Source organism: Amphibalanus amphitrite, unplaced genomic scaffold (assembly GCF_019059575.1).
Source record: "Amphibalanus amphitrite isolate SeventyFive unplaced genomic scaffold, NRLGWU_Aamphi_draft 001028F_arrow, whole genome shotgun sequence".
NCBI classification, from domain to species: domain Eukaryota; kingdom Metazoa; phylum Arthropoda; class Thecostraca; order Balanomorpha; family Balanidae; genus Amphibalanus; species Amphibalanus amphitrite.
Genome location: NW_024882522.1, coordinates 192,409 through 261,609, shown reverse-complemented (window position 1 = coordinate 261,609; position 69,201 = coordinate 192,409). Strand labels below are relative to the sequence as shown.

Genomic DNA, 69,201 nt, shown 5'->3' with positions numbered 1-69,201 from the left:
ACTGGAGGACAAATGTCAAAGCTTTGCCCCTCGTAGTTTTATTCAAATTAATAAAACGTTAATTTCATTAGAAAATGGTAACTTTTACTTATGTTATAAAGTTGTATAACATGTAGTATTTGGGCTAAAAACGAATTCAGACATTATAGCGCCATTCTTGGGGTGTCAGCGGTTCCAAGAGCAATTTATCTAATTCTGTAAAGCCGCGATGACTTTATAGACAAAAAATTTCAGAATGGCAATATGGGGTAATTTGGCCGGGACTAGCGGGGCAACTTGGCCGGTGCGCTCATGGTCACTATGCTGGGACGGCCGAGTTTCAGGTCAATTGTACCAGAGATGACATGATTCATGACCAACTTTGACTACTTTGATGCCTTACTGCGATTGGTCAACTGTAAGAGCATGTGACGTCATCAAAGGTACCAAACGTTTTTTGCTAATAAATCCTACATAAAAATGGTACAGCCGCACAAATGGTCTCATTCTGTTCAGCTCGCCAAGGCGCATCGAATGATATGCATGATGACCTTGAAATCACGTGACCTTGAGGTCAAGCGACCTGATGCAACGTGACCTGAGGTCAACCTTTGACCTTGACTTCTCAAGGTCAACACATATATCTTTCGATGCGGACTGACGAGAGAATTACGATGGTACTCGAAGTTTTGGCCTAGCTTGATTACTTCAAAAGTTATTCGTAAAAAACTGTGATCGCATCTAGACCCGCTAATTTGGCTATTTTGACCCCTGTGACCCCTGAGCCAACCTCCAAAATGCGGCAAATGCGTCATAGGACACGCGTCATTGCTGAATCTGAAGCTGACTCGCAATATAACAGAAAATCCCGACCGCAAACTAACACCGGCCAAATTGCCCCACACCCCCGGCCAAATAACCCTGCTAGTGGGGCAATTTGGCCGCCTTGCAGACCTTTGTAATACGTCACAATTTCAATATAAGTAATTAGTCTATCATTTCAAGTTCACTGTCCAGTAAAGTAAAATGAATGCGACACCTGCCAGCGTTGAGAAAATGCAGAAATGTGTCGTCAATTTTAAGTTATATCGTTTTCTAAAAAAGCGGCCAAATTACCCCACTCTCCCCTATTGGCATCATTTGCTGCTGTCTCATGTCACGACTCAGGTCTCTGCTGTTTTGTGCAATTGTTTGCATGTGCTATATGAGTGGATACTCGAAGCCATGTGATTTAATAAACCCTCTCTCTCTCTCTCTCTCTCTCTCTCTCCTCTCTCTCTCTCTCTCTCTCTCTCTCTCTCTCTCTCTCTCTCTCTCTCTCTCTCTCTCTCTCTCTCTCTCTCTCTCTCTCTCTCTCTCTCTCTCTCTCTCTCTCTCTCTCTCTCTATCTATCTCGCTCTCTCGCTCTCTCGCTCTCTCGCTCTCTCGCTCTCACTCTCACTCTCACTCTCACTCTCTCTCTTTCTCTGACTCTCTCTCTCTCTCTCTCTCTCTCTCTCTCTCTCTCTCTCTCTCTCTCTCTCTCTCTCTCTCTCTCTCTCTCTCTCTCTCTCTCTTGGCATGTCTCTCAAGTTATTGTAAAAAAAAGAACTGCCGGGGACATTTCATACCTGATATGACCTCAGTAACATAAGCAGAGATCACGGACGCCCATTTTTAGGTTCAGCTTGTCAAGTTCACCTGTAACCCGCTGTTTTACAGTGTTTGAAATGATTTTTGTCCAAAAGAGGCGCCCATCAAAATTTTTTCTCATTGACTTATAATGGACTTTATTGACCTAAACTCGTCCAAAATTGACCTTAAGTCACCTACTGACCTAAAGTCACGTCCAAAATTGACGTGACTTAAGGTCACTGATATAAAAATTCCCAGATGCACATTTTGTATATACCGTTACTCTTGTCAATCGCTGAAAGTTTCAAGGCGATCGTTCAGTCGGTGTAGCTATGACGACTGACGAGGATTCAAACTTTTTTCTGAGGTGAAATCACTTGACATGACCTGGTGACCTGACCTTGAGAGACCAGGGTCTGAAATTTTCACATGTGCGGGAAAAAATGCATGAACAGATGTGTCAAAAAACGGCGACGCTCCACGGTCCGCCCGCCGTTTTTTGAGATATCTGCGAAGAACCGTGGGGCGGGGGGGGGGGCAGGGGGGGGGGTTCAAACACCCGGCGGCCCGGCGCGGGTTAAACTGTTACCATTCAACTCATGTTTAAAACGCTGGCCTGACGCTGGCGGGAGATTGATTTTGCCACTTGCAATCCCGCTACTTCGTAATTCAACACAGACATCAGAGAGACTGTGAGAGCGGCCAACACAGACTTCAGAGAGACTGTGAGAGCGGCCAACACAGACTTCAGAGAGACTGTGAGAGCGGCCAACACAGACTTCAGAGAGACTGTGAGAGCGGCCAACACAGACTTCAGAGAGACTGTGAGAGCGGCAATTGAAAGTCCCGCTGATAATGTATTTTATTCTAAGAACAGCCTTCTTGCGCCATCACATGATCCGGTCATAATAGATCGAGAAGAGGAAAAGTGTTTGACGATATCCCACAGCACGGCTCCAGTGTCATGGAGCTTTCAAACGTTAGCGGTTTATGGACAAGCAATGTCATTTTTTGGTCGTTTTTAGGCCATATCTAGGTTCAAGTCATTTTGCACCCATCGACAAATTGGATACTCTAATGAATATTACTGAAATATGTGTTTAATATAATTTTTATATCAACCATTGTTCGCATCCGAGGCATATTTCTCGCATCTGAAAGGGTCGTGCTGCTCATCAGTTGACCTGTGATGCTGAGATAAGCACATCTGATATGTTTTCGTATAGGTATGTTTTCATATACACTGGAGCTAGAGTCCAGAATATGTTGAGAATATATGAATATGGACCGAGAGTTCAAGCATGTGTATTTTGCATTATAATTTACGCAAATTGCCAGATTTCAGGGTATCGTTCCGTGACGCAGCGTTGCAGCCGTGCGCGCAGGTGGGGAACCTGGGCGTCACTTTTGACAGTACTCTATCCTGGGACGCTCACGTCTCCGAACTCAGCCGCCGGTGTACGGGACTGTTGATCGGTCTCTCCCATGCGCGCCACAGTCTCCCGGATGGCATCATTAGAACGCTCGTGACAGCACTCGTTATGTCACGCATCCAGTACTGCCTCTCATTTTATGGCAATGAGTCAAAAAAAAAAAAAAATCAGCGGCATTCTGCTGATTCTTTCTCCCTCCTCTCTTTCATGCTCCAACTGTGCCACACGGAGCTTCAGCTGCTCTAACTCGCCACTGACCTCGTCCACCTTTTTCTCAACGACGCTTGTCTTATTTGAAGTTGCAGTTATGGATTCATATGCAAAGTTTAAAGATTCTTCGATGCTTGCCACTCGCTGATCTAACGTTCTTTTGATTTCGACCACGGCCTCACTTGTTTTTGTTTCAATAAAAGTTTTTAAATCTGTCACAGCATCAGACAGTGCGGCCTCACCTTCATCCTTCTGTGGTGTCCCGGACTCATGCCGTCTTTTACTGCGCTTCGTCATTACTGTCGCTCTCACGTTTTCACTGATCACTGCCCGCTATCCTCACTCGTGCCGACCGTTTTACGGCTCCGGAACACACAGGGCTCCGCCCGGTCACGCCAACGGCGAAGCGGAGCGGGCCACCGCACGTCCGCTCAGCTCGGCTGCCACCACGCGACTCCTTACTGATCGGCATTGGTGATGGATTGTGCATTGTGATGCCCCCGCCCCTAACCCATCCGGGCTAACCCGTGACCGGCCCTGCACAGCGGCCCTAGCACGCTGTGCAGGGTCGGTCCGCCGGCCGCTCGGCCGGGGCGCCGGACTGCGCGATGGCGTCCCGCTCGGGCGGTCGGCGTGATAGGGGCGCTGCCCCTGCGAGTGTTTGCCTATGCGTTTTTATATCCATACGCCATTATTAAGCAGGGCAGCGCGGGCGGGGGCGGGCGGCCCGTCTGGAGCGCCGGGGGGGGGCGGTATCCTACACCTCTCCGCGGCCAGGGAGGTGTCTCTTACTTATTAGCTCTCCCTGGGGCTGGGGCGGCAATGGCCTGATTGATAGTGTCGTCCCGGCCCGCCCAGACGGGCCGGGACGATTATACGTCAGTATTCTCATTATACGTCATTTTTTTTTAATAGTGCCGCTGAGCCAGGACGCCCTGTGTCTGAACCTGCTGCAGGCCGACTGGACCCCCGTTTACCAGGCGGAGACGGTGGCAGCCAAGTGGGACGCCTGGAGGTCAGCCTGGACGCCGCTGATTGATCGACACATGCCCGTCCGGCAGATCAGGACTCGCCACCAACCGCAGCCGTGGCTTCACGATGAGGACGTTACAGCTGCGATGGAGGCGAGAGACGCGGCACGCCTGGACAAGGAGAGGACGCCGTGTGAGGAGACAGAGCGCGAGTTTCGGATCAAACGCAACGCAGTGAAGGCTTCTCAGCGCCGCGCCTGCTCTCAGTATTTTCTCTCCTCATACAGACAATCCAGGTCCACCACCTGGAAGGATATTCGACGATTCCTCGTCTCCTCCAGCAAGCCCCAGCCGAATTCTCACAGCCCAGTAGACCATCAGCCCGGCTGGCTGGACCGGCTGAACCGGTACTTTGCGGACGTGGGCTCGACAGTCGCAGAGGAGCTGGCAGCTGCGGACACCGGAGAGATGCTCAGGCCACGCCCGCCACGAGTCATCAGCGGCGCCTTCAGCCCCCGGCCGGCGACTCTCCCGGAGCTGTCCGCGGCACTCCAGCGCATGAGCCCATCCAAAGCTTGCGGAGATGACGGCATCACCATCGCCATGCTTCGGATGACCTTCCCCGTGATCGGCCCGCACATCCTTCACGTCATCAACAGCAGCATCACCCGGGCCGAGTTGCCACCGTCATGGAGAGCTGCTTCCGTTGTCCCCATACACAAGAGTGGCGATAAGGACAATCCCAGCAACTACAGACCTATATCAGTGTTGTCTGTGGTCGCTTAACTCTGTGAACGCGTCGTGTGCACCCAGCTGATGGACTATCTAACCGGTCATCATATCCTCTGTGCGCAGCAGTACGGGTTCCGCCCCGGCCAATCCACGGAGGCGGCCCTGCTCGATGCTGTCGGTCACATCACCGATAACATCGACGGAGGGCGCATGACTTCACTCGTCACCGCTGACACCTCCAAGGCGTTTGACAGCGTCGAGCATGGTCGCCTCTTGGAGAAGCTGGGGTGGTACGGTATTGATGACCGGTGGTTCCGTAGAGGTGGCAAAAGGTGAAATTTTTGGGAACCAGACTCGAACCAGACCCGACTGGACATTTCTGGAACCAGTCGGACCCGGTCTAAGCTGGAATAGGAACCAGTTGGAACCTTTCCCCAAAAGTCAATTCATGCCAATTGCCAGCTATTTGTAGGTGCCATTAGTTGCATCATGTAAAACAGCCTTTCCCCACGGGGAATACTCATGAGCTACAGTGTGCAAAGAAACATACATGAGCAAATGTTTTATTTTCTATTCATGTCATATTTTGCAATCATGTGTAGTGTGCAGGACCCGGTTGGAACCGTCATAAAATTTCCAGGAACCGGTCTGGACCCATATGGGTCCAGACTGGTTCTTTGGACCGGGTCCTCGGGTCCACATTTTGCCACCTCTAGTTCCGTGCATGGCTTTCCGACCGCACGCAGTCAGTTAGAGGTGGATCGGGTGCTGAGCTGCCGGTGACGCATGGGGTGGTGCAGGGCAGCATAATGGGCCCAGTGTTGTTCCTGGTGTTCTCCAATGACTTGTCACAACACGTGCCGCATGGGAGGCTTGTTATGTACGCCGACGATGCCCATTGCCCAGTTTATAGATTCAGACTCGCCAAGAAACCTGTCAGAGCTTAAATGCCGCGTAGAACAAACCCTGTCTGTAGCTCTCTGCTGGTTCACGCAAAATAGGCTAAAGATAAACCCTTCGAAGACAGAACTGCTTATCTTCAGATCCTCACGCCAAAATGATAATGTCAACTTCACCGTCAAATTTGGCGAGTCGGAAGTCGTGCCTGTGCAGTTGGCGAGGGTCCTAGGCGTCAACATCGACTCGTGCCTGACGTGGGAGCAGCATGTGGCTGCGATCACTCGCCGATGTTACTGCATTCTGATAGGGCTGGCCAGAATGCAGCGTCGTGTGCCGCGTGAGACAAAGCAGCTGTTGGTCGAGGCACTGGTATTCCCTCGTCTGCAGTACTGCATGTGCGTGTGGGGAAGCTGCACAAAGACCCAAAAGCACAGACTTCAGAGATGCATGAATTTTGGCGCCCGCATTGTCACTGGTCTTGGCTATCGTGAACACATTTCCGGGACACTGCGAGAGCTTGGATGGCGGGTGATCGAGGACATGATAACTGAGCGTGACCTGTGCGTCATGTACAACCTGAACCATGTCGAGAGCGCCCCTGAGCTTCTCCGCTCACGCATCACCCACCGCTCTGATGTGTCTGTGCGTGAAACGAGAGCGACACGTGACGGCGAGCTGGAGGTGCCGCGGGCCCGCACAGAGTTTGCCCGTCGGTCGTTCTTCAATCGGGCGGTGAGAGCGTGGAATAGGCTACCGCTGAGTGCGAGAAACGCGTCTTCTCTTCCTGTCTTTAAAAAGTGTATCGCAGATGCCTTTTAACCTTTTAAAGGGTGATGCAAATGTGGATTGATAGGAAAATGCTTTTACTTGTGCTACATGACGTGGAACACTGAAAACCCATTTTATGGATGTATTCCTAAATATATGATATGATATATGATGCTTTCGCAGTGTGTGAACGTTTTGTGAATAAAACTCGAAAAAAATTCGATCGTCTCCAAAAAAAAATTTGAACTTCGCTGCTAGAGTCATTTTCGGTCGCCGTAAATTTGCCCACGTCTCTGACCTGCGAAAAAAGCTCGGGTGGTTGTCTCCGCGTCATATGGCTGATTACCAAACCCTTGTTATCGCCCACAAAGCCATACAGCGCGGCGAACCCGAGGAATTGGCAACCATGTTCGTCACAAACAGCGCTGTCCGGGAGAGACACTCCAGGCAAGACCACCTCTTTCACCTTCCGCGACCACGGCTGGAAACGGGTAGGCGGCGGTTCGGCTATCGAGCCGCAGTTCTACTCAACAGTCTCCCAACTCAGCTGTCGCAGCTGTCTCCCGCCCCCTTTGCCCGATCTGTTAAAGCCGCGATAGTGGACGAGGCATCAACTGATCGTCGCTGACCAATGGGTTGGTGGGTGGGTGAGTTGTACCTGTACCTGGGGTAGGGGAGACCCGGGAGGTATGGGCCGGTTTTGTGAAAAGGCAATTTTCTTCCAGTGGGCAGTGGCTAGACCCGGTTTTTCACTCTGTGTACGTTAAATTGCCTTTTGCCTGCAACGTGCGCCTGATATTAGGCATCTGGGATTAACTATTTTGTCTCGAGATAACTTTCAATAAATCATGTGCTTTTTCGATCCATCAAAATACACCGGGAGGTATGGGCCATGGCCCGGGAGGTATGGGCCGGTGCCATGTTTCATATTCTTTTCTCGACAATGAGAATAATACTCGAAGCTGGTATCTACCTTGATCTATCTTAGAGCCCAGGAACCGCATAAGCGGCCAACAGCTTGCTTCATGGATGTCACTTGGGCCCATATGTATTTTGGTAAACTCAATCATGCACCATGAAATAAGATCAATAATATTTTTCTGTTCGAATGAAATTTGAAGCTAAATTTCCGACCTTGCGTGACAAAAAATAAAACTTATTGACGGGGACATTCAATGAAAGTATCTTTTTATTTATTTAGGATCACCGAGGGTGGGTGGCCCATACCTCCCGGTTAGGACGACATAATGTGCGTAGCATCTCAGCTCATAATCTTGCAAGAAAGCTTCAAATTGTCTATCCAGTCTTAACTTGCATGCTTTAAACTTTATGTTAGCGATGGTCTGACATCATAAAACGAGCCTAGCTCAAATTTATTACGAATTTTCTGTATGTACCGTATTTTACTCGAAGAGGGCAAAAACGCTTTATCACCGCTCATTGCCAAACAAGACAGAGGAAGGTTTTGAAAATCACGTGGGATGTATAACGGAATGGCTGCTACCAGTTAACGCGGTCAAATGTGTAAAAATACGCAACACTTCTTCAAAACTGCGATGGCCCATACCTCCAGGGGGCCCATACCTCCCGGGTCTCCCCTACTACGAAAGTGTCTCTGCCTCCGTGCTTTGACGTGAGTGAATGTGTGAATGCTGTGAATGTTTAGATTAGTAGCCGCGGATACGGATTCTGAGCAGTAATCGCCACGCACCTTCAGAATGTGAATCGCTCATGATTGTTCAATACAATACAATACAATACAATACAATATCGAAAACTCAAAACAGCTTACCATTTTTCTAGACATAAAATAACTTCTGTGATATGAGATAGGTTACTGGTGTAAGTTCTTAATCACGGAGCGAGCGAAGCGAGCGTAGTCTTTCCTTAGATTAACGGAAATTTCTGAGTATGAGCGGCCGGCCGTGCGGACGCTTTTGCGAGGCTTATACCTCAGCAACCACTTGACCGATTTACACGCGGTAATTTTTGTAGGGTAGTTTCATTCCTTCTACCAAGTATTGGACTATTCCCGATGCATGTGAGTGACCCCTTATGCACGTGCCACGTGCAAAACGAAGAGGTGCCAGTTTTGTAATTGTTGCAAATTGCAATATCTCGGTAACTACTTGGCCGATTGCGCTGAAAGTTGCATGTAGGTAGGCACCCACTAGGCACTGCATATCCATGTGCCAGGTTGGGGTGCTGCTGCACGTGCGCACGTGGAGGGGTCGTTTCCAAATCTCGAGAACGGCTGGACCGATGGCGCTAAAAATGTGGTACATGGTTAGGGACCAGTTAGTAGGGTGCCGTGCACAAGTCAGTTGGGACCCATTCTGCACGTGCGCACGTGCAGGGTGCCGCTTCCAGATCTCGAGAACGGCTGGGCCGATTGTGCTCAAATTTGGCACATCGCTAGAGACCGGTTAGTAAGGTGCCGTGCACAAGTCAGTTGGAGGTACCCCCTCGAAATTTCGCAGGTGCAAGGCCCACCCTATCGCATTTCTCTCCCTCTCTCTCTCCCTCTCTCTCTCTCTCTTGTTTTCTTTTCCTCTCTTCCCGTCCTTAACCCTTTACCACAGTCTTTCTTTTTGAGCCCCCTCTTTCTCCTCTCCCTCCATCTCTCTTTCTCTCTATCTCTCTCTCCCTCACTCAATCCCCTCCCAATATTCTCAACTGCCGCAGCGTTGTAGGACTCGCTACCAGACAGGTCCAGGCGCTCCCCACTCCGCAACCCTCAGCCCACACGGCCCAACCGCCCAAACACCCTCCGGCGGATGACCTCTGACCTCGGCGACCTGACCCCAGCCGACTGATCGCGTCCCTCGCCACGCCTCCGCCCCGCTTCCCCCAATACGGCGGCGTAGTCTTCGTAACGTGTGTAACAGTCATGTGACATTATTTACCTCGGTGGTTTGTTCGGCTGACAAGAGGTGGCACTAGTGGTCTATGGATCAGAGGCAACGCTACTATGGACGTCAAGGCCCTTGAGACCCCAGTTTTTTGCGATAATTTTCAAATGCGTGAACTCTGGTTGACGATATTCTGGCAATGTGTGTTTCAGAACCTACCGAAACTTTATTACTGAGGTATTTTGACGCCAAACGATTATGAAAGGTACGTACTTCTCATTCACTCGTAATGCTAAGGTCAATTCAGGCCCGGGCAGAGGATTGCGTTCGGCCACACTCGAGCCCCGCCACCAGCGCCATCTGCTCTTAATGTCATCTACTAGCGCCCGCTACCGCTACCAGCTACCGCCCACCATCAAGCCTGGATGGAGCGCGAGACGCGAGTGACCGGTCGCCGGGCAAGGAGCGCCGGAAGGGTAGGGCGGAAATTAGCGCTGACGTCATTACGTGGCTCCGCCCCATGAGCGTGTAGCCTCTACCCAAACAGCAGGTTCGTTCCGTGAAATTTAACATTACGAGTGAATGAGAAGTACCTTTCATAATCGTTTAGCGTCAAAATACCTAAGTAATTAAAGTTTCGGCAGGTTCTGAAACACACATTGCCAGAATATCGTCAACGAGAGCTAACGCATTTAAAAATTATCGCAAAAAAGTGGGGTCTCAAGGGGTTTGACGTCCATAGTAGGTAGGTTCTGCGACTTCTCGGGGCAAAGTTATGAGTGAAAAAGAGTTTTTTTTACCCCCACCCAAAAATGCTTTGAACATACTGAAACGAGGTAGGTATTCGAGAATCAGACGCCCCAACGGACCATTTGATGTATCTCGTGTCACGGAGATTGGATCGGTCTTCAAACAGGTGACCGAAAACGAGGTGATTAGTAGCAAGTGCTGGTGTGACCGTACACGGTGCTGTCTGATGGACAGCACCGTGTCGGATGGACAGTAGTCCGAGCACACAGTGCCCTCAGGTTTCCAGCGGCCGCGGTTGTCTCCCGTGTCCTGCTGTCTCCGCACCGTCGCGGCCGACGACCTTGCCGGTCGATATGGCTCGGCCGGCCGGCGGCCCGCTCCCCCCCCCCCCCTCCGCCCTCGGCTCGCGGCCTGGTCGATGGGCAGTGGCGCGGCGCGCCGCGCGGCCGCACCCGGACCTGCACCGGTCGCCGTCGCCGAGCTGACGCTATCGACCCAACCGACCGCCAGAGGATGGCAATGGCGGAGGAGGTTTCCTAGATGATGATGACGATGACTGTGATGATGGGATGTAGGTGTCGGTGGCGGCTCACCTGTCGAGCACCAGCTCCTCCAAGTGGGCCAGGTCGCAGGCGATGTACTCGAGAGCGGCATCGGTGACCCGTGTGCACCAGCTCAGGTCCAGGCTGCGCAGACCTGCCGGCCGTACGGGCAGACCCCAGCCGCGTCAAATAACTAGACCCCAGCTGCGTCAAATAACTAGACCCCAGCCGCGTCAAATAACTAGACCCCAGCCGCGTCAAATAACTACTATGCATTTCAGACCCTCTGGAACAGTCCTTTTTGGCTCTTTCTCGTTACCTATACGCTTGATTTCAACCAAACTTTGACACAATGAGTTTCAAGGCCCTACCTAATTTTTACTATTATAGTCTTTTAACAAAATATCAAAATGAAAGGCACTTGTCATTGACTTGTAACGGTAAAAATTGATCGGAAAACTCTGCGCCGTGGTAGAGGCTAGCATGGCGTAGCAGCGTCAGCTGTTGCGCCGCAGCTAAGCTCCGCCCACTGCGCCGCGACACCGAGACCGGTCATTCGCCGCTCGGGCTCAGAGGGATGCGGAGGTCTGAGCTGGAACAAGGCACGCGCTAACGCAGGTATCCTTGCGTGTATATCGTATCTCGCGCGGAGAGAATAAGGATGAAAAATGCAATGCATGTATAAAACGATAAGCACTCCTTCTAGCTACAGAATACAGATTAAGCTCCAGAATGTTATTCCTGCAAAATTAAAAGAAACATTTTCAATAATCTATGGCGAGCTTCTCCGCTGCCCTGTTTTCCTACAGACTATGGCGCATTTAAAGAATAACGATACAGAATTTACGTGCGTAGAAAGGCCTTATTTAATTGAGGATATCTACATATGTACTCGCAGTTCGTTTGTTTTTATAAGTTTTGAGAATACAATTTTATTATTTTTTGGGTAAAAATATTCAATATTTCCATAATACTTACACAATGCTTTAAAGGTAGTGTGCCAGCTTTCCTGGGCCGTATGGAGTTAATGGCCCATATAAGGAGAACCGGATTTTTAGAACTTATCCATACCTTCAAAACTCATGGAAACGTCTTAAATTCTTCAAATTTTGAGTACCCCAGTGCGAAATTCGCCCCGACGGGTTGCCGGTCGTACTCCAACCACATTTCACACCACTATGAACAATAAATGCACACACTGAAATCGCTATTACCGATATGCTCATCCAATCAAGTTTCGATAAACCCGTTCATCATCAGCTCCTGCGATTTCGAACACGCCTGTTAGGTGGTGCGGTAGACTGCGCCCAAAGCCAGGGCCCCGGTAACGTGAGGTAGCCGAGTCAGGGCAGCGTGCGCTGACCCAAGCCGGAGCCGCGCGTCCTCCCGGTGTCATGTGATAGCCCGGGGCTGCCCGCGGGGATGCGGTAGACCGCGCCCAAAGCTGCGGCCCCGGCTTGGGTCAGCGCACGCTGCCCCGACTCGGCTACCTCACGTTACCGGGGCCCTGGCTTTGGGCGCGGCTCCTGCTCATACTTTGTGGTGCGGTGGTGGTGCGTCGGGCTGCGCGCTGTGACTTCGGCCAAGAAAAATGCGTCAGCTGATCATTGTCATTTCTGCCACTTGCGTGTGGTGAAATGGGGTCATAACTTATGAGACGGCTTTTTCATATCAACTATTTTACATAAAATCATATTTCAAACCGTAAATAATGTTCGACAGCCAAATAAAAGAAACAATACCAATACAGGCTTACAGTTTAAGGCTCGACATTGTGTTGTCTACGATTAGACAGCTGATAACTCATTCCCGTACGTCGTATGGTCGTAACACTATAATGACCTTTGCTTATTGTCACATGTGCGCCTCATTCGCGATTGTTGCCGACGCCTGTTTGCAGGTGAGCCCACTACAGTTGTTATACATATCTAAAAACCGATTAACTTTTAGGCGAAAAAGGCACTATTCCAGGCCCATTTTTGATTTTTTGCGATATTAGGTAAAAACAGAAGCTTCTTATCCTAGGAAAAATAAAATGGGAAATCTTTCAAAGGTGGCACACTACCTTTAAGGATATTGTTGATAGATCTTACGCCGAAAAACAATAAAACGGGGAAAGATAGGATGACTCAATCTAAAAATGTAGATATGCAATATCGAGAGTTAATGATCTCCCATCCTTCATGCCCCCTTGTCAGTCTCTCGTCTATAATCTCTATCTCCGTCACTTATCTCTGGTCTACCATCTTTGTCTCTGTCTTTCGCGTCTGCCGTCTTTGTCTCCTGTCTCTGCTATAGAGTTTATGCATAATGTTTGCTGTCCACTATCCACCGTCTACCTTTCGTCTCATTGTTACTTTGTCTCCTCTTCCTTTTTCTTCCTTCCTCCGTCCTTATTAGTGGTTGAACAACTTATTTTAAAGTTCATGACATGCAAACAAGTGTGCCACTCCGCTGCGCCGCGCGCACCACCCGCACGCCGGCCGGTCAGACTGCGACTGCCGCCGACATGACCCGAGGCTGGACCGCAGGTGGGCGGAGCCTAGCCGCAGCGTGCCAGTGCGTCACGACCAATCAGAGGGGAGACTGCGCCCAGTCTGTATCAGCCTCTAAGCAGGCCTCTGACGACCTTAACCCTCGCCGGCACAGGCCATTTTGAGTCCTTCGACGGCACAAGGGGGGGTTGGTACGACCCCCCCCTCGCGTTTGGCCCCTGATCGAGCTAGAGCTTCGCGGAAAAAACGAGCGTGTTGCCCGTCACGAGAGGAAGCCGATGATACCCAATTTTAAGGTCCTAGGTCATCGGGTGACCTTCCAGGTCAGGTCAATGGCCCGAAAACCGGGAAAATCGGGACCTGTTAGAAAGTCGTAAAGTGTGGCTGCTATGTGGTTTTCCGGGGTGCTGATCACGAATATCGTGTTAGTTTTGATCATAGATGATGTCTTTAAGCATTTAGACCAGGTCGGGTCAGGTCAGGTCAGATCAACCGGTAGGGGAAGTTGGGGGAACGCCGAAGACTTTTTTTCTGACGCCCGTAGCACGCAAGGTAGACAACATACGCTATTCTTGTTGGCGTCATTCGAGAGGCCAGTCTTTTGCCTTTCAAACATACCAGGCGCATTTGATGAATTCGCATACCGTTAAGCGCACAAACTAAAAATATCAAAGAAGTGACTTTTTCGGCGTTGCCCCGGACTGCGGGGAAAGCCGAAAATGGGAGAAATGATCTACGGGGAATGCCGACATTTATGTTTTGCCATTTTATCTCAAACTTTATCCAGAATTCATCAAAGCTGACACACGTTTCAAGAGCTTGAGGACGCGGTGCACACTGGAAGTTATAATTGTGTGATATAATAAGAAAATGCCAGGTAAATCATTCCTTATAGGTAACAGGCCGTTGTGTCGGTTGAAAGTGTAATTTGTGTGACTAAAAATACGCGTTGCTATTCTACAGCAGTAAAGTCCACGTAGCGTGCTTTTAACACGTGCGTAATCGCACGTTTTCGGCATTACCCCAGCCAGCCATACTTTCATTTGCAGGCCCATAACTTTTCAACGTGCTGTATAAATTTCAAATAGGCAGCACACTTATGCAAAGACATGCTAAAGATTACTTGACCGAATTGGCCAGACAAACGGTAGCATAATGAGTAAAAAATGCAGCTTCAAAGGCGCATGTAGTACAAGGGAAACGTACCTTGAAAACGCTCTTGGCGCCCTCACAGTCGAAGTATTCCGAATGACGACTCGTAACAAACATGCGATAATTGTAGTCACTTAAGCTTCAGAGCATCACTGACAGGTGGCATCCATGTTTTACGGTTTTCGAAATATCTCGAATTTCGGCTTTGCCCCAACTCCGGCATTGCCCCAACTTCCCCTACGGGTTGTGACGGGTATTCGTAATACGTGTCAGCCGCCTCTGACAGCTTCGTAACATGTTACGAAGGCACCAAAACTACTTCGTAAATGTTCAAATGCTTGCTAAATTCGAATTCAGCTCCAAAAACTAGCCTAGAAGCATGCAAAACTCGAAAAAGTGAACCGAGGTCACCCAAGGTCACCAAAGGTCAATGACCTGACCTGACCTTCAGGTGACCTTGACACCCACCCTAATGCATGGGAGCAACATCAAATCACATGTTTGAACGTTTGAAACCACGAAAAGCTTGCAAACGCGCGGCTAATGCGAGCCGACATGCGCCGAACCGCGATTTCGGCCAAACATGGTCACAGAAAAGAGGTCACAGGTCAAAGGTCATTGGGGTCAGGGTCATGAAATTTTCAGGGTAGGTGTAAAATTGATCAATGCGAGGGTACTGAAAGTATCGTCGCGATCGTCCGCTTTTTACGCGAGTTATTCGCGAAAAACCTTAGGGGGGGGGTTGCATCAACCCCCCCTGTGCCGGCGAGGGTTAACATTATCATTCAATGACAAGTGCCTTTATTTTTCATGTTTTGTTAATAGACCATATTGATAAAAATTAGGTAGGGACCTCAAACTACCAATGCCAAAATTTCGTTAAAATCAAACGCATATACAACGAGAAATAGCCGAAAAGGACTGTTCCACAGGGTCTGAAATGCATAATATATGACCCCAGCCGCGTCTCACAGCCGCGTCCCACTATATTATATCACACGGGGCCGGTAAAATGTTTCATTCAGGACCGAGGGATTTGTTGAGTTTTCCGCACGAGGCCGAAGTTCGAGGGCGGAAAATTCAACAAAGCCCGAGGTCCTGAATGAAACATTCCGGCCCAAAAACTTATATCACGGAATATATAGTCTACGACATGGAATGGACCATAGACCTCTGTACGGACAAAACGAATTTTTCCTGTAACTGCTGAGTTTTTGGCTATCTGGCAATTTTAGGTGTGCTGCTGTGGTTTTGGCACTTCCGTGCTGATGAACGAGATGAGTTTTATCAAATCAACCCACGAGCCGCTGGGGGGGGGGCATAAAGTTGCCCCCCTTTACGTTTTGTGAAATATCTCTGAAACCTGATAAGCTACGAACGTGAAACTTGGCATAGCTTCAAAAAATGAATACCTAGGCAATGTTTGAGGAAAGTTTGGTGGTTGTAACACCTAAGATGACGTCACAGTGACGTCATACAGTTTTGTCGTTTTCCGATATGGACCGTTTCTGATTACGCTGAGCATGAAACTCAACTGTAAATGAAATAGACAGCACCTGCTGTCATCCTAAAACATCTATCTACACTTTCATCTAGTTTCTGACCAATAATCGACCCTTTATATTCGGTTCCATATATCTGATGTATCGTGAGGAATATGAGAGTCGTAAATTTATAATTTCACTTATGACGTCACTGTGACGTCATTTCAAATGGGATCAACACCAAATTTGGACACAACCTTGGCTGGGTATTCAAGAAGATGTGTGCAAAGTTTCGCTTCTCTATCTCTTCGCGTTGCGACGATATCGTCGCAGAAGTAAAGGGGGGGGGGCAACTATATGCCCCCCCCCCAGCGGCCGGCGGGTGGCGCGGAGGCCCAGCGGCCGCCGGGTTAAATAACTTTTGTTTAATTAAGTTAAGCGTTCTTTTGAGCATAGTTAACGTTGTATAAGTGAAAAGAAATAACCTCATGCTCATTAATATCGAAATTAAAATTGTTAATCAAAAACATATTTTTGTGAATGTCACTTCGGTCGGTGACATTCACGACACGGAGGATACGAAACACTGCTTAGCTTTCCCATCAATTCTGCATATTAATCCACCGACGAAGTGACATTCACAAAAATATATTCTGGATTAACATTTTTAATTTCGATATCAATGAGCATGAGGTTATTTCTTTTCACTCTTATAAATAAAATTACTATTATAAAGCTCTAAAACTATGTATGGATGTATGTGAGTCTGTCTCTGTTGGCGAGTTATTGCTCCGAAACTTTGCGAACTGCGCCGGTGAAATTTTCAAAGTCAAAAGCCTGCAAAAATTGGTTGTATTAAAATTTAGAGCGCGCAAGACGCTCGGTTTCCACACTTGGAGGAGCATCTTTTGCTACATTCAACTTGCATTCGGGTAGGTGCTTTCATCGCCAGTGCTTTCATCGCCGGGCTACCAGGCGCCGTTAGCAGCACAATTCGGGCCGACACGCGCACAGAAGGCCTGGATCTGGCCAGCATCCTGGCGCGGGCAGTGTTGAGTGACGAACGTGTTCTCGGCAGCAGCGGGTGTGAGACGCCAAGACACCGGCGGGTCGGTCAGACCAGCGGGTCGCCACGGTCCACGGCGGACCGGGCACGGCGTTATTAGACCTGCAGCAAGACCGGTCACCTCGCCAGGAGCTGCATAAACGTCGAGGAAACAGCGTCAGCGCGAGCGCCGTCTCCCAGTCAGTAGCTCGCGCACTTCCGGTCGTGATATTTACACGGAGAGCACTGTTCTTGTGGTGTGGTCGGCCTATCACTTATCTCCTCCGTGGCCGGATGACTGCGGCCGGCGGCGGCGTGGCTGAAGCGGCGAGTGAATGATCTGAAGAAAGGCTGGGATGACTGACACCACAGATGATGTCGAGCTTTCGTTTTCGCTCTTTCTGAACCGAGCGACATCACTTTTATGCCAATTCATTTACTTTTTGACGGTGGGAGGGTCCCTTTAACGGAAATTTCTAAGCATGAGCGGCGGCCGGCCGGCTGGCCGTGCGGACGCTTTTGCTTATATCTCAGTAACCACTTGACCGATTTACTTGCGGCAATTTTTGTAGGGTAGCTTCATTCCTTCTACCACGTATTGGACTATTCCCGATGCATGTGGGTGACGCCTTATGCACGTGCCACGTGCAAAACGAAGAGGTGTCAGTTTTGTAGCAATTGCAATATCTCGGTAACTACTGGGCCGATTGCGCTGAAACTTGGCAAGTATGTACAAGTTTGGCATGTACTGTAGGTAGGCACCCACTAGGCAATGCATTTGCATGTGCCACAATTGGGGTGCTGCTGCACGTGCAGGGGTCGATTTCAGATCTCGAGAACGGGTGGACCGATTGCGCTCAAATTTGGTGCGCGGTTAGAGGCCGGTTAGTTGGGACTTGCGTGCCATGCAAAAGTCAGTTGGGACCCATTTTGCAGGTGCGCACGTGCAGGGTGCCGCTTCCAGATCTCGAGAGCGGCTTGGCCGATTGTGCTCAAATTTGGCACATCGCTAGAGACCGGTTAGTAGGGTGCCGTGCACAAGTCAGTTGGAGGTACCCCCTCGCAATTTCGCACGTGCAAGGCCCACCCTCTCGCTTGCTCCGTTAGTCGCCCCAAAAGGCGTTATACTGGTAATAATATTTATAATTACATGGCTCGTATGGTAACTGGGTGTGTATTAGAGATGTCAATCGGATACCAACTTTTTGGTATACCGATACCAAACCGATACCAACTTGGTATTTGGTATTTTGATCCTAATGTTGTTGGTATTTTGTTGGTATTACGAATCCGGCTAATGTATAAGAGGATACGAATTCGGTAAAAAGTTGGTATTTCCCTCATGTTCCCAAGTTGGTTTGGTTTCGGTATTTTTCATGGTTTTGATTGGCATTTGATTTGGTATCGGTATCCTGATTTTCCGTTATTGACATCACTAGTGTGTATTGTGTAATAATGTTGACTGTTACCGCAATTTTCACAATTAATTTCCCTCTGCAGGATGACTTATTTTTGTTAATGATACCATGACAACGGGCAACAGTATTCTGCGGGCGCTTTAAAAAAGGCTTAGGTAGAATTTAAAAAAAAAAAACACGTTATGGGTTTCACTCGGTTGGTGGACTTCATTGCTGAAGGTTCATACGTATATCTGCAGCTAGGACAGAGTTGCTCCGTATTCATTTATTTGAACCACGTGAATTAGATGAGCTCCTCTTTTCACGCAGAACTGATGGTACGAAACAGGTGATAAAATCGTCTGGAGACATATCCCAGGAATTTTTAACAATTAAAGACCGAAAAATGGAATATCTGCAGTACAGTAATTCTGTTCTCGACGACACTGTAAAGGAGTTTTTCCTTACTGTCAAGCGCAAAAATAGGGTTGGCTACAAAACGAAAAGTCTCCACTCACTGAAGTGCGGAATCAGTTTATCACCAATGAACTAGGAAGAGACATCAGTGAAGGAGGTGCTTTCCTTCGAGTACTGAGGCTTTCAAGGTTACTATGCACCTCCCCATCCCGTCCGTCAAAGAAGGCTGGGCGAGGATCAGTTGAGCACAAGAAGCCGACGAGCCGAGGTGACAGAGAAAAGCCGGCTATCAGACCTTCTACGCCTACAACTTCAGCTTCAACGTCACCCACGAGTAGCTCTAGCTGTGGAACATGGAATGTGTTATGTCATGCTATACCTTCATCCAATGAGATTCAAACAAATTGTGTATTATTATGCTGACACGTTTTGTTACGGAGCGAGCGAAGCGAGCGGAGTCTTACGTAGAATAACGGAAATTTCTGAGTATGAGCGGCCGGCCGGCCGGCCGGCCGGCCGTGGTCACGCTTTTGCGAGGCTTATATCTCAGCAATCACTTGACCGATTTACATGCGGTAATTTTTATGGGGTAGCTTCATTCCTTCCACCAAGTATTGGACTATTCCCGATGCATGTGGGTGACCCCTTATGCACGTGCCACGTGCAAAACGAAGAGGTGTCACTTTTGTAATTGTTGCAATATCTCGGTAACTACTTGGCCGATTGCGCTGAAAGTTGGCATGTAGGTAGGCACCCACTAGGCACTGCATATCCATGTGCCAGAGTTGGGGTGCTGCTGCACGTGCGCATGTGCAGGGGTCGTTTCCAGATCTCGAGAACGGCTGGACCGATGGCGCTCAAATTTGGTAGATGGTTAGGGACCGGTTAGTAGGGTGCCGTGCAAAAGTCAGTTGGGACCCATTTTGCACGTGCGCACGTGCAGGGTGCCGCTTCCAGATCTCGAGAACGGCTGGGCCGATTGTGCTCAAATTTGGCACATCGCTAGGACCGGTTAGTAGGGTGCCGTGCACAAGTCAGCTGGAGGTACCCCCTCGAAATTTCGCACGTGCAAGGCTCACCCTCTCGCTCGCTCCGTTAGTCGCCCCAAAAGGCGCTATACTGGTCATATAGTTAAAAGATGATAAATAAAGTTAGCGCGAATAGGTAACCACGAGCCGGGGTGGGCCGTGCAATAAAATGAATACTGTATGGGGTAGCGGGCAATAAGCAAACACCATTGCCCTCTGTGACGTCTCTGTAGCCCTCAGGTGAAGAGCAAGCATTATTGCCATCAGCGACGCCTCGGGCAATAAAGCATTGATCGGTCTTCATTCACCCCAGGGCTACAGTGACGTCACACGGGGAAGTATTTTTTCGATTGCCCGTTACTCCATACAGTATTCAGTATACGCATTTACGCTATTTCAAACTTACCTTTCAGGTTTTCCGCTATGACTTCGATGCCCTCATCGGTGATTTTAGAGCAGCCTGACAGGCTGAGTACACTGAGGTTCGGTAGACTATGAACTGAAACACAGACCCGAGCACATGGTCAGACCATTCTGAACTGAAACACAGACCCGAGCACATGGTCAGACCATTCTGAACTGAAACACAGACCCGAGCACATGGTCAGACCATTCTGAACTGAAACACAGACCCGAGCACATGGTCAGACCATTCGGAACTGAAACACAGACCCGAGCAAATAGTCAGACCATTCTGAACTGAAACACAGACCCGAGCAAATGGTCAGACCATTCTGAACTGAAACACAGACCCGAGCACATGGTCAGACCATTCTGAACTGAAACACAGACCCGAGCACATGGTCAGACCATTCGGAACTGAAACACAGACCCGAGCAAATGGTCAGACCATTCTGAACTGAAACACAGACCCGAGCACATGGTCAGACCATTCTGAACTGAAACACAGACTCGAGCACATGGTGAGACCATTCTTAACTGAACATAGACCCGAGCACATGATCAGACCATTCTGAACTAAAACACAGACCCGAGCACATGGTCAGACCATTCTGAACTGAAACACAGACCCGAGCCGACGGTTAGACTCGGTTTCTTCTCGACCCTGGACGATGGATCGGTGAATCCGGAGGCAGTGCGCAGTGCCTATGTACCTAATTACTGAGCTGCTAAATGAACCCGCGCCCTGCGCGGGGGTGTTTGAACCCCCCCCCCGCGTGGTTTTTCGCGAACATCCACCGCCGTCTCTGGCACAGCTCTGCATACATCTTGTATGCACATGCTATGAAAATTTCAGACCAAGGTCACTCAAGGTCAGGTCGCTAGGTCAAACAAAGTCACCTCACCTTATAAAAAAAAGTTTCAATGTCTGCCATAGCCACACCGAGTGCCCGAGTACTTTGAACTTTTCAGCGATTGATAAGAACAACATTATGTACAAAATGTATGTCTCGGAATTTTGATATCGGTGACCTACAGTCGGGTCACTTTTGCGACCCCTCCATTATAAGTCAATGAGAGAAAATTGAAAAGCGCCTCTTTTGGACGAACGTCATTCTTAACACTCGGGTAAAAATGACACAATGAACTGGAAAATGGCATCAGTGACCCCTTTCTTGTCCCTCAGGTCACGAATGGTAGCCAACAGTTTTTCGCTAATAACTTTTCATAGATGTATGCTAGAGCGGTGAAAACATCTAAGATATGTTCAATTCGACGATACGGATCGACTGATATGCCATATGATCTTTTTCCGGTCAGGTCACGACCTTGACCTGAGTTCCAATTTTCAAGTTGATATTTCAAGACCAAATTTTATTTCATTCGATGCGTCTTGACGAGAGGAAGACGATGCCTGAGTAAAAATAAGCTCGTGCAACGTTTGAGTCAGACGTTATTGCTGAAAAAAATATTCCAAAAAATCGTTACCCCCTGCAGGCAAAACCATTGACCGTAGGTCAAAGCTGAGAGGAATTATCAGAAAGAGCGCTAATAGGGCTATGAAATGCGCTTTTCCGGGGCGCTGTAATTGTATTGGTTTCCGGGTAATGCGCCGGTTTGTTAGACATTGTCGACATTCCACCTGAAAATCGGCGACATTTGGCATTCGATGACCTCTCGTGACCTGGCATTTGACCTGACCAAAGAAGTGATAGAAATGATTTAGTCATTATTTTTGACGCTCTTTCGAATGCCGCCTTCCCCGTAGCGCTATGTGGCCAGGAACCGAGTTAGAGTGGATATCAAATACTCCCCCACCAGCAGGGCGTGGAAATCCAGGAGCCCCAGTGCACCGTGTTTTAACTCGGGCCAAAAACTGGCCAGGACGCGAAACATCAACTATTTTTAAACGTTTTCATTTGGCCACTATCGTGTTCAAAAATGATCAGAGCATCTTCAGCGACGGAAACTTGTAGTCTCTTTACTTTTGAAAACGTTGAAAATGTACAACAAAGTCAGACAACTCTCACAAGCTAAACTTCGGCGCACTTTAAATGATCGTTAGTCTCCAACGTTTCGTTTGAGTCCAAAAACACGTCTGTATCTCCTATAGTTTCTTAGTTACGACCCCTGGCCAGTTCTGGCCCCGAGTTAAGATATAGGCAGTGGAGCATCGGTCAAGCTTGATCCGCACTTCACTCCACAAGGCCTCTTCTAAGGAATTTTCACTGGAGCGGGAAGGAGGGGGCAGAGGCTAAAGGGGCGAAACATAAGGTACCTCAAATCCTGTTTTATACTCATCGGATTTAGGCCACTTATTTTTCGTCACAGTTCTCAAATGACGATTTTTTTCGAAAAGTAAAGTAAATAAGTAGAGGTCGGTACTATTGGCGCCGAACACTGGCTTTGAGGCCCTGATTTTTCGCGATCACTTCTGAATGCGTGGACAATTTTCAATCATGTTCATGAACTAGCCGTTTCAAAACCTGCCAAAACTTTTACTTCAAGTAGAGTTTCTTGTCGCTCTAATATTTGTGGCACAGTGCCATTGACTCGTAATGTTAACCTTTTTCATCCTGGATAGCGGCTAATTCATGCGTCATGACATAGGTCATCCGCCTACCAGGAGCGGCGGTGACCCTGCCCATCAGCGACCTCTGTACAAACGACACTCCTGCCATCTGTAATGGTCTATGAATTTCGCTGATGCTTCACAGTGTATGAATTGACACGGTCACGGAATAGATAAATAGTAAATTTTTGGCAACAGTTATAGGACCATTAACCCATAAACCTACTATTCGCAAATGCTTCGAACAAACGCTTCTTTTTCTCTCTCTCTCCTTCATTTATTTGAACATCTAGGAAGTAATACACACACAATAAGTAAGCGCACATTAGGCATGGAGCTGGCACGGTTCTTTTAGTTTATACGCATCAGGAGCGCAAGCATAACTTCAGTGCCGCGTGTGTCCTTTCAAAGCTGCCTAGGCGACGCATTTTTTTTTTTAACGGGCCGCGAGCCCCCGCCCGCACCCCCGGAAAATCATCTTTCCCGGGGGTGCCCCCTAACCACCGCCCGGGCGAGGGGAGCGCCGACCCGACCCGACAGGCCGGCGCTCCGCCCGCCCGGTCCCTTTCAAGTGGGACCGGTACCCAGGTTGCCCGGATGGGTCATAGGGGCGGGGGCCCAATGCTCGGCAAGCTTAGGGCTCCGCCACAGGCCGGCGTTCAAACACAGTAACGTTCAACAATCTTCCGTTCAAACACAACAAACAGTAACCTAAGTGAGCAAGAAGCAACCAAACAAACAAGTTTTCAAACAGACAACATAACCTACACTCTTAAAGAAACGGAATGATTGCATTTATGTATGTGTGGGCATTTCTGTTTGTACTGGGTTGTGTTTGTGACTGTGTGTGTATATGCATGTGTCGGTGTGCTTGTGCAATGTGTATGTATCAGTTTAGGTGCTTGTGCTTGTGCGTGTGCGTGTGTGTGTGCGTGGGGGTGTGTCTGTGTGTATGCTGATGTGTGCACCGATTGTTTATTATAATAATAATAATAATCCATTTATTTCGCACCGATATTTCACGGTACATATTCACACATAAGAATACACACCAACACAACACACGAACATGCAGACATAGCACAGCTGCGTTTTACCCATTAAGTCAGACATCTAGGTATCAAGATCTAGGTGGTCCCGCCTTGGTCCCGCCTCATCATGCGTTCATTGACTATACGCTCAATGTTCGACATAAATATGTTTTGTATATATTGATATAGACAAGTAGAAAAACACGGAACAAATAGTGCATGGACGCGTTTCGATTATTAAATCTTCATCAGCATGACATAATCACAGAGAAAACAAGATATAGCACACAAACATTCTGTTCGATTCGCCCCGGCTCCCGGTCCACACACTAGCTCTCGTGTCGGTCAACTGTATTGGCTCTCGAGGGGACGACCGGTCAGCCCCGGTGGCCGGCCGTGCCTCGGGCGATTAGAGTGGCCGAAATCAAACCCACAAGTCCGCACATAACACCTCCCCCCAGATAACTATCCCATCACCTCCCCCGCAAGACGTAAACACAGAGGTACAAAGTGATTAACGTCTAACGACAGAGCACTGAGCAGGCACATAACGCCATTAACAGAAACAAAAAAAAAAACTTCCAGAGGCGGAGGACGAGGTCTCCCGGCACCACGCGGGGTGTGGGATGACATATGTCGGACAGTAAGCGATGCGGTATCACGGTATCGTCTGGTATGACTTAGTGCCCCAGCTCACAGATAGATGTTTTGTGCGCTGGCGCTGCCGGTTGCTGCGTCGCGGCTCCGGTGCGTCCGCTGGTGCCGCGGGTGCGTCGGTGAGCGGTGCTGGGGGCTCTCCGACGCCGTCGACAGGCGGCAGCGGAGGCGCAGGCCGCGGGCTGCCGGCGGTCGCCTCTCCGTCCGGCCGGCGCTGCTGCGGTGGTGGAGATTGGGGCTGCGGTGGCGGAGACTGGGAGGCGGCCACGCTCTGGGGTCGCAGGTATCGCCGATTCCGCCACATGAGTCGCCCGCTGGGCAGTCTGATGTTGAAGTCGCGCCTGCTCCCCACGCCGGTCACGGTGCCGGTACGGTCCCATACCTTCGTGATAGGGTCTTGCACTATGACCTTTTGTCCCACTCGGAGTGTTGGGTGTGCTCGCGCAGTCATGTTGTATCGCTCTTCGGTTTGGCTTCTCTGCTGTCGAGTTCTGGCATCACAGGTGTCCGCAGCCTCTTGCCACTGCGCCGCAAACGCGCGGTGGTGGGCCGGAACTGCCGACCTCAGCGGGTGGCCAAATAACACCTGCGCTGGAGAGCGTCCGTCCGCGCGCGGCGTATTCCGAAGCTCGAGCAGAGCGTGGACGAACTCGTCGGTGTCGAGATCACCGTGCTGCGTCGTTTTCTTGATGAGCCGCTTGACGTTCTTGACGGCGGCTTCTGCATGTCCGTTCGACTGTGGGAAGTGTGGCGTGGAGATTTGATGAATGACTCCCCATTTCTTCATGAACTCGCGGGTATGTCGCGCTGTGAACTGTCCTCCGCCGTCAGTTCTCAGTGTCTGTGGCACACCTGTGGCCGCAAACATCTTGCGGAGACATCTGGTGAGAGCTCTGGCTGATGCTTCTCCTCTGACGTGGTACACGGACGGCCAACCGGACAGTCTGTCGGCATAGACCAGGTAGGTCCGCCCGGCCCAGCTGAAGTAGTCGGCGGACACGGCTTGGAAGACGCGTGTCGGCAGCGGCTCCAGCATCAGCGGTTCCTTCTGCAGGCTCGGCAGGTGACGTTGACATCTGGAACAGGCTCCAACGAGGTCGCTGATGTGTTTGTCGATCTGTGGCCAGTAGACCACTTGTCTTGCTCGCCGCTTAGTCCTTTCGATCCCCTGATGGCTGGAGTGCAGACGCTCCAGCGTCACCCGTCTGAGTTGCTGTGGGATCACCAGTCTCTGGCCGCACAGGATGAGGCCGTTGTCGACAGTCAGTCGCTCACGACAGCCCCAGTAGGGCTGCAGTATCGGCTCCAGTTCTCTCCGATGGTCCGGGAAGCCGTGCATGATCGTGTGCTTCAGTGCAAGCAGCTCTGGGTCGCCGGTAGATGCAGCTCTTACTTCCTCTAGAGCGGCGTCCTTGAACGGGCTGGGGTCCGTTTCACTGTCTGAAGCGGTGAGGCTGCTTACTACGGACTGGACTCTCACGCTGATGTCGTGCTCAGCTGCTTCATCCTCCGCCGTCGGTCGCTCGACTGGGGCCCGAGACAGGGCATCGGGGATGGAGTGGAGCTTTCCCTGCCTCCAGCTGGTGACGAAGTTGTACGCGATGAGCTTTTCGCGCAGTCGCCGCAGGCGGGGATTGTCGATTTCTGCCAGTGTTTTCTTGTTCAAAACCGGAATCAGGGGCCGGTGGTCCAGAACCACTTCAAACGTCTGCATACCCCTGAGGTATGTGTCAGCTTTATAGCATGCCCACACGAGGGCCAGTAGTTCGAGTTCAATCACGGCGTAGCGGGTCTCGACATCAGTTAGAAATCGAGAGCCGCACTGTATCAGTCGCCAGTTGCCGTTCTCATCTTGTTGTCTGAGGCAGAATCCCAGGCCTCCGAGACGTGATGCGTCAGTCTCCAGAACAGTTCTGCGCGTGAGATTGTAGAAGTCGAGAATGGGTGGCGACACCAGTGCCGTCTTCACCTTCTCGAACGCTGCGGTGTGCGCTGGTGTCCACAGCCATGCGTTGCGAGGTTTCAGCAGTTGGCGCAGTGGCTCAGCGGCCGACGCGATCTCATCTGAGAAGGCACCAAGTTGGTTTACCAAGCCTAGGAAGGCTCTTAGGTCTGTTATGTTGTTCGGCTGCGGGAAGTGCTTCACAGCTTGCACCTTCTTTTCATCCACGGTGTACCCATCTGAGCTGACTCTGTAGCCACAGAAGTCGACTGTCTTCATGGCGAATTGACACTTCGCTGGGTTTAAGGTGATGTTGTACTCGTCACACCTCTTCAGCAGCTTCCAGACGTGTAGCAGGTGGGTGGAGTAGTCGTCATCCCACGCTAGCATGTCGTCTACCACTTTCACTGTATTCGGGATGTCCCCCAGCGCTTGGTCACCGCGCCGGTTGTAAACGTCTCCCGAGTGGGTGATGCCCATCGGCATGCGCTTGTATCTGTACCTGCCCCACGGCGTGATGAAGCAGGTGAGATCACGGTCTTGTTCCCTCAGCGCCATCTGGTGGTATCCGGCTTTGCAGTCCAGTTTCGTGAAGAAGCTGGCACCAGTGGCGATCGATGACACGGCGTCTTGTGGTGTGCGACCAGGGTGCACTGGCCGCTTCACGAATCGGTTGAGTTTCGTGAAGTCCACTGTGATGCGGCATCCGACGGACTTGCCGTCAGGGTCTGTCTTGGCCACAGGGCACAGTGGGTGACACCACTCTGTCGGATGTTCGACTGCTTCGATGACGTCATGTTGAAGAAGTTCGTCCAGCTGTCGGCGCACGTCGTCTCTCCAGTTGAATGGGATGTTGCGCGCGCTCGTCTGAGCGTACGGCGTCGCGTCATCCGTGAGCTCAATGGACATTGGCTCGCCGACCATCTCCCGTAGTCCTGATTCGATGTCAAACACCTTCGGGAATTCTGCCTTCAGAGCTGCGAAGTGTTGTTGACGGTGTTCATCCGGCGGTATGCCAGTGTGGCATCTCTTCATCTTGCTGATCCATGCCGGTGGCTGCCTCGTGGTTGCTGGGCTGGCTGAGCGGGGTCTGGCAGCGCGCGTGGGTGGCGCAGCAGCTGGCGAACTCCGACTGCGCGCGCCTGCCGGCTCACTGTCCGGTCCTCCAGACGAGTGGTGGCTCTCCAGACGTCTGATCTGCCGAGGGAAACCAGACGGCAAGATGCCGAGCTTCACGCAGTCGTGCCACGACAGGAGAGGCGTGTGAAGTGACTCCATGACAGATATCTCGGCTGAGTGGCTGACGTCTCCAAGAAGCAGCGTCAGGTTACATGTCCCCATGCAGTGCATTTTCCGTCCATCAGCGGTCCACAGTGTCGTCTTCGACGGGCGCAGATCGTCCAGCTCGACGCCCAGAAGCCTGGCTTGGTCTCGTGATATGACCGAGACCTCTGCACCGGTATCAGGGGTCCAGGTGGTTGGAATCGGTCGCCGACCCCGATACACGGTCTCCAGTTCTATGCGTGGGGAGCGCTTCACGCTGCTGTTCTTCAGTCGCACATCTGAGACGTATACGTTCAACAGCGACGCTGCTGTTGAGTCTGCCTCTTCATCCTCCTCGCTTCCACTGACCAGATCTCCGTCTCCGCTGATGCCGGCCACCCGATTGCCGCCAGAGCTCCAGAACTGCTGGCGTCGCCGAGAGGTGGCGCTGGTTCTTCGAGCCTGATTACCATAGGTGGCGCTGTCGGCGCGTCTGGTTCCAGGGCCACGGCTGCGGCCACGCTCCGCGCGCGGGGGCGTGAGCTCGTCACTCCGCGGTCGCTCATGGTCGTGGCGAATTCGCGGCAGACTGCTCCCCGTCGTGCGCCGCCCGCTGGCCCGGCCTCGGCAAGTGACCGCGAAGTGGTCGCGCTCACCACAGCTGTTGCAAGCGCGGCCCAGAGCAGGACAGCGTCTGTCATCGCTGTGCTCCGCCGCGCCGCACCGGCGGCACCGGCTCAGCTGGATCGAGTCTTCACTGGCGAAACGTCGCCGGTTCTTCTCTTGACGGTAGCGAGATATCCGTCCGACCGTCCCTGACTGCGTTATCTCCTGATTGTTGTTGGTGGCGCATTCACAGGCACGACATATGTCCAGCGCTTTCTCAAATGTGAGGTCGGCAGTCTCTAGCATGCGCCTTCGCGCGTCACTGTCGATTGTGCCCACGACGATATGATCCCGGAATCGATCATCGGCACAGTGTTGGCAAAAGTCACAGCACGCTGCTATCTCTCTCAGGGCGCACACATACTCGTCGATGGATTCACCGGGCTGCTGTAGTCTGGCTGTGAAGTCCATGCGGTCGACTATGACGTTGCGTTGGCGACGCAAGTACTTCTGCATGGCCTCGAGGACGCTGTCCAGATCCGCGTCCGCGGGTAGCTGGAGCCCGAAGTCGACGATCCGTGTCCAGTCGTCGTCTAATACGGCGATGAGGGCGGCCTTCTGTTCCGCTGTTGTTAGCTCACGCACACGGGTGAGCAGACAGTATCCGTCGAATTTTCTTCTCCATGTGTCGAATTCGATGAGTGACGCTGATGAGTGCAGCCTGGGGACTGGCGTCCCAGTCGCCGGCAGGCAGATCCGTTGCCGGGAACCGACTGTAGGCGGCACAGCCGCCGCGGCGGCGACACTCTCTGTAACCGCGGCCGCCGCAGGTGCGCTCCCGCCGCCAGTCGCCGCAGGCGCGCCGCCGCCGCCAGACGCCGTAGGCGCGCTGCCGCCACCCGCCGCCGCAGGCGGGCAACCGCCTGCGGCGGCGGGTGGCGGCAGCTCTCGTATTGGCTCTCGAGGGGACGACCGGTCAGCCCCGGTGGCCGGCCGTGCCTCGGGCGATTAGAGTGGCCGAAATCAAACCCACAAGTCCGCACATAACACATTCAAGCTCGTCACAGTGCAATCGTCTTGATTTTAATTTTTTTTTTGCATATGACATATTCACTACTAATCCACCTGTAGGAGAATATCCACGAAAAATGATAGCAAAATAGATCACTGGCATACATATGACACATGGATAACAACAAATTTATACAGTACGATCATGAACAAGTAGGTACTTATACAAACTAATGACGCGTCTTCTTTAAACTATACATCGCCGCTGGTTTAGCCCATTTCATCGAACCCACCCTAATATTAATCGTTTCGTTCATTGCTATAAATGCCGCCTCTGTCGCCTTCCGATTGTCTTTGTTTTTACATAATGCTATAATTTCCGCCCCGCCCCATCTTGGTAAATGATGTGTTTTCTGAGCATGAATTACTACCGCGCTATGTTCTGCGTTGTTTCGCATGTCCCGCTTATGTTCCTTTAATCTAACGTCTAAGCCCCTCCCGGTTTCCCCTATATATGATTTGTCACAAGAACCACAAGGAATCTTATACACTAAACTTTTTTCTTCTCCATTTCTTTTTGTGTGGTTTTTCAGTATATCCCCTACCTTTGTTCCCGAAGAGAAAGCTATTTTAAATCCAGTCATTTCAATCTGTTTCGCTATCATCTCGGCTGGTTTCGAATTGGGAAGTGTTATATATCGTTCGGTTTTCTTCGTCTTTGTTGTCGCGCTTCGCTTTCGAATATTGATAGCTTTTCTTTTCAAGTTGACTAGAAATCCTTTGGGGTACTTTAATTTCGTGAACGATGCCATGATGTGCTGAATCTCTTCATCTATAAACTCTTCACTACAAATGCGATACGCTCTAAGGAAAAACCCCAACACTATCCCACTTTTAACCCGATCATTGTGTCCAGAATAGAAATGTACGTACGACTCTTTGTTTGTAGGCTTTCGATACACTTTAAATTTTGGCTGACTCCCACGTATGATCACAGTATCAAGAAAAGCAATCGTCCCGTTGCTTTCTTTCTCAAGTGTAAACTGAATCTTTTCCTCTACCGAGTTAAGTCTATCAAGTTTGTCCTCTAAGTTCGTTTCTTTTGGCACTACTACGAGAATATCGTCAACATAACGCAACCAAATTACGTTACTGCCCATGATGCCCTGATAATGGTGCTTTTCGAGCCACTCCATGTACAAACATGCCGCCACCGGGCTCAGTGGTGACCCCATGGCTAGTCCCCTATGTTGACTATACTCATCAGACTGAAATTGAAATCCCCCAAAGTTAAGGCACATTGTAAGTAATTTCAAATAGTCATCTTTTGGCACAGGTAACTGTTCGGAGTCCATATTCGCTACTACAGATTTGATTGCCTCTAACGCACCGTCTACCGAAACGTTGGTAAACAAAGACTTCACATCGAAACTAGCCAGGAACTTATCTGATAAGTCCATGTCCTTGATCTTGTCCATGAGATCCTCAGTGTTGCGGAGATGTGCGTCACTGATCGTGCCCAACGTGCTTGAAAGAGGCCTGGCCAAGACCTTCGCGAGTCGGTGTGGAGCACTGCCGATCCCTGACGTTATCGGTCGCATCGGAACATTCGTTTTGTGTAGCTTCGGGAGACCGCGCATTCGTGGTGCAGCAGGCGCCTCTTCTAGTAGATGGAGAAGATTTTTCCCTTTTTCGGATTTCTTGAGTACCTGTCTTGCTTCTTGATTGAACTTCTTACTAATTTTGTCCGTGTATCCCGAAGGTTTCTTTTCTTTCGAAAAGAAAGAAAAGAAACCTTCTTTTCTTTCTTTTCTTTCGAAAAGAAACCTTCGGGATACACGGACAAAATTAGTAAGAAGTTCAATCAAGAAGCAAGACAGGTACTCAAGAAATCCGAAAAAGGGAAAAATCTTCTCCATCTACTAGAAGAGGCGCCTGCTGCACCACGAATGCGCGGTCTCCCGAAGCTACACAAAACGAATGTTCCGATGCGACCGATAACGTCAGGGATCGGCAGTGCTCCACACCGACTCGCGAAGGTCTTGGCCAGGCCTCTTTCAAGCACGTTGGGCACGATCAGTGACGCACATCTCCGCAACACTGAGGATCTCATGGACAAGATCAAGGACATGGACTTATCAGATAAGTTCCTGGCTAGTTTCGATGTGAAGTCTTTGTTTACCAACGTTTCGGTAGACGGTGCGTTAGAGGCAATCAAATCTGTAGTAGCGAATATGGACTCCGAACAGTTACCTGTGCCAAAAGATGACTATTTGAAATTACTTACAATGTGCCTTAACTTTGGGGGATTTCAATTTCAGTCTGATGAGTATAGTCAACATAGGGGACTAGCCATGGGGTCACCACTGAGCCCGGTGGCGGCATGTTTGTACATGGAGTGGCTCGAAAAGCACCATTATCAGGGCATCATGGGCAGTAACGTAATTTGGTTGCGTTATGTTGACGATATTCTCGTAGTAGTGCCAAAAGAAACGAACTTAGAGGACAAACTTGATAGACTTAACTCGGTAGAGGAAAAGATTCAGTTTACACTTGAGAAAGAAAGCAACGGGACGATTGCTTTTCTTGATACTGTGATCATACGTGGGAGTCAGCCAAAATTTAAAGTGTATCGAAAGCCTACAAACAAAGAGTCGTACGTACATTTCTATTCTGGACACAATGATCGGGTTAAAAGTGGGATAGTGTTGGGGTTTTTCCTTAGAGCGTATCGCATTTGTAGTGAAGAGTTTATAGATGAAGAGATTCAGCACATCATGGCATCGTTCACGAAATTAAAGTACCCCAAAGGATTTCTAGTCAACTTGAAAAGAAAAGCTATCAATATTCGAAAGCGAAGCGCGACAACAAAGACGAAGAAAACCGAACGATATATAACACTTCCCAATTCGAAACCAGCCGAGATGATAGCGAAACAGATTGAAATGACTGGATTTAAAATAGCTTTCTCTTCGGGAACAAAGGTAGGGGATATACTGAAAAACCACACAAAAAGAAATGGAGAAGAAAAAAGTTTAGTGTATAAGATTCCTTGTGGTTCTTGTGACAAATCATATATAGGGGAAACCGGGAGGGGCTTAGACGTTAGATTAAAGGAACATAAGCGGGACATGCGAAACAACGCAGAACATAGCGCGGTAGTAATTCATGCTCAGAAAACACATCATTTACCAAGATGGGGCGGGGCGGAAATTATAGCATTATGTAAAAACAAAGACAATCGGAAGGCGACAGAGGCGGCATTTATAGCAATGAACGAAACGATTAATATTAGGGTGGGTTCGATGAAATGGGCTAAACCAGCGGCGATGTATAGTTTAAAGAAGACGCGTCATTAGTTTGTATAAGTACCTACTTGTTCATGATCGTACTGTATAAATTTGTTGTTATCCATGTGTCATATGTATGCCAGTGATCTATTTTGCTATCATTTTTCGTGGATATTCTCCTACAGGTGGATTAGTAGTGAATATGTCATATGCAAAAAAAAAAAAATTAAAATCAAGACGATTGCACTGTGACGAGCTTGAATGTTTGTGTGCTATATCTTGTTTTCTCTGTGATTATGTCATGCTGATGAAGATTTAATAATCGAAACGCGTCCATGCACTATTTGTTCCGTGTTTTTCTATGTTTTGTATGTCAAATGGAGTTATGACACTGAAATCCAAGCCTAGTAGGTTGTAGCGTCTCCGTATTGCGAGGCTAGCTTTCGCAGATAATCCATTACGGCCTATTACACTATTTCTAATACACTGGACAATACCATTACTGCTTTGATTGATGCGACGGTGAAACATGAGCTGTCTTTTAGCCAGAAGCATAGGACAAGTGAGTAATTTGACTCGATGACACAGTTCATGATTTCTGGCTCCAAGGGGCAAATTCATAAGCTTTTTAATACACCGATGATACGCTACATGCATTTCACGAAGAGATCTCTGATTGTTATCAACATTCCATAGTTCACATCCATACATATGTGTACAGTATGACTTAAATAATTTTATAAGTAAACTCTTATTAGCATGCCTGAGCTTTGCATAAAGCATGTTGGTCATATAATACATTGAACGCTTTACCCTTCGAATATCGGGCACATCACATAAGTCATTAGAAATGATATGGCCAAGGTATTTAAATTGACTGACCCATTTCAGATTCTCACCACACAGTGCGATTTTTGGCTCCTTAGAGTTCATTAAATGACTAGCTTTATAAGGCTTCCTAGGGTTAAAAACCATGCACACAGTTTTTTGCACATTAAACCTTATATCTCTGGACACAGCAAAACATTCACACTGATCCACCAGAGTCTGAAGCCCTTGTCTGGTGGGGGATAGAAGCACTATATCATCCGCATAGGCGACGACACTGACGGCACAATCGCCAACAAAACATCCAGTTCGAAGGGAACGCAACTTAATCAACAGATCATCAATATATACATTGAATAGCAATGGGGAAAGGTTTCCGCCCTGTCTTACACCATTCTGGATGGAAAATGACACTGATTCCCTACTGGCCCATTTGACACTCATTCTCTGATGCCCGTACCAGTGAATAAGAAGTTTCAAATATATTGGGGGAACTTTTCGTTGATCAAGTATCTTAAAAAGCGTGGCATGACACACTCTGTCAAACGCCTTACTTGCATCTAAAAAGGACACATACACCGAACTGCCTCGCTCTGTGTAATAGTTCACTGTCTCTTTAAATGCATAAACAGCATGAGATGTCGAATGGCCATCCTTGAATCCAAATTGGGATTCACATGTCTTTAAGAAGGGAGCTAGCTTTTCAACCAGAATAAGTTCTAACACCTTTGATATCGTTGTCGAAAGGGCTATAGCCCTATAATTTGATTTGTCGTCCAACGCACCATTCTTATTCTTGACAATGGGGACTAACAAAGAATAAATTAGGCTGTCAGGAAGCATACAATGATTTAGCATGCAATTGAATAAATGTGCCAAAAGACATGGCAAAGATTCTGCATGTAGATGTAGCAGGTGGTCAGCAGACACCCCATCATGTCCAGCTGTTTTCCCACTTTTCAGCTGACGTAGAGCAGAAAGCACGTCTTCATCAGTTATTGGTGATGTCATATTAGCCCTACCAGATGGTAGGTCAGCGATGACAGCAAAGTCACTACTACAGCTACGATCATTAAAAACTGACATGAAATATTCCTTCCACATAGCTAAAATCTTTTCATCGCCAGCTATATTACCAAAGCTCAGAGGAAGGGAAACACCACCGCCCAAGTGTCTCTTAACCCTCGCCCGTAAACGGCGATCTGCCACCTTCGCCCATGCAGGGGGGGGGGGGTTGGTGCGACCCCCCCCCCTGGCGTTTGAAAACGGAGCGTCGTAGAGCTTAGCGGAAAAGACCAACGGATTGCTCTCGCCGAGATCTCGCGATTGGTGGTATATTTTTGGTCTTAGGTCAACATTTGACCTACTTTTGACCGGTCAAAGGTCAAATTTTCGGAAAAATAGACTTTTTTCAACTTTCCGCGGCGATTGCGGCAAAACGGTGGGAGATATCGACTTGAAACCTTCACTATCGTGTTCCTTGATCAATTCTCTATCGTTTGGTATGTATTTCGTTTCCCTAGCTCTAAAAATGGCGCGTTGGGAGCGCCGGAAGTCGGCAAGGTCACAGTCGGCGGCAGAAATTCGAAAAATCAAAATTTAAATTTTTGAAATCTGATTGTATTTTTGGATTTGGGAGGTCCATTTGCTCCCTATAGAAGCTAATATTGCTGCATATTCCCATTGAGGTGACAAGAATTAGCAAAATAGTGGTTCGGGCGCTTTTCAAAAATAGTACCGGACGCTGTTCCTCTTGTGACGTCATAGCTCCGTGACCTGACCTGACCCGGTCAAGTTTCTTATACCATATGATAGCCAATACTTGCCCCAACATGCATGGGAAGTTTCATCACGATCCATCAACCGATGTCCGTACCACCGGCAGGAAACCTCGGGCGTTGGCACTCAGTTTGTGAAAATCCGGCCGGAGGCTGTTCCCTTTGTGACGTCATAACTCCGTGACCTGACATGACCCGGTCAATTTTTTTTATCAAAAGATGCGCAAGGCTTGCCCCATAAGGTACCCAAAATTTGGCAGCGCCGCCCGTTTTTGCACTATTTCCGAAAAACCTTAGGGGGGGTTGCACCAACCCCCCCCTACATGGGCGAGGGTTAAGCAATAACCAGAAGCGATCTAGGCTCTGGGCCGAAAGAGAATAAGCCAGCTTATTGGCTAAGCGCCGATCTTCCTCCCTTTTACATTTCCTCATGGCATATTTAAAACTCAGCCTAGTCAGTCTCATGTGGGAAGCAGCTGCGCCTTCCTTAGGAGAGCTACAACGCCTCCAATCAAGAAAAGCTTTGCGGGCTAAGTCATGCTTAAGCTTAACACTTTGATTCCAGCCAGAAATGGCCTTTGAGTTCCTTTGCCGAACTAACGTTTGTGGAATACATTGGTCTGCACCGGATGTGATTACCTGAATCATAGTATTGTAAATATTGGAAATACTATCAATATGCTGAGCACTATTGCAGTTTACTGTACAGTCTCCTTGGAGATCGTCCGTGATAGTTTCAAAGTGGGGCTGTATCCGTGTAAACACGTACTGATTATATGCTGTTATTGCTGCCTCGGTCGGATTCCCCCATTGCAACTTGGCACGCCTAGGCTTAGGAGGGACAGGTTTAACTATCGCAGACGGTACAACCTTAAATGTAACGCACAATGGCATATGATCGATTGCACTAATCTGATAACTGATTGAAATATCCTCAATACAATTATGCAAATTCTGGTTCGTTAGACAGTGATCTAACCAAGATGTAGAGTAGTTAGCAGCACACACATATGTGTATGTACTACTTAACCCTATTAGTGGCAGGGGGGGGGGGTTGTTTTTATCCACCCCTCAGGTTTTTCGGGAATATCTCCGAAACCGCTGAAGCTACGATGCTGAAATTTTCTGACTTTTCCTAAAACTAAATTGGGCACATTCCCTGAAAATTTCAAGTTCATAACTTTACCAGGGGTGGCTCCAGAGCACTGGGAATTGGGGGGTCCTATTCGTGAAGCGAGTCATTTGGGCGAAGATCACGATGCTGCACCAGTTTTACGAACAGTGAATGAAAGGTATCATGTGATAACATATACAGTTATTGTGCATCCTCTTTTGACACATTTTTGCTATAATAGGCGGATCCAGGCGTCCAAAAAGGGGGGTTATGTTTTACCTCCCAACATAGGTGCCCTGACACCGCCTATGCATGACCAATACAATTGTAGTCGCTCTCTCATAAGAAAATTGTAACATAACAAGACCATTACCACCATTTTTAGAAACAGTACCAACAAAAACCTTATTTACTATACTTTTTGTGTACCCCCAATCTCAATGATCTGTATCCGCCTATGATTTTTGAAAATGCATATTTTTAGGATCCATGTGAATTCCTGGTTCATTTTCTATCGATCGGCAAAAGTTGCGTTAAGATTGGTTCAGAAACCTGGCCGTGATAAACAGTCTAAAATGTATCTGCAATTTGCCCGTTTTTACCCCCCTCTACCCCCCCCCATTGACATTTTTTAATTTTCATTTTTAAGAAATGTAGATCACGTTGAGCGAAATCGAATGCCGTTTGAATTTTGAAAATCGGCCCGTTAGATCTCGAGATATCAAGGGGGGTCGTAAACAGCCCCCCTGCCACTAATAGGGGTAGCCAGGAGCCTGCCACTAATAGGGTTAAAGGTCCCAACAATTGCATATCTGACATTATAAGATTATTATCCTCACAAAACTCGAGAAGTTCCGACATAAAACGTGAACCATATCCATTGGCGTTACAATCGCCTAGTATTCCATATAAACAAGTTTGGGCGCGAATTATTTCAAGTGCGCATGTGAGCTCGCCGAGACACATGCAAAACTTCTCATAGCTATCCAGGTCCCTATAGTTTGTAGGAAGGTAAACATTGATTAGAGACACGAGACCCACGTTTGTTACTATATCCAAGCGCATACAGCGATCGTTGAGAACCTTAACTGCAAGCGATGGTTGAAGAACCTTTCTCCACAAAATAGCTACCCCACCAAATGGTCTACCATACAATAGACCATTACCAGAGTCGAAGGAGGTAGTTCCTAGACCGCTGAAATGTTCATGAACGTTATTCAACGTATGCAATTCGAACTTTGCAAGCCATGTTTCCTGAAGAAACACAATGTCGTGGCTGTCACAAATAGTTCGAAGCTCAGAGGAAGACGATTTTAGGGACTGGCAGTTGAATGAGCATACTCTTAGCATAGAGGATGCATCTATCTAGTGACATGAGCTGTTATGCGATCTACACTAGCACTCCTAGCCATTGGTTTGCCCTGATGAAGCTGTCGATCCTCAGTTTGATCTGCAGCTTTAGCCCCCTTGGGATGGTAAAACCTTTTGATTGATACATGAGAAGGCCACTTATCTGGGATCATGACACGATCCTTAGAATCAAGGGGTATGGTTACTTTGTACCCCTTGTACCCGTACTTCTCAGCACAGTGAGCGATCTCAGTGATCTCAGTGACGACCGATTTGTCTGCGCCCGGGCCCAGCAGCCAGTTCACATGTGATCGGACTGCCTCACACGTGGTGCTCGTGTGGAGGCGACCAACGAAGAGATGTGCTACTCGAGGTGGTGGTGCGACGCCTCTCAGCAGCGTCGAGGAGCTTACCCCAGTAATCACAGCCTTACTGCGACTGGAAGGCCTCTTCCGTCGGATGACCTCGGTAAAGCCGTCATTGTCGGTGTTGGCAGCCCGAAGTCCAGTCTGTGCGGTCGTCTGCGACATCGGCCGTGAAGATCCCGAAGCTGTTTCTTGCTGCCAATGTGCAGCTGACGGGAGCGATCCTCGCGCTCTTCTCCAATGACGATGGCTGCTGAGTCCCCGGTCTTGGAGAGGGCCGCTCCAGGGTTGGCGATGGCACTGGTGGCCGTGCCAAGGTAGCGGATGATGACGGCGCCGCCGGAGCGGATGACGTGCCGGCAGCTTGGGCGTACGTCAGAGGCGGAGTGGACATGGCCGGCTGCGTTTGCAATTCCAGCATCGCCTGCTTTAGGCCTTTCATCTCGTTTTGCATCTGGGCAAATTGTCCAAGAAGAACGGACATGTCTACATGCTCAAGTGAGGCCGGTGGGATATTGCCTAAATCTACCGCGTAAAACCTTGGTAGAATAGCCCCTTCACGGTCACATACTTGTAGCGCCTTCATGATATCTTCCATGTCTGCACGGTTCTTACAGTTGGAAGACGTACTTTTACGCCTTATCAGCCGAAGATCTTTCCTTGATGGGAACAGCTCATTGATAGCTATTTGCCATAGTGCTTCTTTTGCTGCATTTATTTCTTCGCCACTGTAGAAGTCGGTACATTGCTTAACAATCGCTTCAAATGGGGTGTTCTGTGACTTGTTAATGCAGAAGCACAATAGTTCATTTTGTACACAAATTTCAGATATATTTTGATTGCTTGCCATCTTGGAACATATGACAAATAATAGTGGGTCCGTTTGCAGCTAGCCGTGCCGGTTACTTCTCTGTGTGTTACCGTGCAACATGTCCATTACAGATACGAGACAGGCAAGACAAACAATCCGACCCACTTTCTTTTGGGCTTTTTGAGTTTTGACACTTTTAAGGGCAGTGTTCTTGGCTACTCACGTGCACACGTCGAAAAATCAAGAGCGAATAACTATTCTTGGATTGAAATGTTTTGGAAATTATTCCAAAATATTATACATTTCAAATGCTTATATCTTGTAAGCCGAAGATAAATTCATTTGATATCAATATTCACCGCATTGTCCAAAAAATTAGGAACAGAAAGATGTGAATTTTAGTTCAAAGCAACGCTCATTTACGCAGAAATAGACAGGAAATCGGAGCCCAATAAAACACGTCCGATCCACACGAGTCGTCCACATCTCTCTCTTTATGTGTCCACTAATTCAATATACCCTGATGTGTCCATATTACATGAAATCATGATCTGAGAAGCTTGTACCAAAAATGCAGCCAAAAAACTTCACGAAAAGTTAATTCAGCTTGCCTAAAACGCAATTATTTTAGATGACCTCGGTTGACCTTGACCCTGACCTTAGCATCTGTACATCGTCGAACGACATGTTCCATGATAGGTGGGAACTGGAAAGTAAGACTGGCAAAAAAGGACGAAATCAAGGTGTCAAAAGCTGACATGGCCGATAGCCAACGCAAGATGTTGAAAATTGGTCATTTGGGTCATGGCATGACCTGAAATACAAGGTCATATCTTCGAAACAAAAAACCACAGAAACTTGAAATTTCCAGTGGACATCAAGAAAAGATAGAGAAGCAGCTATACGAAAAATCAGGCTTCTAACTCTAAAAATTTTGAGTGCAGAGCAGAAAAACTACCTGGGGGGTGGCAACCTTTCTCCCCCTCCATGTGCGGGCGAGGGTTATAGAAAGAACACCTTTCTAGTTTTTTGCATGTCGATTCGCAATGGCCAGAAATTTATTTTGAAAAATTAATAACACCACAGAATTGGTCGTAACGACCGCTAAAGGCAATTGAAAAAAGATGACGAATTTTTCTAAAAAAAAAATTCTTTGAAATTTTCAAACCCCGTTAGGCTTGTTCCCCACCCCTTGTGGTTTTTCCTGAATAGCAAGAAAACAGCCGTGCGCAGCGCCACCAAATGTTCAATACCTTCCCGGGCATCAATTTGACACCTTCACACAAAATGTCAAGTCTTAGGTCACCTTAAAGGTAGTGTGCCACCTTTGAAAGATTTCCCATTTTATTTTTCCTAGGATAAGAAGCTTCTGTTTTTACCTAATATCGCAAAAAAATCAAAAATGGGCCTGGATTAGTGCCTTTTTCTTCTAAAAGTTTTTCGGTTTTTAGATATGTATAACAACTGTAGTGGGCGCACCTGCAAACAGGCGTCGGGCAACAATCGCGAATGCGGCGCACTTGTGACAATAAGCAAAGGTCATTATAGTGTTACGACCATACGACGTACGGGAATGAGTTATCAGCTGTCTAATCGTAGACAACACAAGGTCGAGCCTTAAACTGTAAGCCCGTATTGTATTGTTTCTTTTATTTGGCTGTCGAACATTATCTATGGTTTGAAATATGATTTTATGTAAAATAATTGATATGAAAAAGCCGTCTTATAAGTTATGACCCCATTTCACCACACGCAAGTGGCAGAAATGACAATGATCAGCTGACGCATTTTTCTTGGCCGAAGTCAGAGCGCGCGGCCCGACGCACCACGCGTATTTGGAAATTCCGACCTCGACGAGCATCAGAAGCCACCTAACAGGCGTGTTCGAAACCGCAGGAGATGATGATGAACGGGTTTATCGAAACTTGATTGGATGAGCATATCGGTAATAGCGATTTCAGTGTGTGCATTTATTGTTCATAGTGGTGTGAAATGTGGTTGGGGTACGACCGACAACCCGTCGGGGCGAATTTCGCACTGGGGTACTCAAAATTTGAAGAATTTAAGACGTTTCCATGAGTTTTGAAGGTACGGATAAGTTCTAAAAATCCGGTTCTCCTTATCTGGGCCATTCACTCCATACGGTCCAAGAAAGCTGGCACACTACCTTTAAGTCAGAAGTTATTGAGGTCACACTGAGGTCATGTTCGAGCGAAAATGAATAACAAACATGAACTCTTGAAACGCTCACAAAAGGTACAGTTACCAAGCCATTTCAAAGTTTTTTTTTTATACATGGTCATGTAGAGAAAAGAAGGTGCTACAAAACTGATATCTCGGATTTTCAAAATTTTTGAATGTTGCCCCCCCCCCCCAAATTATTAAAGTTGACTTTTTTAGAAAACAAAAAATCCCAAAAGTATTTCGAATTTCGAAAACACCGGAATAAATGTGATAGTCCCTGCACTCTTCTATCTACATAACAAATTTTAGATCCATACCTCCTTTTCTGGCCAAGTTATAGCGAACAAACTGTTCAAAATTGATGACGTAAAATTTCTGAACTCACTTTAGCAATTCTAGACCCCGTAGCGCAAAACAAAGACCACCATTGAACTCCTCGTGACGAGCTGCATCGAATCGATACCCATTGTATGCCACAATATCAACTTTGAAATTTGACCTAATTTTACCTGACCTTGACCTGACCTTCACCAGAACATAATTTAACTGGCTCCAAAGCCTGCCTGACCCACATAATCGCATTTAGCATATAAAATGGACCATAAAACATGCATCACATGATATTTTCATATTGTAACCCTCTGTGACTTGACCAGTCACTTGATCAGGTCACCTGATCAGTGACCTAAAATAGCAAAATATGTGTCTGACAAACAATTCCCCATCGATAATTTTCGATGAAATGCATTTTACTTGATTTCAAAACACATTTCTTTAAACGCCTGTAAACGGTAAATATTCGACATTTGATCTGACCTGTGACGTCATTTGTTTGACCTCGGTCAATGAAATTGGGTCACATGGCACTAGGCAGTTCCCTGTTGGGACAATCCAACACAGTTTGCTGCTTGTCGCTATGTTGCGTGATTCTCGAGATCTTGGGGGAGGCAAATTGCCCCCCCCCCCCCAACAGGGCACGTTGCTCGGCAGACCCCGACGGGACGCGGGTTAATCTTTCATTCATCGAAAAATCAGTGCTGTTTACTGTTTGTCGCTTGCTTAACTCGTTCTTGAGTTATAGCCCTTCAAACTCATCCTTACAATCCGAAGTTAAAGAAGTGTTTTGCAATATAACTCAAAAAGTTTTCATCTGAGATGTCTGATATTTTGAAAGGCATCTTTTGGGCCTATGATTACCCCTAGGACCGAATTTTATTCAAATCTGAGGGATGAGGGTGACGGTCCTGGTACGATCTATCGTGGAATGCCCCTGAGTGCAAACTGGTGTAATATTTTTGTTTTTTAATTGGGGCTTTAGGGCGCGCCGACTACTTAGGTCATTTTGCGCCCATAACGTCGTTTTAAGACTCGATATAAAAGAGCAAGGTAAGATAAGACAGCGCAAAAGTGTCGTCCTAGACAACTGACTAGATGTAAGGACTAGAAATGACTAGTTGGATTGAGGTCAGGTCGAGTCAGGGGCGCGGGAACTACTTTCAGACTGGGGGGCACACCATAATAGAGATCAACCTAGGGTACCCCCAAATCTAGTTTTCTCACCGGTTTTAGGCCACTTATTTTTCATTCCTTGGCTTTTTCAACAAAAAAGAAAACATTTGCAAAAAAAAATGTGGTATTCCGTCTCAAAGCTGTGGGGGCACCGGCCCCACGGCCCCAGAGTTCGGGGGGGGGGGCAAGCTGCCCTCACTTCCCCCCGGCTCCCGCGCCTATGGGTCGAGTAAATCACTTGGAAGTTGATCGAACGGATAAAGGAAACAAATATTGACGGATAAAACCGTAAAGTAATCTTGGATAAAACCCAGGGTGACTCGTCACCCAGTTGGCGGCGTATAGTGGTACACGGAGCGATGCGCCCGAGGTAGCGTGTCCGGTTCGGTTCAGCGAGAGGACAAGATAAAAGCACGCGAGAGACAGTGAGAGGCACGGTACACCTGCGACAGGTGGGCTGCTCTTCTCCGCGGAGGAGATGACCATGTGTGGCATACGTATGGCCGATGCGCAGCCTACATAGGACGACTTCGTTATGTCTGTTACTTTGCATGCATGACGACCAAGGCTCGAGTTGGCTTGCATGGGCGTCGAAACCGGGGGGGATGGGGGGACGCGTCCCCCCAGTCGAGGAATCCGGGGGGGGACTTCCCCCGCAAAAATATCCCCATGAATTATTTAAAGAGTGGCCTATGAAATTGGCCAATAAAAATTGGCCTATAGTCGTTTTGAAATGAAATAGCAGATATTCAAATTGAATCATACGAATTGCTGGCACTGAACCGTTGCATACATATTAGGTACAGGGCTGCGGACTGCGGAGTATATTGATTTTTGGTAACTCCGACTCCGGCTTAAAAAAATCGCTCGGAGTCTGATTCCAAATTCCAATCCCATCTCCGACCACGGCATCTCTCAGCCCGTATCGGAGTGAAAAACTTGTGATGTGATGCTTTTGTGACACCGAACGTTTCTTGGCACATTCAAGGATTAGGTACATGCATTAGGTACCTACAATGAGGTACAGCTCTAGGCTGTCCGTCCCAAGTCCTCGATAGGGAGCCAAAGCTCCATTTACATATAGGGGCGACCACATCCGACAAGGGGTGAAGATCGGTCCCAAAGTCTCAGGGTGGGGTGACAGCTTGCAGACACCACACATTTCAGGATATTCGCAATAGGGGCATTCCACGTCAAATCGAACAAAATTCGGCTGTTTTGCACCTTACCATCAGCGATTTCATTATAAATTTGTGAGCGAGTTCCTGTGTGGCCCCGGACATTACATTGATGTTTTTTGCACATTCTGACCACAGGTCTTCTAAATATAGGGCATCAAATTTTTACAAAATGTTGCATCTTTATATTTTTGAACGACCATAACTTTGGTTGTACTTGTTTGATTTGAATGAAATAAACCTTACTGTTAAGGTAATTTCTTAAGCATTTGTTAAGAGTTGCACCTACTTAAATATATAACCTTGAAATTTGCTTAACTCTGTACTTAAGCACAAATATTGAAATAGCAAAAAACACGTCACCTTCGATTTGGCTCATTTTCATATATTTTATTGCCTACCATATTCTTAACAACCTGTGAAAAAATTAGAGTGGGCCATTCATAAGTTTTGAAGAAAATTGCACATATGCAAACGTATGTTTGCACGCGCAGTGGAGGGGGAAGAGCGAATTTCGCCCACCCCTCCTGTTTTTCGCCAATATCTCATAAGATTAATGCGAAATTAATTATGGCTACCTGTCAAGAATTGAATTGGACATCTCATCGTGCAAGCAATAAGAAAATCGGTTCACAACTGTTCTAGTAATAGCGGTGTAAAGTGAACATCCTGTCGCCGCAGCGACGCGGCGACTCGGCAGCCGGCGCCGACCGCTACGCGCCGCCTGAATTGTAGACTGTGCCGGGATGGAGCGGAACGGTTCCGTCTTTACATCGCGCTCCCTACCGCTGATTACGTTCGATTCGCGTCAAATTTTGTGAGAAGACTAAGAAATGTACAGGCAATCTTATGGTGAAAGAATTTTGAAAATCGGTTGGTAAACAATTGAAATATGAACGTTTAAACACAAAATTGTGATTGCTGCGTTTCCCGCATCGGCCGAGCCGCCTCAGCCGGCGACATGTTACTCTTAGCAGGCCTCTAACTGCCATATTTATTATTGGATTAACTAGAAACTTCCCATACATACTAAAAAATGTATGTTCTTTCGTATAGTGAAGATCAAATGACGTGAAGATATCGTTGCGTGATAATGTTTTCGTTGAATTTACTTCATGATGCATTTCCACACGGCTCAAAATTCACCGCAAATTACCGTTTGCCTGAGACACTTTTACTATGGAACGTGAATGCTTGACTACGATGACTATGCATTTCCATTCTCGCAGAGTTTGGGATATCACTTATCAGCAATCATTCATTTCAGAAGGTGTACACAAGCAAGCATGTCTTGACTCTGTCTTTCAAGGTCACGCGCGGTTGCGTGATGTTGATGCATGAAAACGGCGTTTGCCGCGAAAGTTAAGAATGGCCCACTCCAATTTTTTCACAGATGGTTAGGAACATTGTGACGGACATAATATGTAAAAATTACCCAAATCGAAGGTGACGTGTTTTTTGCTATTTAAATTTTTGTTTTAATTCAAGGTCAAATGCGTTTCAAGGTCACTTCAATTTAATTTTATAATTAAAAACCAAAGCCTTATCAATTGCCTATACGACCCTGTTAATATCATTTTGATACCAGAAAAGGAACCAGAGTTATAGCCATTTAAAAAAATTGATGTGTGGCATTTTTCGCTATATTCGATGACCTATATCTCAGCGATAGGGTGAAGTCGTATAAGAGTACGCACTTAGTGGATTTCTTGCTCTCATTTGTTTAATATTTGAAGGAAAGAAATCGCAAATAGGGAATATTAAAGTTCATTGAATTAGCCATCAACCCATGGGGCAACGATCCTTCAGCGCAAATGGAAGTGGTCTAAAACTGACATTTTCTGAACCGCTGCAGTTGCGTACTCTTACCATATGGGGTGTGTAAGAGTACGCACGCCAGGCGGGTGGAGTACGCAATCATATGAACACACACCTATGCAGCTTGTACTGTCCAAATGCTTAACTTCAAACTCAGAAGGCATTTAAGTTAATTCTAGTATCCAAAAAGAAAAACATAAAATAAATATTTCAAGTCTATAAATCAGGAAATAATCATGTCGTGTGTTTCTTAAAAAAATGCTCAATCAAAAGGGAGAATAACTCGTATTTGGAAGAATTTCGGGTACGCATCTGCATCACAGTGCTCCATTGATGATATACCCACAAAACAAACGTCATTAAGCGATAGATTAATAATTCTATATTTCTGTATATTCGATTTAATGTATAATTCTGCGTACTCTTACCCTCCTGAACAGTGCGTCCTCTTACCGTACATGCAATTCGCGCACAAAACAACCCCGAAACGTTGTGCAAAACTTCGCAAACAGAATATTGCACTGCGCAGTATTTCCCCAGATAACCTACCAAGTTTCCCACAACAATCACGGAAATGTACCTTATCTCAACTGCCAAGTATCAAAATTATTGTACCATACCATAATAATATCATAACGCTCGAAAATAATATTCATCGCCTTAAACTCAACAGCGTCGCCGCTCAACGCCCACGTTCCGTTGGTGACAAGCACGCACTGGCGGCTTCATGTCACTTCATGCACTCGACAAACCCGCGTTGCTAAGCAACCGAAACAGCTGATGCGTACTCTTATCGCCCGCGTACTCTTACCCGCCCTTACCCTACGTGATCAAATTTCGAAAATATTATACGTAACTCAGTTTTGAACCATGCCCAGTCTGCCTACAAATTTTCAGAAAAATCGAAGGGGATGACGGATTTCGGTGTTTGATTTGACGTGGAATGCCCCAATAGTCAAGACCCTCAGCTCATTCTCAAACGGCCCTCCTCCCGTTCGAGGCCATCCGACAGTAGGTCTCTCACCATGGCCCTTGAACGCTTGATGCTTGAGTGTGAGAGGACCTCGTCCCGGTCTGAGAGAGCCCAGGAAGCTTTAATACTCAGTTATTCATTTATTTATTTATTTCATTGGCTCACTCCACACTTGTGTGGCTATTCTAGTGCCAGAGTCAAATAATAAAATAGTGGTTGTCGGGATGACACACATACATAACATTCATACATACATACATACATACGCCCTCGTTCCCCCACCAATCTCACAACCACACTATCACATAAGTGTCGTCACTAGGCGCCGCTAACGATCGTTCCTTTGTTGCTGCAGCAAATGCCGACGAAGTTCTCTTTTAAAAGCTCTCATGTCCAGATCACGCATGCTTGGAGGCAGTCGATTAAAAGCCGTTGCTGCAGCGAAAAGGAATCGTCTCCTCCCGGACTCAGACTTTATCATGGGAACATGTAACATGTCGTCCTGCCTCGTAGCTCTTTGGTGTACATGCCGTCTTCGCACAAGATTCTCCGAGAGCAACTGGGGCTGAGCCGTAACCAGCGTGCGTTTTAAGAGCGTCAGCACATGGTACGTATACATGTTGTGCGCCGATAGCCACTCTTAAGTCACGCAACACGTCACTCACATGGTCAAACTTCCGTCGCCCCGATATAACACGTGCAGCAAAATTCAACACTTTCTGTAGCCGTGAGGTTTGGGTGACATTGCACGTGCCGTAAACACTAATACAGTAACGAATGAGTGAAATGACCTAGATTGGTCTGACAAGAATCTTGGGTCTGACCACGACCCCTACAATCACCACAGCCAACAGAATCTCCAGCTCTTATCCAACCCATCCTCGGGAAACTGTTAAATTTTCTACATCGACATCCACGTGTGCCGTGTAACATGCGACTGGACGCAAACGGGCTTGAGATATTTCGACTAACCAGCAAAGAGCATGACTTAAAACCAGAGTACGTTGACTCCGACTTCAGAGTCGAGGTCCATTACGATTTCAGTGACTCCAACTCCGACCCCGACCAAAACGGTCGACTACGACCGAAGTCGAATCCGACCCCGCAGTCCTGCAGCTAGGTACACTGCACAAAGTTTCCAACTTCTTGGAAATAAGCTGTACGGTTGACAGAGGATCACACGATTTTTTAGAGGCAGGGCTGCTTGACTTGGTGACAAGACCTTAGCTATCCTGCCTCCTGGTATCAAACTTATTATACAAGATGCAAAATTGATCTGTTTTTGGTGCTGTTTTGCCAAGCGTTTTTGCTAATTTTCGCGGCGCTTCGCGCCGCCAATTCATACAAGTAAAAAAGAGATATTGTGACTAATAACGCCTCCACGCGGGAAGAACATGTGTATGCGTTACAAGTAGTACATACTGCATAAGCCTAAAAACGTACGGTAACCAGTTTTTTGGTTTTTAGCCAGCCAATCCGTCCCCGCCCCCAGTCAAAAATCCGTGGCCACGCCCCTGTTGGCTTGATATCCCTCAGCTTATCAAGACCTGGTGTAATATTTTTGCCACCGTGTTCAATTTGTTTACACCAAACACCGCACCTCTCCGGCTAATGTATTTGCTTACGCCAGACTGACAGTAATTGAATTAATTTTGAGTTCCCCGTAGCATGGCTTCAGAGACGCAAAGAAGAAAATGTGCCTCAAAATACACCGTCTTCCCCTACACCAGTGGTTGGGCTGGCATGGAATAGCCCAGCTATTGAAAGACGGGAGGGAGCAGACTCTACCCCTCCACCCCCCCCCCCCCCCCAGCGGGGCATGGGGTTATTTGGAAACAATAATGCATATATGCTATATTGGGAAGGTTGGTACTGATTTACCGGGCAAGTGCTGGCCCACGAGCTGCTCACTGTATTGGCGGGCCATTCAATTTTGGCGTGACCCGGCGCAGTATTCTGAAGCCGCGCTGGTCAGCTGGCGGAAACATATGGCCTCGGCGGCGCATCGATCCGTCCGTCGGCTCAGCGGCGCGCGAGCAGGCTCGGCCACCCGGCGCACAGCGCTGAACAGAGCTGGAACAGAGCTGGAACAGTTCTGAACAGCGCTGAACAGAGCTGGCGGCATTGGGACACGGCCACCCGGCGCACAGCGCTGAACAGAGCTGGAACAGAGCTGGAACAGTTCTGAACAGAGCTGAACAGAGCTGGCGGCATTGGGACACGGCCGACGGCTCACAGTTCTGAACAGAGCTGGAACAGTTCTGTACAGGGCTGAACAGAGCTGGCGGCATTGGGATTTGGGACACGGCCGACGGCTCACAGTTCTGAACAGAGCTGGAACAATTCTGAACAGAGCTGAACAGAGCTGGCGGCATTGGGATTTGGGACACGGCCGACGGCTCACAGTTCTGAACAGAGCTGGAACAATTCTGAACAGAGCTGAACAGAGCTGGCGGCATTGGGACACGGCCGACGGCGCACAATTCTGAACAGAGCTGGAACAGTTCTGAACAGAGCTGAACAGAGCTGGCGGCATTAGGACACGGCCGACGGCTCACAGTTCTGAACAGAGCTGGAACAGTTCTGAACAGAGCTGAACAGAGCTGGCGGCATTAGGACACGGCCGACGGCTCACAGTTCTGAACAGAGCTGAACAGAGCTGGCGGCATTGGGACACGGCCGACGGCTCACAGCTCTCAACATGGCGAACAAATCTCAATATCTTGAGATTTTTATATTTAAGAAATTTTGAGATAGCTATTTGGTTTGTCATGTCTCTTTGTACCTAACAGTGAAAAACGAAGTTTCACCCAAATTCGTTGACACTTTGTCCCATCGTACTGATATTTGGGTGCCTGCTGCCACCAGTTACGTCATGTTCATTTTTAAGACACAATGTCCAGGTACCCAGGTACCTACTTATCGTGCATAATTTGAAAGCAATTATTTTTCGGTAAGAAATTCTTGGCCAGACACTGAAGCTGTTTAAGGTCACGTGATGACGTGAGAGCTTTGATAATGAACTTGGAAACAGCGTTCTTCTGAAAAAAGGAAGCATAATGTGGTTGAATTTAGCTTGTCTGGATACTTCAGGTAAAAAAGGTCAAATTTTAAAGTTGATTTTTTTTTTTAACCCGCGCCCCGATAGGCTCTGCCGAGCAACGCGCCGTTGGGGGCAATTTGCCCCCCCCCCTTAGATCTCGAGAACCACGCAACCTAGCGACAAGCGGCAAACGGTGTTGGATAGCCCTATCAGGGAACTACCTTGTGACCAAATTTTATTGACCTAGGTCAAACCGATGACGTCACAGGTCAGGTCAAAGGTCGAATTTTCACCGTTTACAGGCATTTCAAGAAATGCGTTGTAAAATCGAGTAAAATGTATTTCATTGAAAATCATCCATGTCCAATCATTTGATGTTTTTCAAAAACATATTATGCTATTTGAGGTCACTGATACCAGGTCAGGTCACAGAGGTCAGGTCACTGGGGGGTCACAATATGAAAGTGTCGTGTGATACATGTTTTATGGTCAATTTTACATGACAAATGCGATTTTGTGGAACAGGCAGCCTTTGGGGCCAGCTTAGGTCACGTTTTGGTCAAGGTCAGGTCAAGGTCAGGTCAAATTAGGTCAAATTTCAAAGTTGATATTTTTGCATAAAAGGGGCATCGATTCGATGCAGCTCGTCACGGGGAGTTCAATGGCAATGGGGGTCTTTGTTTGGCCCTACGTGGTCTAGAATCGCTAAAAATTGAGTTCAAAAATTTGACGTCATCATTTTTGAACAGTTTTTTCGCTATAACTTGGCCAAAAAACGAGATATCAATATGAAATTTGGTATGTATATAGAAAAGTGCAGGGACTATCACATATATTCCGGTTTTGTCGAAATTCGGATTTTTTTTCGATTCTTTTTGTTTTTCTAAAAAAATCATTTTTTTTTGAATTTTTTGGGATCAAAAACCCAAAATTTTGAAAATCCGAGATGGCAGTTTTGTAGCGCCGCTTTTTGTCTACTAGACCATATAAAGAACTTTGAAATTGCTTGGTAACTGTAGATTTGGTGAGCGTTTCAAGGTTGCATGTTTTTTGCTCGTTTTTGCTCGAACATGACCTCAGTTTGACCTCAATAACTCCTGACCTAAGGTGACCTAAGACTTGAAAGTTGGTGTTAATGTGTCAAATTGATGCCCGGGAAGGCACTGAAAATTTGGCGGCGCTGCGCGCCGCCGTTTTCTTGCTATTCAGGAAAAACCACAGGGGGGCCAAATTGGCCCTCCAACGGGGCGAGGGTTAACAAAAAAGGTATCTTTCGGGTGCAGTTTGAGCTCAGAAACACGATGGTGATATTTATATTTATGTACCATATCAAACACGTACTGAAAAAATGATTTGGAAAAAAAATTAATAGAGAAAATTTTACTTTCATGCGTATAACTGCTACTTTTGAAGATGTCCGGCTAAAACTTGCTAGGATATATCATGGTTTTGTGTTCTATCACATACAAATATTCCATTTTTAATAAGTCCCTTTTGGAAAAGGATACAAATATAAATTTTGAAATTTAAAATCAATTATTTTCAAAAATTTCAAAATTTTGACAACATGAGACAGCAGTTTGATAGCACAGTGTACTTAATGTCATCTCATGCAAGGAAATTGGGTCTAGCTTAAAAACTGAGCTTTTGATAGCGATTGCCGTAGTTCAATGTTTTGCGTCAAAATCGGCCGACATGACGTCATTCTGAGTTCATTTCCGGCCGAACTACGGTAGCTAAGAAGTTCAAATTTTGACACAAGGTGGCAAATTGATGCATCAAAACAGAGGTGAAAAAACCCTGCTACTCGCCTGCGTGCGTAGGTGACAGCCATAGCCATAAAGAGACAGATTCGAGCATCTCGGTTGATGCATTTAAAATACATATATAACTAGTCCGTTTCCGCTAAAATCAGAGCTGTCTTCCCATAGAGGGCCGCTATGGACCACGGCACAAAAATTTAACAGCGTCATCTCTTTGTAGACAGCTGGGGCTGAAAAATCCCGCCGGTGCGACAGCCGGTGCGTTGTGAAGCGCCATAGACAACGCAGGAAAAAACGGCGACAGCCCGACAGCTCGTCCCCGCTCATCGCCGGTTGAACGGAGGCGGGGACCGGCGCGGCCTTGGCCGCCGCCGAAGTAGGGAAGGACCGGGCGACTGGGACGGGGGACGTCACATCTGGGCCACAACTGGGGTGAGGTCCATGACCATCGGTCCCAGAAACTTGGTAGGGGCGTTGATAATTGGTTCTGACTACTGAAGCAAAGGCAAGTGAATCAGTGACAACTGACAAATGACAATCCTTTCGTGAGTTCTGATTGAACTGGATCAGGAAGCCGGGACGAGCTAGAACGTCGATCAGACCTATAGGTAAGTTGGATGGTAGTGATTTATTTTTGTTGTGTTGTGTCACTGAACTGTGGTCATGCGTTGTCCGAAATCTGAAAGGTCCGAAGTTTGAAAGGTCCCAGAGTCCGAAGTTTGAAAGGTCAGTTTCATAACATTCTAGCCTTATTTTCAATTTTTAGGCCTAAAAAGGTGACGAGAAAACGTCAAAAAAGTACCTTCTGTTTCAAGATTACTTGTAAAAAATTGGTGACAGCTAGACATCGCGTAGGTGACAGCTTTTGAGTTTTATTCACCTCTGCATCAAAAGGTACAGAAGTTTCGCGTCGATACCTCCAGCGGTTTATAAGTTATTGCGGGAAAACGAGAGGGGGCTAGGAATAGCCCCCCTCCCGCAGTGGGGCGCAGGTTCAATTTTTGAGTCCCTAGGCTGGTCTGATTTTTGACGATTCTTTCCTCGTGAACAACACTTTGGACCAAGCATAGCCGAAAATTTCCTCGGTTTGACCGCTAATTTATTAATTTATTTTGACCTAATTTATTCCAGAACTTGTGTAAAATTGATGTCCGGAGAAGTACTGAAAATTGTAAGTCGAAATTCGCAGCCGTTTCTGAGTTACCTGCGACATAACACAGGGAGGGGTCCCTTTGCCCCCTCCCCAACAGGTCGCGGGGAAAATAAAATAAAAATGGAAAATATGTTTTCAATGCCATTTCACAACAAACTAACTAGGCAGGAAAACTTTAAACCAGCGCTGTCTGACGCGCTGTTATGGCCTTAGCGCACTGTTTCCGTCGCATTGGGCTGGAATGGTTTACTCTCAGGTGTGAAAATATATTTGTGTGTCATGTTATGTGTGGTAATTTCAGGCGACAATAGTGGTTGTGTGCAATTTTTCTCCTTTTTTAATTATAGTTTCATTTTGATTTCCAACCAAAAGCTGAGATACTTCTACATACCATTTTCTTCAAGACCATCTTCCTTCAAGACCATCTTCCTCTGGTGGATTTTTTGTGATGCTTTCAGGCGGTAACAATACCGTAAAGAGGGGCTATTTGAAACGGATTTTACAGCTTTTGGCCTCTCCCTTCAAAACGTTTGATATTTCATATAGCATGTGAATTGAAAAACGTAGTTCTCTGTAGCCGCTCTTAGATAGGTAAATTTTGATTCAGCTGGTAACCATAAATAAAGTTATTTTTCTAATTGAAGCCTGTCTCAAATAGCCCCATAATGTGGGGTTATTTGAGACAGTTGTGGTTGCAAGGAGGTTGAAGAAATTCAGTCAAGCTAGGGATAATTCTTTTAATGCCATGCAATTGGAAATCTAATTTTGATACTTCTGGCACAAAGTATTTCTTTCAAATACAGTTATATAACCGTTATAATCAAACTTTTCGTTTTTCGTTGGACATAGTACTTCTGTCTGTTAACCCGCGCCCCGTAGGGCTACCGGCGGACCCTACCACCCGTAGGGGGGGGGGGGGCGTTTCGGCCCCCCCCCTAAGGTCTCGGAAAGTTACCGGCCGATTTTCAAAATTTAAACGGCGTTCGATAGCCCCACCCGGGAACTACCTTGTGACCAAATTTCATTGACCTAGGTCAAACCGATGACGTCACAGGTCAGGTCAAAGGTCTGATTTTCACCGTTCACAGGCATTTCAAGAAATGTGTTGTGAAATCGAGTAAATTGGTAATTTATTGAAAACCATCGATGGTACATTGTTCGTCAAACACATACTTTGCTATCTGAGGTCACTGATACCAGGTCAGGTCACAGCGAGGTCAGGTCACCGGGGGTCACAATATGAAAGTGTCGTGTGATACATATTTTATGGTCCATTTTACATGACAAATGCGATTATGTGGGTTAGGCAGCCTTTGGGGCCAGCCTAGGTCACGTTTTGGTGAAGGTCAGGTCAAGGTCAGGTCAAATTAGGTCAAATTTCAAAGTTGATATTTTTGCATAAAATGGGTATTGATTCGATGTAGCTCGTCACGGGGAGTCTAATGGTGGTCTTTGTTTTGCTCTACGAGGTCTAGAATTGCCAAAAATTGAGTTTGAAAATTTGACGTCATCATTTTTGAACAGTTTTTTTCGCTATAACTTGGCCAAAAAAACGAGATATCGATCTGAAATTTGGTATGTAGATAGAAGACGGTAGGTACTATCACATATATTCCGGTTTTTTCGAAACTCAAAAAACTTTTTGGATTGTTTGGCTAATATATAAAAAAAATACTTTTTTGATTTTTGGGGGTCAAAGCTCCAAAGTTTCAAAAATCCGAGATAGCAGTTTTGTAGCCCTGTCAATTCTACACCTTTTATGTCTTGATCATTTTTCTGTATCTTCAAAGCTGTAGGCGTGACAGGTCTTCTCGCGAAGGTCTTTTTTCGGTCGAAAATGACAGAACATGACGTCACTCTGACGTCAATTGTGGCCAACCTATCATAGCCTCTGGAAAAAATTTTTGGTCACAATGTGTAAAATTGATGCCCGGAGGGGTCCTGAAAGTTTGGTGGCGATATCTCCAGCCGTTCAGGAGATATCGACCGAAAAGGACAGGGGGGGGGCGTTTCGCCCCCCCCCCCTACGGGGCGCGGGTTAAAAATTGCATTACTTTATGCAGTAGCGGCGGAACACCTTCAATTAAGGGGGGAAGGGCACCGCCGACTCTTGGTCCCATTCTTTCCATGCAACGCCCATAGGGCTAATGTTAAAATGCCAAAATCAAAGGGGGGCACGGTGCCCCGGTGCCCTCCCCGTTCCGCCGCCTATGGCTTTATGCTAGGGCTGTCATAATATGATGTGACCCTAAGCTTTGAAAATCACAGGACGATTATCTAGGACTATTTCTAAGTCAACGACAGTAAAATTTTCAAATAAAGTTGTTGTGTTCATCTCTGGCGGCATAAAACATATAGACCGAAAGTTGGTGGGGCTATTTGAGACAGGCTCGCTACGGCATTAAACACACTGTAATGCCTTAAAAAAGGGAAAACAGTTTTCAAAATGGTTGAATGTATGGCATGCGTGATCGATTGTTCCATTGCTCATCAACCTGTGAAGAAATAGCATCAAAAAGGTCAAACGGTTTTGATTTTATACCGATTTTCCTCGATCACTGCATGTTGTATCAAAGGGCCGGTTACCGCACTGCATCAAGAACGTATACTGAAGGCTCTGATAAATAACCTTCAATGGTGCCTTCTGGTCAACCAGTGTAGACATGGGTGGGTTACTGACCACGTCAGTGACTGATGAAAGTTGAAACACATTTTATGCACATATTCTTAAAGGTAACTAATATCGTCACAAACTTGATGGTCATATTTAGTTACAATGTGTAAATATTGCTTGCTGCTAAAAGTACCACGAACCCATGGCCGATTCACCGGTGTTACTAATGTCGAACGTTTGATACACTTTAGGCAGAAGATGGCAGTAAGTCTTTTCGGATGCATCATATCACCTGTTTTTAGGGCCTTGGCATCACAATCATCAGCTGTATTTGGTATCCGTTGAGGTTTGACGAGTAGGTATCATCGGGATTCTGAGACATCGGGTTACATAATTGTCACTACCGTCTTCATGAAAAATGTGCTTAGCCCATAATGAAAACGATAGTTACGATAAATTCGGTTGCAGAGTTTTTAAAACTTCAACCATGTTAAGCTGCAGGTAGGTGTGCTTTTCGTATGACTTAAATTGTGTTTTTTTCTATATTTCTCATTTTATGCCAAATTTCTTTCAAAAAATTTCAAAATTTTCAAAAACCCTTTTCATGGAATTCATCGTTAAATTCCACATCAGCCTGGAAAAAAATATTAAAAAATCAACCAGTTTTAATTTTAGAGCAATTTTACAAAACCACTATCGTACTGTCTCAAATAGCCCCAGTGTCTCAAATAGTCCCATTTCACGGTGCCACTGGTTATGTGCAATTTTTCTCCTTTTCAGCTCATACCTTCACTTTGGCTAAAAATGCCCGCCCCTATTTTGATTTGGACAGAGGCTTGGCTCCAATGTATATGTAATTGGCGGATCGGTACGTTTTACCAGCCCTGTCTGCGGCCGGCGCGTCCTGCCGGGCCGGGACTGTAACGGACTGACCGATATCGATACTATGACAAGTGGCAGCTGTAGGGAGACTGACTGACCACTCACTATAGCACAGTGATTGTGACTGACCGATGTTGAGGACGGCGTGGTTGGTGAGCTCCCAGCAGGAGTGCAGCCGCAGCACGGTGAGCGCGGCGCTCTGCTGGCTGCTGAAGTAGGAGAGCGCCGCGTCGCTGACGTGGTAGGCCTGCAGGCTGAACTCGCAGAGGGACGGCAGCAGCTGCGCCACCGCCGCCACGCTCTCGTCGGCCACGTTGATGCAGTCGGAGACGGAGAGCGAGACGATGCGCGCGCTGAGGCAGGCCCACAGGCCGGCGTCCGTCACCTCGTTGCAGCCGGACAGCTCGAGCTGCTGCAGCCCGTGCAGCTGGTCCAGCGTCTGCTCCAGGCCCTTGTCGGAGACCCGGCAGCACTGCAGCGACAGCGAGCGCACACACTTGGCCGCCGCCGGGAAGCCGTGCGTCAGATCGCACAGGTCCTCGTCCGAGGCGTGCAGCAGCGCCAGCGAGTCACAGGCGCGCACCTGCAGTGAGTGCAGGTAGCGGCGCCGCGCCGCGCCCGGCTCGCCCGCGCTCGACTCGCGGATGTCGCGGCAATTGAGCACCGGCCGAATGGCGCGCCAAAAGCGCGGCTGGTACAGCACGTCGCGCCACACGCGGCACACCTGCGCCAGCGCGCACACCTCGGCGCCAGAGAACAGTTGGAAGAACCGCTCCAGAAACGGCTCGTGCTGCCACAGCGCCGTCCAGCTCATGACTGGCGCGCGCAGCTGGCGGCGCCGGCCGCTGCTCGCCGGCGGCCGCGGGCTCCTCCGACCGCCGGCTCCGTGCAGAGACGGGTACATCCCGTTCCGCATTTTCTGAAAAGAAAACCGCGACGGCTTCTCCGGCGGCGTGGGCTTGTCTCGCGGCGGCGGCGGTGGAGGGGGCGGGGGCGGGACGCCGGCGCGCGCCTGCCGCGCCGCGCCGCTGCCGCAGAACACGGTGGCCACCTTCTCCATGACACTGCCGCGCTTCACACCGGCCGCCGACATGTGCCGCTCCAGGCTGGCCTGTGTGGCGGCGCGGTCGTCGCGCGACTCCTTGGCCTTGGAGCGCAGCCCCAGGCCGTTGATGCAGCGGGATATTTCCACCCGAGCCGTCTCCATCGCCGCGTCACAGGAGATCATACGGCGCACTGACGGCCGCTCACACGGCCCCGCACGGCCGCTCACACCACACGGCACTCGAGAGCCAGTGACGCCGCCGCCGCCGCGCCGTCAATACTCGGCCACCGCAGGGCGGCGCATGCGCGCGGCGCCGGACACGGTACGGTCCACCGCGGACACGACTCGGCGGGCCGCTGCTGCCGGCCGGCGCGGCGGTGTGGGTGCCGCGTCACGGCCGCGCCGCCGCCGGGACGGGCGGCTGTTCCGCCTCACAGCACACGCCGGCGGCTCAGCCTACCTGGTCAGGGAACACACTGCCCGCCATCTGCCGGCGCCGAGATGAACTGACACCGCCGGCCGGTGGCAGCAGGTGGCAGCCTTCGAAAGAACGAGCTGCCGCAGGTGCGGATGGCAAACTCAAATAGGGGATGGTGCCTAAGTAGCGACCCCCTTAAAGGGACCCTCCCACCTTCAAAAACGGTAATCAATTGGCATAAAAGTGATGTCGTTCGGTTCAGAAAGAGCAAAAACGAACATGTAACAAATTTCGTCGAGAAATATTCACGGATTTTTGAGATATTAGACTTTCATTTTTGTTTACTTTTTGGGACATCCGCTGTTCTAATGATGTCATTTGGAAGCAATACTTTGGCATCCTTAAAGTGAGGCAGATATTGCGTGCAAAGCAGCATATAGGTAGTAGGTACCTACCACTACGTTTAACCAAAGGTTTTAGGATAAGACTGTGGATAGGATTTAAAAATCGGTAAATCTGCCAGAGATGAAAAATGTCTACGCTGTCTCCAACTGTATAAGGCAGCATACTGACTCTGCCTCCATACAAATTGTAAAATTCTATTGGCTGAGCAGTGAGCATTAGGGGAGAGTAACAGAGTTACCATTATGCGCCCGGAAACTCTTCCTGTGTCTGGTAAATGCGGTCTCTGCTTAATAACGATCAATGAACATTTTTCTAGTTAAATCTACCTCCACTCTTATAATTAAAGTTCATTTTATTGGAACAAATTACGGTTTTCCTGACCCCTGCAAAATGCGCACTTAGGCACAGCATGTCCTAATTGCGCCACGTGAAATTATGCATCAAAGAACCATGCAAAGTTAGCCCTTTTACTGGCAAGGGCGATAATGTTCCCCTGAATGTCTTTATTGGTCAGTACGGGCCCCTCAACCTTCTGGGGTCAAAGTTCGGCTTCTAACACCAACTATTGAAAGACGACTTTTATAACATTATACGATAACATTGAAAGCCTCGACGTCTTGACATAGCCCGAAATGCGCCCTTGCCATGGCGCATTTTGTGTGGGCGCAATTCGGAATGTGTCATATGGCAGCAAAATATTGATAATGCTGCACAATAGTCATGTACCGTCCTGTTTTTTGTCTCTCCATACCCGGCACATATACCATAATACTACTAAAATCACTTTCTAACCACCTTTCCTCACGAACAGCAGTAATAGTTCAATAAGTAAGCAGGCTCTGAGGAAAAGAAAACACTACATTTTACAAAACCACTCCAAGTACCTACGCGGCTTACAACTTTACGCTGGTAGCGGTAGGTAGTTCGAAAAATATTGTTTTGATGATTGTTATTAATGAATTGTTTTCTAAACACCAATCGACCTATTGGGTTCACAGAAAATGACGAGGGCGCAATTAGGAGACCGAGCGCAGATTGGGCACCCTCCCCTACAACAAGCCCTTATCTACATAGGTATACAGCCTTTGCAGTTTTCTAGTTTTGGCAGACAATCAAATTTTGGTGGATGAAAGCTGAAGTATTTTCAAAAGCTAAAAAAGAATGAAAAAGTGGAAACAAAAGATTTTGTATTTTTGAGTTGCGTATGGGGGAGTGTGTCCATTTTGTACCTTCCAAAACTCTTAGCCATCTAGATCCAACAATACCCGTTGTTGGTAAGAAGACAATACCCGTTGGAAGACAGGCTGTATTTATACTGTGTTCCCAGCCTTTTAACCGCAACTATCACGAATGTCGCGAACAAATGTGAAGGGTATATGAGTAATTTCTGCATCTGGGATTTGGCTAATCTAATCGCTATACTTTAACCTTAGTGGCAGGGGGTCTTTTCTTCCACCTTCAGGGTTTTCTTGAATATCTTCGAAACGGCTGGAGCTAGGATGCTTAACCCGCGCCCAGATGGGGTCTGCCGAGCAACGCGGTCTGATGGGGGGGGGGGGGATTTTGGCCCCCCCCCCCTCAGATCTCGAGAACCACGCAACATAGCGACAAGCGGTAAACGGTGTTGGATAGCCCCAACGGGGAACTACCTTGTGACCCAATTTCATTGACCTCAGTCAAACCGATGACGTCACAGGTCAGGTCAAAGGTCGAATTTTCACCGTTTACAGGCATTTCAAGAAATGCGTTGTAAAATCGTGTAAAATGCATTTCATTGAAAATCATCGATGGGGAAATGTTCTTCAAACACATATTTTGCTATTTGAGGTCACTGATACCAGGTCAGGTCACAGAGGTCAGGTCACTGGGGGGTCACAATATGAAAGTGTCGTGTGATACATGTTTTATGGTCCATTTTACATGACAAATGCGATTATGTGGGTCAGACAGACTTTAGGGCAAGCTTAGGTCACGTTTTGGTCAAGGTCAGGTCAAGGTGAGGTCAAGGTCAGGTCAAATTAGGTCAAATTTCAAAGTTGATATTTTGCATAAAATGGGTATCGATTCAATGCAGCTCAACACGGGGAGTTCAATGGTGGTCTCCGTTTTGCGCTACGAGGTCTAGAATTGCTAAAAATTGAGTTCAAAAATTTGACGTCATCAATTTTTAACAGTTTTTTCGCTACAACTTGGCCAAAAAAAGAGGTATCGATCTAAAATTTGATATGTATATCGAAGAGCGCAGGGACTATCACATATATTCCGGTTTTTTCGAAATTCGAAAAAATTTTGGAATTTTTTTGAGTTTTTCTAAAAAAATCAATTTTTTTGATTTTTTGGGGTCAAAATCCAAAAATTTCGAAAATCCGAGATAGCAGTTTTGTAGCGCCGTCTTTTCTCTACACAACCACATAAGGAACTTTAAAATTGCTTGTTAACTGTAGAATTGGTGAGCGTTTCAAGATGTCATGTTTTTTGCTCATTTTTACTCGAACATGACCTCAGTTTGACCTCAATAACTCCTGACCTGAGGTGACCTGTGACTTGAAATTTTGTGTGAAGGTGTCAAATTGATGTCCGGTAAGGTACCCAAAATTTGGCGGCGCTGCGCGCCGCCGTTTTCTCGCTATTTAAGAAAAACCACAGGGGGGGGGGGCCAAAATGCCCCCCCATCAGGGCGCGGGTTAAATATTCTGATTTTTCTAAGAACGAAACTGGACACATTTTCTGAAATTTCCAAGTTGATTTCTTTATCAGGGACCAAGGCTGCCGTGGTATCAGGTAGAACGCTCCCGACGAAAAACTGGGGAAAAATGAATTTAGTAACCGCGACTCCGGGGACCAAACAAACTCAGGCTGCCGTGGTAACGGGGCAAATTTGGTATGAGTACGCATCTAATAACTCATTTTTCAACGATTTTTTTTTCCAGAAAAAAGCAAAAAGAATTGTCGAACCACTACTAGAATGAATTGCGGTTTTTATAACCGACCCGAATTTTATCAGACTGGCCTAAGTACCTAATATCAAAATCAAGTACTAAAGTCTAAACTGAACGTCCCGTGCTGCTATAGGTTACCTCTAACGCTCTGGCCCCCAAAATCGTCACTGGGTTATCAGCCAATGAGCGTCGAGTATTGGCGTACGCAGATTGGTGGGATTACTGCAGTTGTTGTTTAGAACGCTTACGGTGCTGACAGCGCTAGCGAAGGTGTCTCCACTTTTCGTGCCGCTTGAAGTAGCTTTCTCTGCATCAATTTTGGACAATGTGTGAAATTTTTGACCCCAGGTCATGTCAGGTCAGGTCATCAGGTCAAGTTAACTGACCAAGCCTAAAGAAGTTTGCAATCATGTCCAGCCTGCAGTGTTTGTCAGAAAGGTTTTAAACTTGGTGGATTGTATGATGTTATGGGCGCCTATAATTTGTATATCTCGGATTTTTTTATTTCCGTGACCTAAGGTCAGGGCAGTGGCGTGACCTTACCATTTTAAGTCAATGGAGAAAAATGAAAATGCCTCTATATCCGTGTGTACGCATAGGAACAGTCTAAATATTTCAGAATCACAATGATTTGGACCATCCGTGACGACTGACGACCGTGGTATCTTTTTTGCTGATAGTGTAACGGGCGGCTGTGACCGCCCGTTGTGGCGTGCCTGGCGCCGCCCGCGGCGCTGTGACCGCCCGTCGTGGCGTGCCTGGCGCCGCCCGCGGTGCTGTGACCGCCCGTTGTGGCGTGCCTGGCGCTGCCCGCGGAGCTGTGACCGCCCGTTGTGGCGTGCCTGGCGCCGCCCGCGGAGCTGTGACCGCCCGTTGTGGCGTGCCTGGCGCCGCCCGCGGCGGCTGTGACCGCCCGTTGTGGCGTGCCTGGCGCCGCCCGCGGCGGCTGTGACCGCCCGTTGTGGCGTGCCTGGCGCCGCCCGCGGAGCTGTGACCGCCCGTTGTGGCGTGCCTGGCGCCGCCCGCGGTGCTGTGACCGCCCGTTGTGGCGTGCCTGGCGCCGCCCGCGGAGCTGTGACCGCCCGTTGTGGCGTGCCTGGCGCCGCCCGCGGTGCCTCCCCGACTGGCCGCGCATTTAAAGTGGCCATCCCACCTTAACATTAGTTTTGAGTTGAGATAGCCAAATTGGTGGCCATGGCCTGCAAATACCGGTTTGGGCACTGACAACATCGAAAAATGCTTTAATTCGGAGATATGGAATTTCAAACTTGCAGTTTTCGGATTCTAGGCAGAGCTGGGCAAGTGCGTTCCTTTAGTGCGTTCCTGCGTTCTTCCGTACGTACGCACCGCCCTTTTTAGGAACGCAAGAATGCAGGAACGCAAAGTTTTTTTCAAAGGAACGCAAGTAAGAGGAACGCACCACCCGAAATTCTGAAGCGTTCCTGCGTTCTTGCGGAACCACCCGAAAAATTATATTGCTGCCAATGACCTCTGTGTCAAATGATTGAATCTCGAGTACGTGTGTTTGCCGGTAGAGGCGCCACTTATCGGTCGAATCGAGGAAGGCTTGCTTAGATTTAGTGCTGATGTTTACTATTCGATTCGGCTTCAGGCATTAAATGTGTAAAGATTTTTAGAGGTGATGTTTACTGTTCGATTCAGTTTCAGGCATTAAATGTGTAAAGTAAATATGATAACTTTTACTAAGATCACAGATAACAGTAGTACTACTGTTATCTGTGCTAAGATACATCTTTTAACTTAACTATTGTTTTTAAGCAGGTCGTATTTTTGTTGAAAACCCTACGGATGATATTGGTAAAACGTATTTCAGATATTCGATTCGGAAAAGAGATGTCGAGCTGCTTTTCGGCCCCACGTCGCCATTCTGGGTATTCTGTGATCGATTCGCCCCGTGTTTGGTTGGGCCCGCGCCGCGTGGTTCGGCGGTATTTTTGAGGGAGGAACGCAGGAACGCAGGAACGCTAACGCACCGAGCGAAAAAAAAAAATGAGGAACGTTATTCCAGGAACGCACTAACCGCGGCCGGAGGAACGCAGGAACGCTAACGCACTACCGAAAATCGAGGAACGCGCCCAGCTCTGATTCTAAGGGGCTAATGCATTGAGATGCCCCCTTAGAATTTGTGACGTCAGCGGTGATCTAACGATTTTAAAACTTTATACTAACATCTTTGTAAAGCAGTGGTGGTATATGCTATTTGCGCGCAACATCTGCCGCGAACGCTGCACTTCCAAAATGAAGTCGCTAGGAACAGCGGAGATCCCAAAAAGGTAAACAAAAGTAAAAGTCTAATATCTTGAAAACCGGTGAATATTTTTCGGTGAAATTTGGTAGATATTCGTTTTTGCTCTTTCTGCATCGAGCAACATCACTTTCATGCCAATTCATTAACTTTTTTGAAGGTGGGAGGGTCCCTTTAAATGACGATAATATTTTTAACCCCACCGCCTCAGGCGATCACGTGCCGTCACCCACCTGCTAGGGGCCCCACATCAGCCGCAGGGCAGTCCGTGCCATGACAGCACGTCTTTTCAGTTTTCGGCCAATATTACATAGGTAATCTTTATTATTTTATGGTGCCATTATGTAGCTAACAATCATAAGAAATATATTTCAACTAGAAAACAACTCGAAACAGCATATAATCTTAAAGGAAGACTGCCACCTTCAAAAAGTTTTCTCAGATCGGCCTATGATTTATTCCCTGGACAAAACAAAATTTTAGAATTCACCTGACAAAGTATCATCACGTGAATCGCGAAAAAAATTGTCGATTTTCATACAATTATCAATCGGTTAATGTCTAGCGACAATGTTTACACATCACTAGACTTCAAGGTCATAAGATTATTACATTTTATTTGAAAAAGTAAGGTATTTTATAATTTACTAATATATGATTTCATGAGAAATTGGCCATGTTTAATTTATTTTGCATTTAAGTTCGTAAAACATTAAAAAAATCATGGCTCATTTGGAATGGGTCTGGCTTGGGTCTGGCCCATGTTAAACCCCATTTCCCACACTTTTTTGGAAAAAATGAACTACTGAATATATAAGTTTAACTTTTATTTTGACACTCTAAAATTCTTCTCTGATCTCGAAACAATCAAAGTTTTGGCATATATTTACCAAAAGATAAGAAAATTCATGTTTCAAAGTTATCGATAAACAGTAGAGATGTCGGTTTTCTTGGACTAAAAAAATGGCATCAAACTGAACTTTGGTCTCCGATTTCTCGCAAACGGGTTCGAATTTCGGAAAACCGACTTCAGTCTGGGACATAGGTGGCTCAGCTCTAGTGAAAACCGTTTTGTGGAAAAAAGGTGGCAGTCTACCTTTAACCCTCGCCGGCACAGGGGGGGGGGGTTGATGCAACCCCCTAAGGTTTTTCGCGAATAACTCGCGTAAAAAGCGGCTGATCGCGACGAAACTTTTAGTACTCTCGCATTGATCAATTCTACACCTACCCTGAAAATTTCATGACCCTGACCCAAATGACCTTTGACATGTGACCTCTTTTCCGAGACCATGTTTGGCCCGAATCGCGATTCGGCGTATGTCGGCTCGCATTACCAGCGCGTTTGCAAGCTTTTCGTGGTTTCAAACGTTCAAACATGTGAGTTGATGTTGCTCCCATACATTAGGGTGGGTGTCAAGGTCACCTGAAGGTCAGGTCAGGTCATTGACCTTTGGTGACCTCGGGTGACCTCTGCTCACTTTTTCGAGTTTTACATGTTTCTAGGGTAGGTTTTGGAGCTGAATTCGAATTTAGCAACCATTTGAACATTTTTACGAAGTAGTTTTGGTGCCTTCGTAATATGTTACGAAGCTGTCAGAGGCGGTTGACACGTATAACGAATACCCGTCACAACCCCTACCGGTTGACCTGACCTGACCTGACCCAATGCTTAAAGACATTATCTCTGATCAAAACTAACACGGTATTCGTGATCAGCACCTTGGAAAACCACATAGCAGCCACACTTTACGACTTTCTAACAGGTCCCGATTTTCCCTTCCCGGTTTTCGGGTCATTGACCTGACCTGGAAGGTCACCCGATGACCTAAGACCTTAAATTGGGTATTATCGGCTTCCTCTCGTGACGGGCAACACGACCGTTTTTTTCCGCGAAGCTCTAGCTCGATCAGGGGCCAAACGCGAGGGGGGAGGTCGTACCAACCCCTCCCCCCCTTGTGCCGTCGAAGGACGCAAAATGGCCTGTGCCGGCGAGGGTTAAAGAAACCCCGTCCCCTTCGAAATCCAAAAACCTATTCGGATCCATAGATAATAACACTGCGTTCCCCCGCAATTTTGTCACGAGCACTGGGCCAATCATCGTCGAGTACTGCCGAGCGCTGATTGGTGGATTTTCCGCTAGCGTGTAAGTACTGCTCGCGGAACAAGAGTTCGTCGACAATCCTCCACAAACGTCAAAATTCACCACTTTTCGTAAGTCCCCCCAGTACCAAGGCTATATAAACCCCAGTACCCCCCAAGGCCCATCCGAATTGGAAGCCAACTTTATGAACGTCCAAGGCCCCAGTACCCCGTGATCCAGACAGGCGTGGGACGTCCCCTTTTCTAGCAGGTGTTCCTAGTTAAGGTAAGCTTTGAGCAAATTCCATGTACCTATGCCGTTTTTATGCTCGTAATATCACGTTTTCTTTGGTCGATTGCATGCTACCGATTTCCCGTTGAGGTAGGTAGGTGATCAAGAAGTCTTACGTAATCAGCTGGAGCCGTTTAAACGGGGGGCAGGGCGGTGGGGGCAGGCCAAAAGAAAGACTCTGAAAAAAGACTTGAATTACATGAGAAATTAGAAATGTAGGAAGTATCATTAGAATAGGTATATGACCTTCTCCTCGGAAAAGGACAAAATGAATGAATATAATTATTTATTGATGAATTGATGATATGTTGGTCGCAGACCTTCGTCTAAATCAAATTTGTTAAATGGTACAAGGCAAAAGTAGCGAGTCTTTTGAGATTTAATAGTCAAAGGTAGGTAGTTCTACTTTTGCCTCGCTACTTTTACAAGGCAAAAGTAGCTAGTTTTTCTAGATTTAATAATCAAAAGTAATTTGTCCTCCCAGTGGCCTAGTGGATAAGGCGTCCGTCTCCTAACTCGGTCGTAGCGAGTTCGCGGCCAGGAAGCTCCACGTCGTTTGACTCGCGTTCCTATATTAAGCCAGCTGGCAACTGGCGAGAGAGGGCCACTTTAGACCCGGGAGGACCGTGCCGCCATCTACCTGCGGCACGTTAAACTTTCGATCCAAATTATCACCGGTGAACCGCACGCGGGCAAGGTGGGGTGGTGGGTCCGTGGTGTCATTCGCAACAAGCTCTGCTTAGCGGGGCAACCGGGCCCATAGCCACCCATTCATCCATTCAGACAAAATTTCTAAAAAAAAGTACTATAAAACAGGGTGTTAAGGGACAGTTTTGAGGTGTTTTGTTATATAACTCAAGAATAGAAGCATCAAATTGTCAGCATTTTATGTGGAATTTGGTGCTTTACATGCCTGCTACATTTGATTTAAGTTGTAAAAATATAGGTAAATGTCAAGTTTAAGTCCTAAGCAGAGTTCATTGATAAATTTTTCATATTTTTACATTATTTGACATCCTGAATCCAAAAATGATACTCATATGTCTCGCAAATAAAAGAAAAAACATATCAAACCTGACCTAACATTACCTACTTACCTATAACCTACCAACCTACAACCTACAACCTAACAACCTAAAACCTACAAACCTACCTACCTACAGCCTAAAACCTACAACCTAACCTAACCTAAAACCTACAATTTTTTGCTGTTACATATTCACATCAATAGCGTCACAATTGTAGTTAGGACCTAAACTTGACATATAGGTACCTAAATATTTACCTGCATATTATTTTTTATTATTTTTCATCACTGTCCCTTAGCACCCCAATGTGGGGTGTTAACCCTCGCCCGCACAGGGGGGGGGGGGGGTTGCCACCCCCAGGTAGTCTTTCTGCTCTGGCCTCTGCACTAAACATTTTTAGAGGTAGAAGGCTTTTTTCGTATAGCTGCTCCTCTATCCTTTCTTGATGTCCACTGAAAATTTCAAGTTTCTGTGGTTTTTGGTTTCGGAGATGTGACCTTGTTTTTCAGGTTATGTCTTGACCCAAATGGCCAATTCTCAACATCTTGCGTTGGCTATGGGCCTTGTGAGCTTTTGACACCTTGATTTCGGCCTTTTTTGCCAGTCTTACCTCCCACCTATCATGGAACATGTTGTTCAACGATGTACAGATGTCAAGGTCAGGGTCAAGGTCAACCTAGGTCATCTAAGATAATTGCGTTTTAGGCAAGCGGAATTTACTTTTTGTGAAGTCTTTTGACTGCATTTTTGGTAAAAGCTTCTCAGATCATGATTTCATCTAATATGGACCCAAACAATCGATGCACACATCAGTATACACCAGGGGCGTCGCCACGGATTTTTGAGTGGGGGGGGGGGGGTCGGGTTTCCAGTCTTCGTCTTGATAGGTAGGGGCGTTTTTAGTCACACTCCCGGTTTTTTCATGTGTTGAGGGTTGAGATAAACCTCGGAGTGCAGCGCCAGGAAAGCAGCGGTATATGGGTAGGTACCCGTCAAAATTCGTGGAGATTTGGGTCGATATTTGTCCCATAACTGATTTCCTAGAAATCATTACCTTTTCATAAACCATGCACCCTAGGCTGTTCACAGTTGAAATTATTCAAAAATGCCATTGCGCATGCGCGTAAAATGGTCCGTGACCCAGAAAAAATAAAAATTTCTTATGGGTCACGCATTATCAAACCAGATACGTTCACTCACCTCATGCGCGATATAACCCCCTTATCGGCAATGACCTTCTCCACACGTAGGCGGAAAGACTTGCATGTCTTGATGATGTAGGTGGGCAGAATTTCTCTTCTGGGTCACGATGTTTCCTGGGTCACGCTAAAATTCGTGACCCAGAAGAAAAAAATGCGTGACCCAGGGGAATGGTTTTTACAGTTTTCCGAATATGGCAAGTTTGTTATCGAATACTAATCTCCAAGTACATCTTATCTGGAATTCTGGAGTACCTGAGCACGCAGCAACACGACACTGTGATTCTTTTCGACACTTACCAGCCACAAGCCACAAGGGCGTGTGACCCAGAATAAAGAAATCTTATGGCACGCAGGAGATGATTTCCCCTGGGTTCGCCCAGCCCAACTGACAGTTTTCAGTTTCCGCCCCCGCTCTCTGCGCCTTCGCGGGATAGGACCATATGCAAGTCTGCAGACCCTGCTTACCCGGTCCGTAATGCTTTGAATGAGGAGCTAAGTACCGTGACCCAGAAACAAACGTGACTCAGAAAAAAGTTTGCCAAAAACCGTGGGACAGACGTTTTTGCGTTGTGCAGTTTTGCTAAATTGTATAACCAAAAAATAAGAACCATGAAGAGAAATTTCAATGTTTTTGCTATTCGCAACGCTCCCTCGCGCTCAATTATCTCTAAAAATAACTACACAGCAGCGCTGTAGATTTTTTTTCGCAGGTTGTGGGACAGGCTAAAATACATAGGCACACAAAAGCACGGTTTTGGAAAGATGTCCAATTTTTTTGCCACTTTGCTGTTGCCTTTTCAATGATTTTTTTCTTCAATCAAATGTCCAAATCTCGCGTACGGACCCGTGTTACGCTGAAATAAGCTCATTTATTGACGTGAGGCATTATTGAAATCGTGGGACAGCATATCTCCACGAATTTTGACGGACACCCATATCTTATTGTACATCACTTTTGCATCGTGCATACAAATTAAGCACAGGTCACCTGAGGTCAGGTCACAATATCATGGCAAGTTCAGTTTTAATGCCTCTAAAAACTGCAATCTTGTCATTCCTATAGATTATCTCCTAGTCCTGCAAGTCTGAAATTTGGTGTGATGAATGGGATTATAAGTGCCAACAGTTCATGAATCTGGGATTTTACATCTGAGAAGTGAAGTCAGGTCAAATATGTGACCTCACCAATCATGATAAGATATGGGAAAAAGCACGAATGCCCTCTGCTTTGAACGAATACACTAAAAACACTAGATACTTTTGTAGCCATGGCACCTCTGCTCATTTTAGAGACAAGGTGCAGCTAATGATCAGTGGTGACTCGAATGGTCAGACATTAGGTCATCAAAGGTCTCTAACAAATTTTCGACAACAGCTTTTTATGTAGACGCTGTAGAGCGATGACAGCACCTGGAGTGTGTTCAGCTCAGCAACACAGATCGATCCATATGCAGTAGGTTCTTTTCCAGTCACGACATGACCTTTACCTGATGTCAAGTTTTCTAGTTTAGTTTTTAAGTTCAAATTGTAAGCCATGCGACGTGTTCCGACGAAACAAACACGATGGTGATAACATGAATATCATACACGTTCACCGAATCATAGGTTGTTACAGAACAAA

At 47.4% G+C, this 69,201-nt stretch overlaps 1 protein-coding gene across 1 annotated transcript; it reads right to left on the bottom strand.

Annotated features, from left to right (window-relative positions):
* Positions 1 to 10,798: 10,798 nt before the first annotated feature.
* On the bottom strand, positions 10,799 to 57,637 carry LOC122369362 (F-box/LRR-repeat protein 16-like). The gene is made up of 3 exons (XM_043344056.1): positions 56,036 to 57,637; positions 20,176 to 20,268; positions 10,799 to 10,905 (listed from the first exon to the last, which is right to left on the bottom strand). The coding sequence occupies exons 1-3, from the start codon at positions 57,132 to 57,134 to the stop codon at positions 10,799 to 10,801; spliced, it is 1,299 nt and encodes a 432-aa protein (XP_043199991.1). The 5' UTR covers positions 57,135 to 57,637.
* Between the last annotated feature and the right edge of the window lie 11,564 nt (positions 57,638 to 69,201).

Excerpts from the sequence above, each read along its gene's own strand:
- LOC122369362 (XM_043344056.1), bottom strand. The coding sequence starts at position 57,134 with ATGATCTCCTGTGACGCGGCGATGGAGACGGCTCGGGTGGAAATATCC. Across the intron at positions 20,269-56,035 it reads CCACGCCGTCCTCAACATCG|TTCATAGTCTACCGAACCTC; the intron begins GTCAGTCACAAT and ends TCTGTGTTTCAG. Across the intron at positions 10,906-20,175 it reads CATAGCGGAAAACCTGAAAG|GTCTGCGCAGCCTGGACCTG; the intron begins GTAAGTTTGAAA and ends TACGGCCGGCAG.